The sequence below is a fragment of the Pteronotus mesoamericanus genome, unplaced genomic scaffold (assembly GCF_021234165.1).
Source record: "Pteronotus mesoamericanus isolate MK-2021 breed Mesoamerican mustached bat unplaced genomic scaffold, CSHL_Meso_final contig_20, whole genome shotgun sequence".
Classification (NCBI taxonomy): domain Eukaryota; kingdom Metazoa; phylum Chordata; class Mammalia; order Chiroptera; family Mormoopidae; genus Pteronotus; species Pteronotus mesoamericanus.
In genome coordinates this window covers 86,787,122-86,859,210 of record NW_026555085.1, presented here as the reverse complement: position 1 = coordinate 86,859,210, position 72,089 = coordinate 86,787,122, and the positions used below count along the sequence as shown (strand labels likewise).

Below are 72,089 nucleotides of genomic sequence, written 5' to 3'. Positions count from 1 at the left end.
AAAGAGGGGGCAAAGGAGACAGATTAAGTTGATTTTATTTTTAGCTGGAATTCCTGGATTAGGAAGACAACAGAAACATTAAAAGTGAAACAGTAAAACAAATTACTTGCAAAAAGAATTTGACGAGAAAAGGAAGACCTACGAGGAGTCTTGAGGTAATCTAATATTTAATAGTTTAATAGAAGAGGAAGAGCCTGCAAGAAAAACACAGACAGGAGAGCCAGAGAGGTCAGACGAAAATGAGGATGCTGTGGAAGGCAGAGAAAAAGAATGCTTCTAGAAGCATGAAGATGTCAGCGGTGTCCAACGCTGCTGAGTGATGTAATGAATTGAGTGGCACAGAAATCATATTGAGTCTATAGATGTCAAAGTTGTGTGTGATGGGGTAAGAAATTAATCAATTAAATATTTAATATTTAAGAGAGAAGCTAATAAAAGTTAAAATGTAAAAAAAAAAGGTTTTATCAGAGGGGAGGGGTGTAAATCATTTATTAACTTGATAAAATTAGGTATGAGCTGGGTAATTTCTCTACTGCACAGCCCTCGGTGGAAACATGAGAAAATGAGAGTAAAGAAACTCAACAGAGAACAACTAGAGTGACCAGGATTGTGCAATTGAGTTATGTTTTCTGTGTTGGGGAGAGAGAAGTGCAACACTGGAACTAGATTAAAAAAATAAATAAAAAGTGAACCCAGAGAATCCATATTGAGAGGTTCATGCTTTCTAGGTTTTTCAGGAATTATTTATCATGTACCACATTTTTTTTTTGGTATTTTATATATGGCTCTTGTTTAATGCTTAAAATTACATTTAATGTATGTTACTATTTGCCAGGTATGTTTCTTTGGGCTTTATACATGTTCACTCATTCATAACATTTTTACACCCTTCGTAACCTTACTCCCTTTCTAAAATGAGAATAATGAAAGAGTTTAATAGCATTAAGTAATTTGCAGAGTCACAAACTAATAAACAGTATATCTAGGATTCAACTCCCCAAGTCCAGAGTCCATGTTTTTTCCAGCATATCATGTTACTTGGCTTAAAAGAGGAAGGGCAGCAAAACAGAACTAGGAAGTGAAATCAGAGATAACTGTCAAATATTCAAATCTAACAAATAAACCCAACTACATTTGGACTTAGATATGCACACATAGTGCTCTGAAAATAGCTATGACTAAAACTGGCTAAATAATAGCAGGTTCTGCTGAAGTCAATAGTACAAGGAAAAAGAAAGAGACCCTGTAACCATGATCTTGAGTGAGAACGCTCTTCCTCCTCCAATATCATTAAGAGGTAGAGATTACTCAAAGCATACAGAGCACTGGACCTCTTTTTCTCATCTCTTTTTCTCAGTGCGTTAAAATATGTCTGCTTAGTTTTCACCCTCAGAAACACTCAGTGAATGTGAGCTTTTTTGCATTACGGATAATAATTGCATAGTCAAAAGACAAGGTCATGGTCTACTTCTTGCCAGATACATAACTCTAATTCACTTCAATATGTTTTTCTGAACTGCAGCTAATTTCTCCTATGGCTACCTCATAGATTCATGGTGAAAATTCAATAAAACAGTATGTGTATAAGTACTTTATAGACTGTAAAGTGATATACAGATGACATGTATTTTTACTCCCCTGAACACTTAGATTCCAAGAGACTGCCCCATACTCCTCCACTCTCACTCATTTTCTTCTCATCTTTCTCCATTTCTCATCCAGCTCTCACCATTTCCCAGAAGGCACAGACTCTGTGCTCACCAGTGATTGTTGTTGATTGCCAAAAGCTAAGTGACAAAGCTTTACAGAGATATATTATTGATGTTAAAACTCAGGGAAATCCAAAATATCTAGTACAATATAATACTCAGCTAATTATTACATTTCAATTTAAGATGCAGTCTTCATTTTGATGTCTTTGAAATCTGAATGCATCTTATATAAATGCAGTAAGAAAACAAAATGCCCTGTATATCTAATCTAGCCTATCATCTGCTTTTGTATGGGGAGAGAAATAAAAGATTTTGACTTTTAAATAATTTTTAAAATTTCAAAAGAAAATGTTGCAAGACATGTGAAAGTTTTATGGAATACAAATTCCAATGTTCATAAATAAAGTTTTACTGGTAAATAGCCATGCTCCTTTGCTTATGTATTTTCTATAGCTACTCTCTTGTTACTTTGGCAAAATTTAGTCACTACAAGGAATCTATGTGTACTCAACAGAATTTGCAGTCGGACTAAAAACCAGACACTTGAAAGGTTAAGATAGGCAACAACTGGTCTTTGCTGACAGTTCTTTCAAAGAGCTGTTTATGTAAGAAGTTCAAGAATAGTCTTTATAACTTGGTACAAACTCCAAGTTAGCAGATGAGGTTCAAACAGACATAGACAAACATTTCATATTTTCTAGTGCTTAAGTGGCAATACTGGGAGCCCTGAGAAAAAAGTAGTTTATATCAAAGAAATCTGGCATAAGAAACTCATTTCTGCAATGGGCTTTGGAGTTTGGGTAATAATGCAAATCACAAAATTAGTATGCCAGTTTAGTGGTACCAACCCAGACTATTTTACCCTAGTGTAAGAAGACAAAAAAAAGTAAACTAAAAGAATTTTCTCACTAAATGAAGGCCCAAGCCACCTTGCCATTGGATACTATCTCTTGTTAGAACACCAGAGGCAGGGAGTGTTTGCCTTTATTGATTGCCAAGGACAGCAGAGCAGTCACCACTCCGTGATGAACAGAGGGTGGACCATTGGCAAGAATCTGTGCCTTGGCAGGGGGGGAAAATAAAGGAATTGTGAAAACAAGCAAACGAAAGACAAATGTTTATTTAATGTAAACTACATATATTATTTAGGACTCTTCTGATTATATGTGAGAGAAACCTCTTACGTACAAAAGATTGGCTCACATGACCAAACTATAACAAAAACTGGGACAGCAAAAAATAAGGGGATCGACCCCTCTCAGGACACCACAGGTTATGGCTCTTTATGTTTGCTCTCAATTTCTCAACTTTTACTTTTCAAGGTTTGAAGTGCTTTCTGGGCTTTGAGGTACTTCCTCCCTCTCAGATTAAGAAAATCACAGGGAAAGCCACTGATTGGCTGATTAAGGTCATACTATCACTTCCCAGACCAATCTGCACGTTAGGGAGTGGGATTCTCAGACTGATCTGCAGAAGTCACATATTCTTAAACCAAAAGCATTATTTGGCAAGGAGGATGGTGAAACTCTTATTCGGACCTCAGGCATGGGAAGTGGGGAGGAAGCACAGACATCAGCTGATATAAAGGAAGACCAATCAATGTCTGTGTGCATAACAATAGGATTTTTTTTTTTTTTACATTTATGATGATGAGAAGCAACTCCATAGATGATATCAAGGTAAAAATGGCAAGTATGAAAAATCTACAGTGTATAGTGGTCATCTGTGTTACCCATATCTTGTCTGAGACAGGGGAAAATCCGTAATCATACAACCATTAAAAACGTATTTTTCACTAACATAAAGTTACAAATTAAAGAAAGGCGGTTTAATAGAAAACAATTTGTAATAGTTGTGGTTGTTGCTCGTGATTCAGTTTTCCTGGTATTCATCCATGGATGCTCTAGCAGTCTGTAAGCTTTGCTCACGAGAAGTAAAGGCCCCTGTCTTCAATGAAAAAGAGGTCACGTTAATGCGTGACAGAAATGGTTTGGAATCAGTCAAGGAAAGCTGAGGAGTGCTCCAGCTCTCTGTTTGTGTTCAGGAGACTTGCTTTGTGGCATCTCAGGCACCACTAAAAAGATCTCAGAGGGATCCAAGCTTCTGGCCATGGTACAACTCATCCTTGTTTTATCTTCCTCCCTCAGCACCAGCACATAAAGGATGTTGTCCTTTTATCAGCAAAAGGATGATCCAATATAGGACCATTTTAAGCAAATTCAGAGACCTTTTTTTTATTTTTTTCCATAACTGTCTTAATTCCTTCTCACCATATTCCCTCCAAAGCCTCTTTATTTTTAGTTTCAATGCCTCACCTTTTTCTTACGTGGTGATTAATTGCTATTAATCTTTGGTTTTATCTATTTTTACATTTAAATTTTTTATCTTATGTGTTTAAATATTTTATGTTATTCTTTAATCCTTGATAGTTTTATCATTTTAATGATCCATACTTTTTTTAACTTTCTTTTAATATTATTTCCAAACTCAATATTCTATTCTACTAGAATTTTAATTATCATATACACCTTTACTTTATTCTCTTTTTTTATTTTCTTTTGTAAATGTTTACCCCCTTTTTAATTTCTTTTACTTTTTTCTTCTACTTTCTCCCTTTATTTCTTTTTTAAAAACATATTTGAGATGAGTACCAAGGTGGTGAGGATGATTTTGATGATGATATTGGTGATAATCACATTAATAATAATAGCAGAGAAGAGAGGTTGAAGCCTTTCTTTCTCTACGTGGTTCATTGGACCTCTACCTTCTTCTTCAAGTGAATCCCTAAGTCCCCTTCAAGGTTCTCTCCTCCACACCCCCTGATAAAAGAAACAAAATCCTCCTTTAGGAGATTGAAAAAATCCTTAGTCAATACTACCAAAATTCTATCTTCTCTGCATAGAAAGAAAAGCTCATGAGTTAAGATATTTTTACTTCCTGAGATTTTACATTATGCTGGTTTTAGCAGTTTGTAGGCATTGGAAGGCAGGAGGGAGTGACTGGTGGGGAACATCGACTGCTCCAAAACTCTGGCCTGAGCTTCTTATAAACGTTGGACAATACTGAACCATCCTGTAGCTGCACATAGAAAGATGCCCAGTGATGTATAGTTGAGTTTCTGCCTCTACTTAAACAACAGCTTGGCCTTAGAAATATTGGGTTGGCAAAAAAGTTCGTTTGTTTTTTTTCTGTAAGATGGCTCTAATGGTGCTAGGTTGTCCTTAACTGAAAAGCAATTTTGTTAGATTGTGTTGAGATAGCTGTCATATTAGTATGCATTTAAGAAAAACATCAAAATTGGTGAATTTTTGTGTAGTCATTTTAATATTGAAAATGGAAGAAAATATGCAACATTTTCAGCATGTCATGCTTTATTATTTCAAGAAAGGTAAAAACTCAACTGAAACACAATAAAAAGATTTCTTCAGTTTACGGAGAAGGTTCTGTGACTGACTGAACATATCAAAAGTGATTTGGGAAGTTTTGTGCTGGATATTTCTCACTAGACAATATTCTATGGCCAGATAGACCAGTGGAAGTTAATAGCGACCAAATTGAGACATCCAATTGAGAACAATCAACCATACTCAAAATCCAAATCAATAAAGTTACTGGTGAAAATAAAAAATGTCTTTTATTTTACAGAAAAAAATAAACAAACTTTTTGACCAACCCAACAGTAGTGTTTATCAATGAGGACAAAGTAAGTTGATGTTTGTAAAATCTGTAGAATTATACTAGGCATATAGTAACTGCTACATATCAATTAAATTTAAAATGTGTCCATTTCTCATTTGATCTCTCACATTTATTGGTATCAAAGTTGAATCCTCTTGTGAGTCAGTGAACCCAAGTTCCATTTCCTCATTGTGAGGATTAAGAAAAAGCTAATCAAAGCAATAGTTATTCAAGAGGTTTGTTGTTATTTGTACTGCCTTTTTTTTTTTTTTTTTTTTTTTTAATGGATTAGAGCCCTCTGGCTCCTCTGGACAAGCTTCAAACTTGGAGAGTCCTCATTTCCAGAAGGAAGTATCCTGTATATATGGATAATCATGTCTAGATGATCCTTCTTTACTTACAAAAGTAGTTTTAAATGGTAATAATCTACCTAAGAATACTGTTACATTTTTTAAATTTAGTAAATTTCTATTGAATTTTTATCTCAAAAGCAAAGTGGTATTTGTATTTGTTTTGTTTTGTTATTTTTTTTTTTTCTCTCCTAGGACTCAATGCCTGGGATGTTACAGAATTCTATATTGTAGTAAAACTTTTTTCTTTTAAAGAAGACTGAATTTAAAACATCCATCAATCATATCCACAGTTTCTGGATCATTGATTTTTCTGGTAGATTTGTCTTACTATTTATGTTTATTTTCATATGCACATTCCCAAGTCAAGGCTCACTCTGTGTGAACACAAGATTGTTGTTTGACATTTATTTATCCTACATATCTATAGCAGAGTTTGCCATTTTGGGGTATGAACACCAAGATTGCTGATGGCTCATGTGGTGCATCCCTTGGACCATTGGAAAGTGGATGGATTGCTTTTTCCATGGACAACCTTTTAAAGACCAATAAATTTATGGCAATATTTTTTAAATTGCTAAACTTCCTTATGAACAGACTACTACTGGTGCTGAGTGGTAACCCATAGACTAAAACCAGAGCATTCATTTTCCCCACATTTTAACAACTGGAGTGCTTAGGCAACGTGTCTGCCATCCTGGTTCAGGAGCAGGAAATAAGGAGCCTGAAAATTAAAAATTTGACTGATAAGCAGTTGCTCTCCAAACAATATTTAAAATTTTGTATTGTCCTGAGTAGTGGCTCAGTGGATTGAGTGCCAGCCTGCAAACCAAAATGTCACCAGTTCGATTCCCAGTCTAGGACATGTGCCTGGGTTGTGGGCCAGGTCCCCAGTAGGGGGCACACAAGAGACAGCCACACATCGATATTTCTTTCCTTCTTTCTCCCTCTCCCTTCCCCTCTCTAAAAAGTAAAATAAAATAAAATAAAATTTTGTATTGGCACCATAAGGAAGATATTTATTTTATTTTTGTTCTGGAGAGGTGTAGGAGAAGAGTACCAAAAAGAAAATTCTAGAAGATTGGAGCTTGTCACAGAGGATGCAGCCAGGAAAAGTCCTCTGGGGAGATATAGTATCTTGATTCAAATATCGGCTACAATTTAATATCAATGAGGGCAGTTCAATTTTGTTCATTGATAAACCCCCAAGAAACTTGAACTGTGCCTGGCACAACATAAGCACTTAGTAAATGATTTTTGTAGGAATGAATGAATGAGTAGGATTTTTCAGTGTTCAACTTAAAATAGTTTTGCCTTTGAAACATAAATACCTCCTCAATCAAAAATAAACAATGTCAAATTTACTATATCCCAATATTTTTTAAGAGTTACAGAATTTTCTAAGGAGACTGAAGCTGAATTTCATATCTAGTGAAATGGTACAGAATAGAGACAGTGTATACGGGAGAAGAAGACAATCCCCTAACCCAACTAATTTAGTGAAGGCCAGAACCCTGGGCCCAAGGTAACTGTAAGAAATAAAACTCTAATGCATGTACAGAAAGAGTGAGTACATATTTGGAATTCCATAGTGTATAGATTAGGCTTCAAGATAATCTTTTCTAGATAATAAGGGACTTGAAGTTTCCACTTGATATGCAAGTTCCATTCATGGAGGTCCCACCAGATGCAAAACTTTGCCTCCATGTAGTATATCAGGACTTCAAGGAACAACAACACAGAAACACACACACACACACACACACACACACACACACACACGTGATAAAGTTATGGTAGCGACTAAAGGAAAGGCTTTGAAGTTGATTATTCCAAGAAAACATTAGATTTCAGTTCTTTACCCCAAGAAAGCATTACACAGAAGCCCTTCTAGTCAAATGAGAATATATTTTGTCTTTTTAAAAGCCTTAGAAAACAGAGGTAATTTTTCTAGTTAGATGTTCTACTGTATTCAGATACCTCAAGTCAATTTTTGAATAGTTTGTCCCCATCAGAAAAGCCACACTTATCAAACACTACGAGGGTCTCTTCGGGATACCCAAGGTGAGGCTCAGGTGTGGGTGATGGACAGGCGGGGGAAGAGTCACCTCCCATATGGTTGCAGGTCTGCAGTCCTTTCTCAGGTTGTCGCTTTGATCACCTGTGGTAACGCTGCCCACACGTGTAGGCAGCACTGTACTGCTGGCACTATGTTTGCCCATGGGCTGCTGCCCATGCAGCTGGAAAGCTGCTCTGCACCTACGAACTTTGCCCAGACCAGCAGTCCCTGCCCCATCTGCGTTATTAATTCACCCATGACCTCCAACCTCTTTGTGGGGAAGAGAGCATTAAGTCTTTGCTGCCACTTCCTGGTGTCTCTCAGTTTATTTCATTGTCTTTTAGGTTCACCTCTCCAGATGATGAAAAAATGTCATACTTTTCTCATATTTTCCCTTTTAGAAGTAATCCCACTAGATTTGAGTCTGTCGGGCTCTACAGATACTATTCTGATTTGCCACTCAGCATTCCAGCTTGAAGTCTCATTTTTACAAATCTTTAATGTTTTCTGTAGCCCTTTCTTTCACAGAGCACAAAAAAATGTCTTCCTAAGGCATGTGGATAGGGGAAACTGAGGCTATGCGTTTCCTTTATATATAGTTTCTTTGTAACACAAGCACACTTGCCAAGCATTGTTCACATAAAACAAACTGTACTTCATCTGAGCTTCATTTCATTTTTATATCCTTATTTTCCTTGGGTTCTTTCCTCCAACCACTTATTTTCAATTTACGTTATCTGACTGTACTGAAGTGTTCTCCATTTATTTCTAGAACAAGATGGTGTAAAGTTAAATAAACATATACATACAGTCATATGCACAGGCCAAACGAGGCCAAGCTTTTCACTGAATCACTAGACGGGACACCATTTTCACTCTAGTGTTACCACAGGTCATCAGATGGTCTTGACTAACTTGCTTCCCCCCACTTTGTTTTCATTTACTTTGACATAAAGGGGTATCATAGCAGTTAACCTATCTCCGGGGTGTGTTCAAGTTTAATGAATAAATGTGTATAATGCCTTCAGAGTGCCTCACGTGAGATGTGTTGTAACGGCACATTATTAGTGCTGCTATTACAGCACCACCTTGGGACCCTAAGCCTTTAAGCTGGCTGGAGACAGGAGGTCTTGGAAATAATAACAACTCTTCTTCCAGTGTGCCTTTCTCCCTGAGACCTCAGAGAACTTAAAGGCATTACCTTAGTAATGTAAAACTCAGCACGAGATGGATGGGAATGACTACTGAGTGCTTCCTGTTTCCAGGTGGGAGACATTAAGGCAACATTTTGCATTTCCACACAGCTCACCTGCAATGTGAATATTGTAATGTGAGCACAATATTCTCCATACAAGAAACAAAGCATACTTTGCTGCTCTCCACCAAGGCATGGCACTGGGTAATGCTGCTGGGAAAAGTGGGTTTCAGTGTGGTGGTCCTTAAGCATCTCAATCTAGTGACAAGAGAATGAAGCCATGTACCTACATTAAGAACCCTAATGGTAATCATATATATATATATATTTTTTTTTAATTTAACCATGCTTTGGCTGCAAAGGTTAGCTAAAGAAAGCATCCACTCTTTTTTTTTTTTTTGCCCCTTACAGTGATCTCAACTGAATAAATAAAAGGCTTCTATTTATAGTTGTATAGGTTAATGAAGTTAATGATTAATTTAAAAATGCTTGACATATTAGTGCTTACTGGGCACCTTTTGGTAGTCAAAACATTTCAAATTATAAGAGACTTGACTAGATAAGAAATCATTGACTGGGAATCAGAATGTGGTTGCCCAGAACCCCATCACTTGAAGGCTGAATCCTTTAGTTACGCGGTTATTGTATTAGCCTGCTTAAAAGCAACTCAACTAATACTTGGTAAAATACTCTATAAATCAGACGTCCCTTTCTTACAATTAGGGAAGCAATAGTTATGTCACATTCAGTCTCAGAATTGTTCTGTTCTTGATATCTGGAATGATATGGCCTAATGAATCAAATTTCCTTACGATAATGCTCTTCGGGCTCTTCAATAGCACAGTTCCCTGGAACTGGGCTCCAAACGGACCTGTCAGACTGAAGTCTTCAAGGGATAATGACCATTCCTCTTGTTATTTATATATTCTTCTTTTTACATTAAATTTCCTGCAACATTTTTATGAGATTTTTAAAGTCCATAATTCCACTGCAGAAAACTGGCACTACATGCTGCAATGATGGGGATTTTAGTGAGTTGTGTGCTCACACCAACACATATTGAAAACAGAATGAGCCCCGGGGCTCTCTGTCACTTGTTAAACCTCGGGCATTTAGCTGACATCATTCTTTGGCATTTGCCTTTCTTCTCTCACCCTCTTACCAATGGGTAATGGAAATACAGTTGTCAGCTTCAAATTATTCAAATGCAAGGAAACTAACTCCTCAAAACATTTTGCCTTCCTTATTTGAGCCCCACCCAGCTCCACACAGACTTAGCCCCTCTATTCTTGAATAACGAATGGGAAAAGAGCCCAGACAATCTCACTGTCAGACATTCAACTTAGTCGTAGGCCACTTGCAGTGACCGATTCCTCATGCTTCACGTAAAAGCAGAAATAGACGGTAATTTGCCTGGGCTGGTTTATAATGATGTGTGTAATGGAAACATTCCTCCCAGACACCTGCAGCAACGAGCTCAGGCTTTGAGACGCGAGATTTGCTTTCCCCATTTTAGCATACAGGCTTACAAATATTGTTATTGATCGTAAAATTATCCAATCTTTTAAAAATACAGCCATGCTCTTTGATTAAAGAATTTTCTACTGCTATAAATTTCAGACTGACTTTCCTTCAGTGCATACTTTTCTTTACACTTAGTTTTTTCTAAAGTGTCTGCCATTAATTTCCTTGAGCAATTCTTTAGTCCCATGTCAGTGATGGTTTAAGCAGGAGGAATTGGCATGTCCATTTTACTCTCAGCTTAGCAAGATACTAAACTGTCCCCTCTAGGAAAATACTCGGCTTTCTGCTCTCTGACTTTCTGGGAAGAAAAATGTATCTTTCTCTCTACCAGGCCAAGGACCTGGAGTTAGAGAAAACCCTGTTGTAATTCAGATTTGGTCACATCCTTCATTTCTGTGCTGACATGAATCAGCTCTTCCTGGGCCCTTATAAGTGTACTTGCTTCTCCTAAGTCAAATAATCACTTCACCCAATGGGGCCACCAATTGTCTTCATGTGCCCAAAAGGAAACGTCATTGTTTGCTGGGAGCTGATCCTAGTATGTGTGTTACAAGTCAATTCAAGCTCTGAATCACAGCTTTCTTTTATTCCAGAGAAAGACAGTGAGGCTAGTACATTGTAGAATAGATTTTGAATTTTCCCAGGTATTAAACTCCATTCACCACTAACCAAAACAGAATACGACATACTGTTTTAAAACCAGTACTCATACTGAAGCAAGTAGAATGATTCCCTAGTTATTTGTGACAAAAGATATGATTTCCTCAAGGGATATTTTGAAAATTCCTTTTTAGCACCAATGATTGGGGTAAATTTGTAATTTTTTTCATTGTGCTATTTTAGATGTGGCCTCAGGAAATCTTTTGGATCATCACTCTCAAAAAAGAAAAAAAAAAAAAAATTCACTTGGAGCCAGCAATCAATTACAATTTCAGAGAGCTTGATTGCCAAAAAGACCAAAAAAGCATCAGCCATCATCCCTCTTCATGTCAGCATGTGTCACTGCTGACAGCGGTTGCTACCTATGATATGGCAGTGATTGAAAAGATAGATTTGGTAGCAGGGCTTTTTTTTTTTCCATGTTGGATTGGAAAAATGGCCTTTGATTTGTGGCTATAGACCTTATTTGATGGGCCTGGTGTTGCTTTCAATGAAAAAGGAGGAGTAGTTAGTAATAATCAATGTGATTTTAATCCCCAGTGTTTTTATATATCCCCGAGATCAATATCTCTATAGGAGCACTCCTTTCGATCAAAAACACTCTGGAGAAACTCCGTTCATCATCTTAACCACATCCATTTCTCAGTGCCTATGATTAAATAACTTCAGCATGTATGCGTTTGTTTGGGGTGTCCTTAAAGTAGACTAATTCTGTTCCAGTTGAATGTCCTTGATTATATGGTACTCAGACAGAAGGAGATTACAAAACACTAGAAACTATTCAAATGTCTTTGTGTTAATTAAATTGGAAATTTTATCATGAGGGCTGTAATGATTTCAGCACCCTGGCAGGCTGTGACTCCAATGCTGGAAGGGAGGCTCCCCAGCACTGACTTAGCAGGGTTGCAATGAGCCCGCCTGCAACAGCCCCCTGGGAACTGGGTGAAGCAGCCCTTTTGCTACTAAGTTGATGTGCAAGGTTTTGCAAGGATATTTTAAAAATGCATGCAGTATATCAGACCTTGAATCTGCTCAAATTAGGACAAGGTTTTCTACCTTTTTTATTTCAAAGTCCAGGACTACTATCAGAACTTGAAAATGTGACTTCTCTCTTCACCTTCACAGCCTGCTAGAACTCACTTCATGAACAATATTCTAGGGATTTTTCTCTTGATTCTTATCATTGTACTTTCTTTTCCACTCTTTGGAACTTGATAGGAAATGTCCCAAGCATTCTTCTCTCTCATGTGAACTTTCCAAAATCCCCTGGGAGAGTCTTTTCCCCCTAGCTTGGCTTTGAATGTGGGAACTTTATGATACGATGTGATAATGAACAATGTGAAATTGTTGGTGCAGTGATAGCATCCAGGGCCATTGAAAACTCCTGCATGTTCTGAATGAGGCTGGATGGGTTGCTATGATATGTGTCTCCCTGGAGGTTTTCTTCTCAGTAATTGTCTCTTCCAATAAGTTATCCAAAATACGAAAGTAGGATTTTTATTGATATTGCAAGGAGCCTTCTTGCTTGGATTGCTGAAACTTTTAGCACTTGAAACTTGAATCCAGGTAAAACTTTCGCATTACTTTTGGAACCTGACACTGCCCATTTTACTAAGAGCTTTGCCAAGATTTGATGAACCTTTCTATGAACCTCGGGAAATTTCACGCTAGGGCTGAAACTGGAAAGGAAGCACATTTCACTAGGTGTCAGATTTCATTCTGACCAGCTCACCAGGCCTCCCTCCATGTTGCATTAATTATTTCCTGCCTCAAGATGAGGGAGAAAGATTAACTGGCCTTGCACTACCACATAAAATATTTCCAAGGAAAAAAGGAATCTGATCAAATCTTAATCTGAAGAAGATGACTTCACAATATCATGTCATTTTCACCTAGACTCATTATCTGACCAGTGGCTTTGTTCCAGTACAGATAGTGCTCTATGGAGATGAAAGCACATATGGAGATTAAAATTATAACTGTCTAATAATAATGATAATAACAAGAGGCACAATGATAGCTTCAGAGGGAAAAGAAGGAAGGAGTAAAGGACCTCATAAGAAGTTTGTAGATTAATAAATTTACCAGCGTTTTCACAGACCACATGGAGCCTTTGATATAGAAGAAAGAATTTTAAATATTATATAACTTCTAAATCGAAACAATATTTACCAAATAAAGATGGCTTAATTTTCCTCTGTGGTAAGGTCTGCTCACTTCTCATTGACCTTCAAAATTAAAAATAAAAGCTTATGTTATTATGTAAATATGTTCAAATGAATTTGGTCACATAAAATATGAAGATTGGGCATATGTCATAGAATATCCAAATTTTAGATTTAGTCCTGCATTGTAGAGAACAAAAGACAAGGGCATAGTGTTCTCAGAGCATAAGAAGGTAATCAGGGTAGAAATCCAATGTCACACCACCTCAATGAGGAAGATATTGCTCTTAGGTAGCAAACAACTTCTACTTAAAGGAAGGAGTACACTGGGAGGTATTTGAAATTCAGATGATAATTAAGGATAAATTATCCTCAAAAAAATCCTCAAACCTAAATATACTCCTCCCCTTATCTATAACCCCATCTTCCCCCAAAGTAAAAAGTCTACTCATAAACACACATACATAATTAACAAATCCAATGCACTAAAAATGTCAAAGACCCCGTGAGTACTTATTGAGAACTTGATTTTTTTATTTTGTTTATAATCTTTATCTATTGTGTGTTGTACTATTGGCAAAGAGAAGAAGACACAATCACGCCTAGGAAGCTTAGTGGTGTAGATGGACTACAGTGACACACAGTACAATGAGAGAATGATTGTAGGTAATACTAACCACAGGGACAATTAGTGTTGACACAGTGAAGAGATTGCCACCGCGACAGCAGTCAACAAAGTTTTCAAGAAGGGCATGAGAGGAGCAGGATTTAGACAAACGAACGAAGTAGTCGAAAGCAAACTATGGATGGGAAGCAGAAAGTGCAGAAGCAAAGCTACATCCTGAAAAAGGCAAAAAGAGATCTGGATATCTAGACTGGGGGTAAGGTAGAAAAATGAGGGCTGACCAATGGGTCAGGGTCCCATTGCGGGTAGCCTTGAAAGCCCGGACAAAAATCGTAGATGTGATAAGTTGAGAAACTGGGAAACAGGAAGTCCTTCCACACTTAACTTAATCAAGATCGTTGGACATAGACTATAGAATGAACTGGGCTGGAGAGGGGCATGGAAGAGAGAAATTAGGGGAGAAAAAGTACTATTAACAGCTTAGTAACAGCTTAGTTGGAAGGCTGTTACAGGGATCGAGGTATGATGTGATGATGGCAAAGTTTGAGGAAGAATATTCCAGTAATGAAGAATGTTAAACATTTGTATGGATTACAGTCAGGATAAATGTACACATTGGCCTCCCTGCAAAGAGGTTACTAGTTTCTCAGAGAATTTTCAGCCCTAGGGTGCTCAGCAAAAGAGAATCACAGAGGAATTAGTTCATTTCTTGTCTTCTTCTTTATTCTGCTGAACCTTACCAAGCTGCTGGAATGTTGGCAGATCACATACTTTCTCTCTTCTTTAGTCTCAGTATCTATGAAATATAAATTAGTTTGTTACCCATCTCACAGTGACGCTGCAGGGCTTGTGAACTATTGGACCCTAGGACATATGGGGCATTTGGAGAAAAAGAACACTTATGATAAATAGGAGACAGAACCACCTAAAATTAGAGACTTTTACCTTTGATAGCTGCATATTTCTTATCCTGCAGGTACCCAGAGTCCATCATGGACAAATATATTCACATATGCAAACTCTGAACGCTATAGAATATTGAAGTCCACAAATCTTCTAAAGCTTCAGAATCTCAATGGTGAGTTATAAATGCAAAATGTAAAAATAATCAATTCAAGCTAAATGATTTTTCTATGCATTTAATACTCTAGGAAGGAATGTATAAAACAAATGTTAAGATAAAATGAAGGATACTCATACAGTTGTTAAGAGGTGAAAAGAAATAAATCATTCTTTTTTTTATAAGCAACACCACTGAAAATCAGTTACCATCTCCTGGTCTTCAAGCCTATCATCCCCAACCAAGGAGAGGACTACTGTGTGATACCATAAACCACACAGGGAAAACCTTATTCATGGATGGGAAAAGCTAAGGTCAAAATAGGAAAATAAAACCTTAGGGGAACTGCCAGTCCAACCCCTTCACTTTAAGTGGGTGAAGAATCTGACACTCTGGAGGATTAAGTGGCAAGCCCAAGGTCACATGGCTAATTTGTGAGAGCTGGGATTTGAACTCTTGGTCCAGGTACACACTGTTCACTCTTCATAGATCAGAATTAGTCCCAGTGCCATATAAGGAGTAATCATGGGTGTATTATGTCTGAGATAAAGTGATATTTCTCTCTCTGGGGCTCCAATCTTGCCAGAGACCAAAACTGAACAGTGAGAGCAAAGTAATGGAAAAGTGTAAGGAAAAAAAGGATCTGGAACATTCAGATTAAAGGTGTTTTTTGAGGGGGCCCTGGTTATCCCCAGTATGCACCCTCATTGCAAGCATGTGGTCTTGGCCAGAAGGAGGGAAAGGGGGGAGTTACATTATAATTTGCACTATAGATAAACTATCTGCTGGAGCATAGATAAAGAACTTAAGGGGAAGCTTTCCATTTTTGGAAATATGAAGGGTTGCTTCTGTTATAGCAGAAAAAAATTACAAAAAAAAAAAATGAGCTGAAGAGAGTGAAACTAACCTCAAGACTTTGGAGAATGGAATAATGTAACAAAGAGGAACAAACTACATCATTGAATCCACATTTTAAGCAGGAGGAACTTTCCAAATAAGGTGAACCAGTATCTTCAAAAGAAATAAGTTGCTGGCTTCACAGAATATTATGAATGATTCACAAGCTCAGGCTACTTTTGAACTGAGATGAGGTGTGTTCATTGCCTAGTAATGACTGGGAACACAGAAAAGTTTAGAGTTGTTCATGTGTTGATTCGATGTAACAATGTAGAAGTATAATAATGTGCAACCTCTGATGGAGAACTTGCCTATTCTCCCTAAACCCATCAGCCTCACCAATTTTGCTTATCCATATGAACTGAATAATAAAGGGGACAGATAATAAGGCAAAAAGTACATTGGGAAAGAGAATCTATATCTGGTGATTATAATTCCAAAGACAGAAGGATAAAAATGTGGAGACATGGATACAATTTGCAAATTTTCTTTGAATTGAATCTCATGGCTTAATAAAATATTTAGATGATGTTGAATAACTACTTGTTTTTTCAGAAACATTTCACTCAGTATGTAAAAATAGGCAAAGAGATGAGGTGTTGAAGGAACACTGGAATAAAAATTAAAAATTGTTTTTAATTTATCCATTTCTTCTTCTGTAAAGAATTGATAATTATACTTCAGCCTTTCTGACGAGTTGTTAGACCACTCAACTCCTACTATGTCAAAAATTCTGCAATATATAAACTATCAAACAAATCCAATTTGGTACAATAGCTTACAGATATAATGACCTAATCTAAAAGTATTAACTTGAAATTTGAAAAAGAGAGATATTCGGATAAATTAATATGGCTGAAAATAACCAAAAAGCAACAGATGTATATGGAAAGCACTAATCAAAGGAAAAATAGCATGGAATAACACCAGGGTCATATTAACACTTTCAGATGATCACATTCTAATGTACTATAGTAAAGCATGCTTACAATTTTTACAAGAAAGTACACAAACCTGCTGTTAATAAGATTTGAAATAGAGCGATGAACATTGTGTTTACCAAAAATGTATCTTTTAGGAGTGGGTAGTGAGATAGAATAAGACATACACAGTAGCATAAAATTCCATGAAACATGGTACTTGGTATTAAGTGGTGGATGGGGTTAGGACATTTAGTGCCTCAGAAATAGGGGATGTCGGGCCAGAAATGGGGACTGTGTCAAGAAAAACCTTCTCACTGACTCCCCAGAGATTATTGATGGTGTCAGCATATCATAGAGGACCCCTTTCCTAACTGCCACCAGTCTACCTTTACTCCTTAACTTTAAAAAAAACCCTTGAAATACCAGGGTAAACTAGGGAAGAGGATGCTTACATGAGAATTAAAACAAAGAAAGAGAGCGAGAATATAATGGAACATTAGGACCCTTTGATGTAGGACAACTTCGTCCTTGTTAACCTTAATAGTGCCATTTGATGTCTCTTTTCCAAGTGTAATTGCTAATAGCACATCTTTCCTCTCTACAGAGTGTTTTGATTTGAATAAAAAGCATGTGTTGCTCCTAAGTGGAAGGTAAGTATAGGCTGCAAACTCAGATCACATTTATAAATGCATAGTATACCAATTAAGAAGAAAAGAGGTTCATTGTATTTAAGCCACACACACAATACTGTGTTTAAACCTGGTTTCTGCACATAAAAAAAAAAAAAGACTAACAAATCAGAGTAACCTAGGTTAGGAAAGAGAATCAGTTTAAGAACTAAAACAAGAGACCTGTTAGGTCTCTTGTTTTATTATTATTTTATTTTATTCTTTTCATTCTTTTTGTAATATTATTTTCACTCTTTTAATAGGCATTTTATGATGATTCAGCTTTATCTTTAACATTGTAATCAGAAGACATAGGATTTATGGTTAGAATTTATGGAAAGGTAGATTTCAATGGGTTGTAAGCAAGCTCTAGCGAACAGCACTGTAGTTAAAAGGAATGAACTGCTTTGATAGCTAATGAGCATCCTGTCCTTTGTTGAGTTCAGAGGCTGGATATCTGCCAGTGATGGATGATACAGAAGGAAATCTTGCTTTCCTGGGAGTCGGAACTCTAGTACACTTAAGACTCTGTATCCATGGCTTAAGTCTTTAGCAAATGAATAGCGTGCCTCTTCTTTCAGCTCTCTGTATCTCTGTAAAGGCGAATGGCGAAATTCCATTAGAGCTAGCTATACAGTCATAAATTAATAATATTTATTGTTTATAAATGTATAAGTAAATAATATTTATTAAGCACTGACTTTATACCAGGGCTCTTCACATGTACTATATTTAATCCTTGTAATAATCTCATGAAAAAGCCACTATTATCCCTTCCAAACATAGAAGGAAAATGAGGTTTGGAAAGCTTTTGATGTGCCCAAAATTACTTAGTTAAAAACTGGTAGAACTGTGATCCTACTAAATACCCTGTGAAACTAATCTATTCAAGATGATTCATATTTTGTGGTCCCAGTGCTCCTGGGAAAAGTGCTGAAATGTTCTATTGTTTTACCTCTTTCTGTACTTTCCACGAAATCAGTACAACAAAGCTCTTTGCTGCAGAAAATTAAATACCAGATGATACCAGAAGAACGTGCTGTGGAGTGTCTTTCTCCCTCTGCGTATGTGACCTGTTTTTGTGATACACCTCCCTTCTCTCCCTTACCGCTAAAATTAACCCAGTGGAAATGTTTGCCTCAAAGTACATGCCCTCTTAATGAAACACAACTGTGCTTAAAGGTCAATAGATTAACAAGGGAACACACATAGATAGTGTTCCTTATCTGGTGGGCACAGAGATGGTGATGGCATTGGCATTTGAGGAATAAGGGAAATCGCAGTTTGTGGGGGTAACATAGACAAAACAGGAATATCAGGTGAGAGGAGTGGAAAATGATATCGTTGAAGCAAGGGATGTGTTTGAAAGTCACTTTCAGAGTAATAGCAATTCAGGGACCAGCAATGATATGATTATGAAATCATTGGCCCTAGAATCGCTGCAAAATAACAAACATCAAACTTTGTACGTGTGCGACAATTTATGCTTTACAGGAACATGTTCACTTGCATTACCTCATTGGATTGTCAAGATTTCTGTGGGAACTAAGCATCGTTGTCTCCCATTTTACCAAAGAGGGAATTCCGGAGACATGAATTACTCACAAATGTTCATAAATCGGGACTAGTCTAGCGATACTGCTTTCCCACTACATTTCTTTTATCCCTCAAAAACGTTATTTGCTCCTTTGAAGATCATTTTGTTTGCCCAATATAAGTGGCATATAAAAATAGGTTTTTGACTCTAAGAAATTCTGAGCCAAAATATGTTAATAAAAGAATGTAGGTGTTATCTCTATTTTTAATACCACATATATTTATTTTATAATTGATGTTTCTTTTCTCCATGTATGATTATTCTGAATGAATACTGCCAGTTGGTGGTTCCAGAATAAAATCTTATGGCTTTTGTAATGGAAAACAAAAAAAAATGAAAGGAGCTGGAGGATTATCTTCTGATCAAAATCTTGACCTACCCATTCCAAAGTGATCCATCCCTAAGCTGCCAAACCAGTCTTCACTGGTTTTGATTTTTGCAGTATTCCATGCCAGAGATCAATGAAAATCACTGTTTTCTTTTCAAGATCAGCTTTAAGGAACAAAAAGATAGCCAGGCTACTTTTATAGCCAAGAAATAATTTGTTTGCCAGAAATAGAATTCAGAATCCAGCTATATGATTTCCTGCTATATTTTTCAAGACTTTCTATTAATCCCCAAAACATCTTGTAAATACCAACACAAATAGCAATATAAACAGGATAACATTGACAATAATTCCTACCTGTTCCTTTGAAAAGGAAAATAACAATGTTCATTGGCCTGCACATTGATAGGCATGGCATCAAGGACTTTGAGAGACTTCGGTGTCCTTTCAAAATGAAATGAATGACATCACATTAGAAGGGTTGGGTTTTTTTCGTGGGTTTGTTTTTTTTTTTTACATTGTGATTGTTCTGAGCTTATTCTGTCATAGGCAGTGCCTTCTCGTGATCCTCACATGGTATCATCTGAGACAGCATCACTTAACAAGCTGGCTTTCATTGTTAGTACTGGAGCATTAAAAGTATTCATTTGCTTTACAAGAGCTTCCAGGGGATACTAGGGATAGGATGAAAGATGTAGTTGTCTTGGCATAATTATGTAATGGCCTTTCCACATGTATGAATGTATTACAAGCAAACACTCTTATATTGTACTGATTCAGAGATTATAGAGGGAACTGCGAATTGCCAACCTAAATATACTCTCCTTATTTTTGTTCCATAAATTAGCCCATCACTACACTTCTACGCTCCATTTCCCTGCCCTGCCCCCTTGCAGTGAGAAATGGGCATAAGATACATTTCTCACAAATAGATTCTTAGGGGAAGACATGTCTGCCATTTCCAGTTCTGAAGTCTGAACCATGGGATGTGACTTTTAATGTTTTCGTTCTCCTCCCTGCTGGCTGGGACTCAGGATGTGGCTGACCCTTGGGTTTGACCGTGCAGCCCCTGGAAAATGCCCAGACGTGGCAGATCTGCCCCTCTAGTTTGAACTGGTCACATTTTACTTGAAAGCAAAATAGACTTTTATTATTTTTAAACCACTGAATTCTGGGCCATCCTAGTACAGTAGCCTAGCTCTACCCTAATTAAAACAGAAACTGACTGAAGGCTCATCAGCTGTCTGTTAACATCTTCCTAAACATAAAGAAAAATGTATGAGGTTATGTAAAGGTGAAGATTAGGAACAGTAGTAATATTTCATCATTGTTAGAATTCAAAAGGAATTTAGTCTTCAGTGCTAGTATGTAAAGAAGCGTCCTGGTTCTCTGCACAATTTGTGTCACTTTCTTTTCTGTTCACAGGAACTATGTCCATTGAAATACAGACCTGACGGTTTGTTGTATCCTCTCTGTTTCTGAATGTCTAATGTCCAATTGTTCTTAGAATATATGCTGTATTTTTCCAGATTCTAGAAACAGCCCGGTGACCCAGCCTTCTATGGAGACATTAACTAAATCGAAGGTGATGGCATAGAACATTATTTTTTAATGAGGCTTCCTTAAAGTGAGTATACTCCAGGGTTGGGGTTTTTTTTTTTCTTTCTTTTTTTTTGCAGAAGCAGAGGAATGTCCCTGAGTTAGAAAAGTGGTAAGGTAATGTCACTTACATGTAAGACCTGACAAATCACTTTCTGTAATCTAAATTGCATCAGAAAACTTAATCCAACAAACTGTTTTTAGCCACCTACTATAATACATGTTGGGCACTGTGCTAGGGACACATGGATGAAAAAAAAAAGTTAACAATTGTTTTCTAACTCTGACATCAATGCCTGATCCCTGCCTACCCTGTTCTATATTTTTGCTTTCCATAAGTGTTTTTAATTTTTAAAATATTATATAGCTTACATATCATATTTATTGTTTTGTCTCCCTCTCCCCAACAACTAGAAGGGCAGAACTCTGTTTTTTTTCACTGATGTATCTCAAGAATTAAAACAGTTCCTGGCACACAGTAGGCACTCAATGAATTTTGTGGAATGAATGTCACTCAAAGGGGTCGCAGATACAAACCACTAGTGTCACCTGGTAGAGGTATAGAATTTATTGTGGGCGGGGAGGAATTACAAGCAGAGAAGTACTAGAGTGCAGGCAACCGTCTAAACTCTATGACCCTGCTGGTTAAAGCAGTTGTAAGTTACCTTTATTACATCCCATGGCTAATATTCTAGTAGAGAGGGTCCCTTACCCCACAATATATTTACGTAGCAATGCTTGGAGAAGTAGCCATGTTTGAAAGTGATGCCTATTGAGACTGATTCATATTCAATTTTTTGGTAAATCTAATTCAAACCTACTGAACCAATCTTTTAGCCAAACTACCAAAAGTGGGGAAAATCAGAACATCCCAATTTTCCTCTCACTAAAGAATATACAAATGAATAATAAATAAAAAATTATATTGGTCCCTATAATCTGCTGATGCTTGGGCAATATTTTTTTTAGTCTACTCCAGAGTCTGTTTGAATGAAACAGAAATAGTTAAGAAATATTAACTATATCCTGTCTACTTCCTAGCTCCATAGTAAGTAAAGATCAGTTTCCATTTCTATCATATGAACTATCGCTTGTTTTAGGGGGGAAAGTCCCATTTCACTGCCAATATTTTGAGTGTTCCATTTTAAGGCTTATCTTAGAGAACTAGCAAAATGTGGATGTGGTGGTGATGCTTCTTTTTATTTTATTTTATAGTTTTTGGCAATCTAGGAACATAAAAAGAAATGTAGCAAGGACTTTATTTGAAGATGTTATGATGTCAGATCAAAGAAAAATGGTGACCTATGTAAAAATAAGATGAAAAGGAATGAATATAGTTTTGATTTCCAGAATTCAAGGAATAAAATATGTACTAAAGCCCATAAGTGATTTTTAGTGAATTTAGTACAAATATTGGGTATACAGATCAAAAATTATTTTTTATTCTTTTCTTTAAAATCAAATCTAAATATTTATCTTTTCTCTCTTTTTATTTTTTGTTTCCCACTTCAATCTCCACCATTAAATTTTCCTGTAATCTGGAAGCGCAAAGTAGCTATAGTAGTTAAAAATTCTGGAGATAGAACTTTTATTTACAAAGGCAGGACAGTGTAATTTGTATTAGGAAGGAAGTTTTTTGTTGTTTTGTTTTTTTTTTTGAAAATACCTCAGTGAATCTACTTTGATGTGAAAAATAAACCTCCTACACAAGACATTATCTGTAAGCAACTATAGAACAAAAAAATAATCAAGTAAGAAAACTTAGTTTCTATTTGCAACACAGACATAAGAACTGGGTCACACAAACAAGAGAGATGAGCAGGAACTGGAAAAAGATGAACAGCAACATGAAATAAACAGCAGCAGAAGGAAAGATACGACCAGTGAGAAAAGTTCCCAAGATGGATGATGCTATTACATGTTTACTACGGTAATGTTTGACATCAAATTTGAAATTAATTATGCTTTATTGATTCTATCTAATCACAAAACTTTAGTAGAAACTATTCTCTATACCAACAGCCTTGTGTTAATGGTAAAATTATTTTCTGCTCTGTGATATAATTACCTCTACTATCTTCAAACCTTCATAAAAAACTCTTCTATACTCACCATGTTGGGTTAGTGCTACGTAAAAGTCATGTAAGGATAGGAGGGTAAGTCAATGAGAAGATACTGAGAGGTACTGGAGCAAGGTATGAAGCAGACTGCAGAACAGTATGACCAGAAGAAAGTGGAAATAAGTGCAATTTCCCACAGAGATCTGATTCATCTTGTTCAATGTTAAAGTAAAAGGTAACCCTTCAGGGTTAGAAGACATATGACCTTGGGAGTTATACCTGGGCATTTCACCTGGAATTGCCTTGAGCACTGGTGCCTATTCACCAATATCCTGAACCAAGAAATACCCAAGATCTGAGCCAGAAGTGCATCTTTACCACAGATAAAAAACAGTAGCTGAAAGGAATATGAACCTCTGTCACACAGCAATCTGGGGATGGTGGCAGCAAATCCCCTACCAAGCCTTACCAAGTATTGGGATATTGTTCAGAGTTTCTTTTCCTAAAGACTTATCCTATGCTGTGTAACTTCAGTCTTCCCAATGATTTGATGAGCAATCCTTGCACAACTAGGTAGAGGGGATTTTGACGTTTCCAGCTAGAAACCTTAACAAATACAGGGTGAGGCAAAAGTAGGTTTACAATTGTGAGTACACAAAACACAGAGTTTATACCTGTATTATTATTTATTAATTATTGTATTATTTTCTATACAAACAACTATCCACCTACTTTTGCCCCACCCTATAGAAGAGCCTAACTCTGAACTTTCTTTTTCCAATATCTTTTATTATGGTAAAATGCAAATAACATAAATTTACCGTCTTAACCATTGTGTAAGTGTAGAGCTCAGTGGTATTAAAAATATTCATAATATTGTGCAAGCATCATCATTATGCATCTCAATTAACTTACTTCTTGTAAAACTCAAACTCTATAGACATTAAAAAATAACTCCCCATCGTCCCTTTTCCCCAGCCCCTGGCAATCAACATTTTACTTTCTGTCTCTAATTTTGACTACTCAAAGTAATTCACATAGGTGGAATCATATAGTATTTGTCTTTTTGTAAGTGGCTTATTTTATTCAGCATAATGTCCTCAAGATTCATCCATGTTATAGCATGTATGAGAATTTGCTTTCTTTTCAAGGTTGAGTAATGTTTCGTTCTATCTATACACATATTTTAATCCAGCCATCCGTCCATAAATATTTGTGTTGCTTCCACATTTTAGCTATAGTGAGGAATGCTGCTATGAACATAGATGTAAAAATATCTCTTCAAGGCCCTGCTTTTAATTATTTTGAGTATATACCCAGAAGTGGAGTTGCTGCATCATGTGGTAATTCTAACCCTAAATTTTCTGTGTGAGATAAATACCTTTTTATTTAAGGCGTCATCAATAGACTCCTGAAATAGGCAGATGCCCTGGTTACTTAGCCTCTATTATCAACAGACATTGTGGAAAATATTAGAGATTCACATGCAAAAATTTTAAAACTATGCACAAAAGAGAAAGAGAAGTCTTCCCAATTTGCTAATATTAGAATATAGTTAATATTAGAACAAGTCCTGTCCAAGGCTTATTTTTCTCTACCAAGTTCACCATATTTACATAGTCCACTTTTAAAAACATTATAAAATATGACCTCATACAAGCCATCTTAACTACATATGCTACTTCCTACATTTTCTCACCCGTCTGCTTTTATTAGTTATAACATTTCTACAGTTTCATAGTGTAAAATTTTCATAGTCAGTTCCATAAGCATAATTCCCACCGTTGTTAGCGTTAGTTGAATGTTTAAATGGATTCACTGCTCACCATGACTCCATTTATCCTGACTTCTAAATTCATATTTTGCTTGGCTGAAGTCTTTCCTCCAGTAGTTTTTGTAAGAATGTTTATGAAAACAATATTTCTTGATTTCTTGTATGTTTAAAAATATTTTTCCTTGGTTTTTATTATTGCACTGTGGTATAGCTGGACATAAAATATGATGATGATGTTTCTTTCCATTAAAACTTTGTAGATATTGCTCCACAGTTGCTAGCATTGGATGTGATTCTTGGTGAAGTTTGAATCCAGACATACTGTTTTTCCTTCTTAAGTATCAGACTCCATTTTTTTTATTTTGCCAAAGGCTTGCAGGAGAGTTCTGATATGATTACATTCAATAACTTTTCTTAAGAAAGACTTGTAGTTGATCAATCAGCATCAGTTTTTCCTGTGACATGTTCTGTTCTCAAGTGTTCCAATGTTATTGAATATTCCAAGAATTTTTTCTCTAAAAGTACTGGCAAAAATTTTGTCTTTTACTGGATATTAGTTTTATATCTGCTGATGCTTCAAAGTTTTTTATATTTTCCTGCTAATTTTTTTAAACTTTCTTTTCTACTTATTTTTGCTCATTTTTAAATCAAATATTGCCTGTCCTCAATTGCTTTAGCTATGTCTATAATTGTATCTGCTTCCAAAATATACTTTATTTTTTTTTATTGTATTTTTCCATTACTCCTTAGTCCCCTTATATCCCCTCCCCCCAGCAGTCACCACACTGCTGTCCAGGTCCATGAGCCCTTTTTCCTTTTTGCTCAGTCCCTTCATCCCCTAATCGACTCCCCCGCTTAGCTGTCATCCTGCTCTTTATCTATGGCCCTGTCTCTATTTCGCGTGTTAGTTCAGTTTGTTCATTAGATTCCACATATGAGTGAAATCATACGGTATTTTCTTTCTCTGACTGCCTTAATATATTTTATTTCAAAGGTGATTCTATTTTTCTCTCCAATTTTTTCCTTGCTGGTGGTTGTAATTTTTAATGACTTTTATATTTATATTTTAATTAAATAATGCATTAATACTGTTCAAAATTTAGGCCACATAAGCTCTATACCTCAGAACCACAATTCTAATACCCCTCCCTATAGACAATAAATGCTGTTCAGCAACTTCTCAGATGTGCAAGCAATAAAAGTATTTTTATTTTCCCTTTTTACACAAATGGTGGTACAACCTGTCATACTATTATTCTGAATTTTGACTTGTTAATATTTTAAATATTCCTTGGGGCTCTTTCCCTATTAATATATAAAGTTTCTCTTTTCTTTCATTTTTATTTTCTTCTTTTGTTGCTTTTTAATTTTTTTTTAGTTCTTTCTTTCCTTTTATAGTTGTATAGCATTCTTTTATATATAATTTATTCAGTCTCCTATAGGCAAATATTGAAGTTGTTTTTATTCTTCTATTATAAACAACACTGTACTGAATAACTTGGTAGGTATGTCATTTCATATATGTTCTTGTATATTTATTTGTTGGGTACATTCTTAAGGTGTACTTGCTAAACTAAAAGGTATTTGCTTTAGTAATTTGTATAAATATTGCCAGGTTGTGATCAGTAAGAGCTGTCCCAATTCACACTCCCACCTGTAATATACCAGTTTTCTCACACCCATACTAACACTGAGTGTTATGAAACGTTTGCTCTTTGCCAATCTGATAGGCAAAAGATGGTATTTATTGTTGCATTTATTTGTATTTCTCTTATTATAAGTGAGATGAATACCTAGCCACCTGCATGAGAGCCATTTGTATTTTCTTTACCTTGACTTTCCTTTATGTTCCTAATTTTTATTGGGTTATTGAACTTTTATTTTTTGTATATGTTATAAAAATAACAAATGGCAAAAGTTTTTCTACAAGTTTTTACTTTATCTTTTAATTTGGCTAATAGTGATTTCTTTTTCCTTTTTAATTATATTTTAATTGATTATACTATTATAGTTGTCCTGATTTTTCCCACTTTGCCCCCCTCCACCCAGCACCCCCCTCCCTCAGGCAATCCCTACACCAGTGTTCATGTCCATGGGTCACGTGTATAGGTTCTTTTGCTATTCCATTTCCTATACCGTACTTTACAACCCCATGGCTATTCTCTAACTACCTATTTGCACTTCTTAATCCCTTCACATCTTTACTCATTCCTCAACTACCCGCTTCCATCTGGCAACCATCAAAACACTCTCTTTATCCATGATTCTGTCTCTGTTCTTCTTGTTTGCTTAGTTTGTTTTTTAGATTCGATTGTTGATAGATTTGTATTTTTTGCCATTTTATTGTTAATAGTTTTGATCTTCTTTTTCTTAAATAAGTCCCTTTAACATTTCATATAATAATGGTTTAGTGATGATGAACTCTTTTAGTTTTTTCTTGTCTGGGAAGCTCTTTATCTGCTCTTCAATTATAAATGATAGCTTTTCTGAGTAGAGCAATCTTGGCTATAGGCCTTTGATTTTCATGACTGAATATTTCTTGCAACTCCCTTCTAGCCCATAAAGTTTCTTCTGATAGATCAGTTGACAGTCTAATGGGAACTCCTGTGTAGGTAACTAACTTCTTTTCTCTTACTGTTTTTAAGATTCTTTATCTTTAACCTTTGTCATTTTAATTATGATATGTCTTGGAGTGGCCCTTTGTGCATCCGTCTTGTTTGGGACTCTCTGTGCTTCCAGGACTTGCTTGTCTATTTCCTTCATCAAATTAGGGATGTTTTCATTCATTATTTTGTCAAATAGACTTCCAATTTCTTGCTCTTTCTCTTTCCTTTTGGCACTTTAAAATGTAAATATTGGACCACATCAAGTGTCCCAGAGGCTGCTTATATTATCCTCACTTTTTAAATTCTTTTTCCTTCTTGTTCTGATTGGTTGTTTTTTGCTTCCTTATGTTCCAAATCACTGAATTGCATCTTGGCTGCATCCACTCTACTGTTGTTTCCCTGTAAATTGTCCTTTATTTCAATTAGTGTAGGCTTCTGACTGGATCTTTTTATGCTGTTGAGGTCATCACTAAGTTCCCTGAGCATCTTTATAATCAGTGTTTTGAACTCTGCATCTAATTGATTGCTTATCTCCATTGCATTTAGCTCTTTTTCTGGAGTTTTGATCTGTTCTTTCATTGGGTCATGTTTCTTTGTGTCCTCATTTTGGCAGCCTCTCTGTGTTTGTTTCTATGTATTAGGTAGAGCTTCTTTGACTCTGTGTCTTGGTGGTGTAGTCCTAAGGTAGTAGGTGTCCTATAGGGTCCAGTGGCACAGCCTCTCCTATCTCTCAGGCTTGGTATTTGAGCTGCATCTTTCATGTGGGCTGAGTACACTCTCCTCTTCTAGTTGAGCCTTGGTTGCTATTGGTAGATCAATGGGTGGAATTTACTAAGGCCAGCTACAATGATTGGTGTGACCACCCACCCCAACCTGTACCCTCCATAGAGGATCAGCTATACAGGAGCAAGGTGGTGGTCCTCCAACATGGTCTGTAGCTGTCCACTGGGTATGCTGACCCTGGGGTTCTCGGGTGATGCAGGCCAATGTCAGCCCCCACCTGTGTTTTGCCTGGGGCCACGCTGCCTAAGCTGTAAAGCAATCTGAGATGGCTGCTACTTGTGCTGGGCTTGCAGGTTCCCAGGAGAGGCCAAGCTGTGAATCTAGGCTGGCTGCTGCTAGTGCCAGGCTGGGGGCTCACTGTGGCTAGCTGTTGCTTGTTTGAGAAGTTTAGGAAGTTATGAAGCATGAGCCAAGACCAACCATTCACATGGAAAAGCAGCTTGGGTCAGCCCATTAGTTGTATGGGGTAGAGTCTCTGGGGATCTCCACGGCAGGTCAAACAGTGTTAGCCAGGTTGATGGGGTCTCAGATATGGCACCAGCTTGCCAGCTCTGTGGGGTCATGGTTTAGAAAAAGAACAATGATCTTTACTTGCTTTTGTGCCAGACACTTCAGTTCCTCCCTTTATGCCACTGGTGCCTTTCAAGCTGCTACCCCAGTGCTGGAGCTCAGAGGGAGTGAGTCTGAGTAGGTGACTTCATGTGTGGGTTCTTTAAGAGGAACTGTTTGGTGTTTCTTCTACCAACTCAGTCCCCACTGGTTTTTGCAGCCAGAATTTGAGGGGACTTACAGTCCTGGCACTGAAACCCTGGGTCAGGGGCCTGGTCTGGGGCTGGGACTCCTCACTTCTGAGGTATCGCCACCAAGTTTTCATCCACCACATGTAGGTGAGGGACCAGCCCATTCTGCATCTGCACCCTCTCCTACCAATCTGGATAGATATGGTTTCTTTAATTCTGTAGTTGTCAGACTTCCATTCAACTTGATTTCTGATGGTTCTGAGTGATGGTTCTTCCATATTTTAGTTGTAATTTTGATGTGGTTGTACCAAGAGGTGAGCCATGTCTGCCTATGATGCCATCTTGACTGAAAGTCTGATTTTTTTCTAAGTATACTTTTTATGCAAAAATAAACAAAATAATCTTTCAGTCTTTATCTTTTTATGATTACTGAAATTTATACCTTACCTAAAAACTGTTGCCACTCCAACATGACTATAATTTCTTTTCATATAGCTATCCTTTTTTAAACATAATTTATTCAATAATAATAATTCAACAATTCATTCAATTTGTGCATCTTTTCTCCACTACATTAGATGCTGCATATGGGTACTGGACTTTTTCTGAATTTTTGTTTCTGCTCCATTGATTTGTCCACCCTTTTTTCTTTCTTTCTTTCTTTCTTTCTTTTTTTTTTTTTGCCATCACTACACTGTTGTGATTTATGTAGCTATATACTGTTATTCTTTTATTCAAATTTTCTTTGCTTCTTTATTCTTCCTACGTGAACTCAACATTCAGGTTGTCTAGATTTCCCCCAAATTATCTTGGCATTGTTATTGCTCTTGAGATATACATTTAGTTAAAGAAAATGGCTATTTATATTATAGTGACCCTTCCTGTCCAAAAATATTATGAAGTTCTCTTTGTTTAAAAGCCTGCATCATTCAAGAGTATGTTAAAGTTTTCTTCATAGAAATGTTGCACATTTCTCAAATGTATTTCTATGTATAGAAATTTCTGTCTAATCATCTGATTATTACTAAGATAACCTAACAGACTTCTGTAGTCACACTTAACAGAGAATACAGACTTGATAGAGTTAGGTCAGTGGAGCCATTCAGAAAACAAACATCAACAACAACAAAGTATAAAGAGGGAGGATAATCTTATCTCCATAGTTAAAAATAAAATTATTTTAAATACCCAGTGCTTAGCTAAAGTTGTGAGACATGCAAAGAAACAAGCAAGTATGTCGCATGAGCAGAGCTCGCCATGGCAATGGGGGGGAGGAGGTAGTGGTGGCGTCCCAGAGTGGGAGAACTGGGTGGTGATGTTTCTGCTCACAGGCCAGAGTGGTGATGCTGACATTTGGGATGATACAGCGCTGATAAATGTTTACGATAAAGCTGTGGCTTCATTTAAGCATGCATTAAAGAATAGTGACATTTCTGAAGTTTCAAATAAACCAAAAGGCACACCTACAAGAAAATCTTTTAAGAAGAATAAAAGCCAGAAAAAGAATACCACAACTCCCTTGAAGCAGTGAAGAATTGGTGACAAATGTTCTGCCATTTGGTCAGAAGACAGCTTCATTTACCCAGCTACCATTGCTTCCATTGATTTTAAGAGAGAAACCTGTATTGTTGTTTACACTGGATATGGAAATAGGAGCAAAATCTGTCTGATCTGCTTTGCCCAGCATCTGAAGGAGTTAATACTATAGAAAAGAATGCTCAGGAGAATGAAAATAAAAGTCAGATTTCAACAGATAAAAGTGGGAACTCCTGCAGGTCTCCTGGAATTAAAATCACAAGTCAAAAACTTCTCCATGGAAGCACTCTCTCCCTCCACCACCCCCCATACAAAGATCAGGACCCGGGCCAGGAAAGCCAGGTCTAAAATTCAATGGCCCGCCACCACCACACCTCCTATCATGCCAGCTGCCACCATTTCCTTCTGGGCCACCAGTAATTCCCCCACCACTTCCCAAATGGCCAGATTCTCTTGATGATGCCGATGCTTTGGGAAGAATGATAATCTCTTGGTACACAAATGACTATTGCTCTGGTTACTATACAGGTTTGAAACAACATCAAAGAGAAGGAAAGTGCTCACATTTTAATTAAGGAGAAATTTATACAGTATCCTTTAACAGGTGCAGCTCTCTTCCAAGGAGAAAAGGGTATTTTGATGTGCACTAGTTGATGTGAACAATTTTCATCATTTTCCTCATGAACATTTGGCTGAGTGGCACAATCATCGGCATTTGCCTTTGCCATATGTGGCTCGTGCTCAAATAATCAACCATGTATTTCTAGGGAATAACCAGTTTGAATAACTGAACAATGGAAATGTGAGTAATTAAAAGGATCTCAAGGTCACATATGGTGTAGAAAAGTCAGTTTGTTAACACATTTGTATATTGTAGCTTTCTTAGTATGTTAAGATTTTATTAAAGCCTATAAAGCTTATATCTCAGTAATAATGTAAAAGAGGAACAAAAACACACATAGTACAAGAAATGGAAAAACGGCAGATGTAAATTATACCTTATCAATTAAAACTAAATATAAATGGATTAAATACTACAATCTAAAGGCAAAATATACTAAAACATGATTCAAGTATATGCTATGCTGTCTATAGAGGACATAATTTAGATGTAAAGGCACATTCTTTAGATTCTAATACAAACACACACACACACACACACACACAAAGACTGAAAGTAAAAAGATGGAAAGATACATCATGCAAACAGTACCCAAACTTTGTAGAGTGACTATATGAATGTCAGATGACATAGGCTTCAATGCTAAATGATGACTAGAAACAAAAAAACATTTTATAATAATATAAGGGTCAATATATCAAGAGATATGACAATTATATACCTATATTCATTTAGTAACATGGTCCCAAACTTGATGTAAAAATTGACAAAATTGAAAAGAGAGACAGACAATAATATTTGAAGACTTCAATAGCCCACTTTTAAAAATAGATAGAACAGCTAGATAAAGATCAATAAGTAAGAATTGAACAACATAAAGTAAATTTTCATAATAGACATCTATAGAAAACTCAGTCTAAAAGTAACAGATGAATACATACTCTTTTTCAATGTGCATAGAACATTCTCCAGGACAGGCCATAGGTTAAGCCACAAAATAAGACAATAAGTGTACAAAGATCGAAATCATACAAAGACTGTTCTTCAATCAAAATGGCATAAAATTAAAAATATAAACAGCAGAAGGAAATTCACAAATATGTGGAAATTAAACAATACACCAGGCTAACCAATTGTTCAAAGAAGAAATTATGGAGAAGATGAGAAAATACTATGAGATAAATTAAAATAAAGGCACAGCAGAACAAAATGTATGAAATGTAGCTGAAGCCTTGCATAAAAGTAAATTTGGAAAGCAAACTAAATTCAAATAAAGCAAAAAAAATAGCATTATAGAAGAAATAAATTATATGGAAAATAGAAAAATGTCAAGAAAATCAATGAAATTAAAGTTTTGTACTTTGAAAAGGTCAACCAACAAAACTGAAAACTTTCGGGTAGACTGACCAAGAATGAGAGAAGACAAATTACGAAGATCAGAATGAAGGAGGGGACATGGCTACCGAGTACAGAAATAACAAAGATTATAAGGTAATACTATGAACAAGAATATTCCAACAAATTTGATAATCTAGATGATGTATACAAATTCTTAGACTGAAACTGACTCAAGTATAAGTTAAAAATATGAATGAAGTAAAAGAAACTGAATTAAATCAGTAATCTAACGTCCCTCACCGCGCACACACACACACACACACACACACACACACACACACACACACACAGATCCTAGGGCCAGATGGTTTCAGAGGTGAATTTGGCTAAAAAATTAAGGAAGAATTAACATCAATTCTTCATACACAAAATTGAAGCCCTTCCATAAAATATTAGAAAAGATAGGGAAACTTCACAATTCATTACATCAAGCCAGTAGTGCTCTGAGTTCAAAATGAAGAACATCACAAGAAAATTACAGACCAATATACCTTATGCATATAAACACAAAAATCCCCAGCAAAATACTAGTAAATTGAATTCAGAAACACATAAGAAGATTATACTCCATGAAATGAAATTGACCTCAGGAATGCAAGATTGGCTCAGCATATAAAAAATATGGTTCAGCATATTAGTCAATGTAATAGACCATATTAAAGATAAATGACAAAAAAAAACATGATTCATAAGATGGCAATAATCACCAATAGGGATTAAATGCAATGCTTATCAAAATCAAGCTGTCATTTTTGTAGAAATGGATAATCTGATCTTAAAATTTTCATGGAAATGTAAGAGAATGAGAATAGCCTGTATAATCTGGAGAGAAAAAAGTTGGAGGACTCACTGATTTCAAAACTTACCACAATGCAACAGTAATCAAGACAGTGTGACACCAGCATATGGGTCAATGGAAGAGAATAGAGAGTATTAAAAACCCTTTATATTTATGGTCAATTGATTTTTGTCAAATGTGCCAAGACGATTCAATGGGGGAAAGAACTGTCCTTTCAACAAATGGTTCTGGGAATAATGGATTTCCAAATGCAAAATAATGAAGCTGGACCCCTACCTCATGCTATACACACAAATTAACTCAAAATAGATTAAAGATCTAAATGTATATAACTTAAAGTATCTAACCAAAAGTATATAACTCTTCAAAAAACATAAGCACGAATCTTTGTGACCTTGGATTAAGCACTGATTTCTTAAATATGATACTAAAAGCATAAATAACAAAAGAAAAATTTGGTCCATTGGACTTCATGAATATTAAAAACTTTGTGCATCAAAGGTCGTCATCAAACAAGTGAAAAGACAATCCTTGGAATAAAAGAGAATGTTTGCAAATCATATCTCTGATAAATGAATATTATCTAAAATATACAAAGAACTCTTAAAACTCAATAAAAAGACAAATAACAATATTTTTAAATGGACAAAAGATTTGAATTGCTATTTCTCTGAAGAAGATACATAAATGGCCAATAAGCACATAAAAAGTGGGAAACATAAATAAAAACCACAATGAGATACTGCTTCACATACACAAGGAAAGTTATTATGTAAAAGATAGATAATACCAAGTGTTGCTGAGGATGCAGAGAAACCAGAGCTCTCATTCATTGCTGGCAGGACATAAAATGAGAGTGATGCTTTGGGAAACAGTTTGGCAGCTTCTCAGAAGGTAAACAGAACTACCACAAGACCCAGAAAATCCAGCGAGATGCATACACAAGATAACTGACAACATGTCTTTGCAAAACCCTATACTCAAATGCTCAGAGTAGCATTATTCATAATAGCAAAAAATCAAACTAACTGGTGAATAGGTAGGCAAAATGTGTCATATCCACACATTTGTTCTATTGTATGGACAATAGAACATATTTGGTCCATAAAAATGAATAAAAAACTCACCACATGCTACAACATGGATGAACCTTAAAAACATAATAATAAGTGAGATAATCCAAACTCAAAAGCCACATATTATATGATGACACTTTTCATTTATTTAAAGTGTCCAGAATAGGCAAATCCATATAGATAGAAAGTAGATTAAATGTTGGGGAGAATAGGAGTGCCTGCTAATAGGTACAGTTTCTTTTTGGTGATAAAAAATATTCTAGAATTAGAAAGTGGTGACTCATAATTTTGTGAAAATACTGAAACCACAAAATTATACACTTTAAAAAGGTGATTTTTTTTTTTTTTTTGGTACATGAATTATATCACAATAGAAAAAAAGGAAGGGTGGGCTCATACTAGAAGAATTGGGTATGCTGCCATCTTTGTCCCCTGTCTCCAGCAGCAGCCATCATGTGATGTCACTTTTTCTTCTCTTACACTAGTCCGCATTTCACTAAACTAAGCTATCCTTCTTTAAATGCTTTAAATCAGAATTCTGGGTAATCCATAATTTCATTGAATAGAGTTCCATTTTTGTTTCTTATTCTTTTATCATTTTTCTATTGAGTTTCTTTGTCTCCCATATGAATGATAGTCTAAACTAAAGCATCATTTCTCAATTCTGTTTTGGTCTCAGGTTGACCTTAAAAATTAGGTCATCCTGAGGAACCCAAAGAGCTTCTTGTTCATGTGCATTTTATGCCATGTGCACCACAGCAAAATTTAAAGCAGAATGTAAAAATTTCTTATTACTTTTAAAAGAGGTCTAACAACACATTACCTGCCAACATATTTCTATAAAAATAGCATTTTAAAACACAAATGAGAAAAATGGCATTATTTTACATTCCTACAAATACCTCCAATGTCTTACGTAATCAAAGATAGCTGGATTCTCATCTACTCTTGCATTGTGTCTGTTGCAATATCTATTTTGTCAAGCCACTAGGAAAAAAAATCTAGCAATCCATTACGAGAGTAATGAGTGAAAAAGCAAATAACATTTTTGTATTATTATTAAAATAGTCTCAACATCATGGACTCCCAAAATGGTCCTGAAGATCCCTAGGGATCCCCAGACCACACTTGGGGAACTGGTGTCCTAAACTATATTTATCATACCATATACTTCCTTCCAAGCTGTGTTTTCCCCTTATCATCCCATCTTATGTTCTTCCTATCTCCTTGGACACATCACAGAAGCGAGAGAAATATCCTCCCACGAGTAAAGTTCTCATTGTGTAATCAATCCTGCTAGGAGAAGACATTGCCATCTCTGCAACCCCTTTGTCCGAAATCATTCTGGCATGCAGGAGCCCGAGGTACCTTGGGTAATACCTTCCCAGGAAAGGGGGCATCCTTTCACTCTGCTGGGCTGAAGCCTTCACCAGCTCCTGGGTTCTATACCAGGCTGGCTGTTAGATGTCTCATACACATCCTCTGCTCTAGTGTTTTGAGTTAACTCCATTGCAATTTACTATTCCCCATCCAGGAAACCTGCACTCTGCCCAAAAGAAAAAAGAAGCAAGGAGCTTTTTCCAAATATTTCTTCTCACCAGAATCATTTTGCTCATTGTACCTCTTTCCAGGTGAAATCCATTTGATCCAAAATACTTTAGATTTCCATGCCTTGACCACATCCTTTCAGAAAGCTATGGAGGGTGGGGGAAGAGAGAGAGACCAGCATGTGCTAATACCTTATTTCGACTTGGCTCTGAGAATACAAGCTCACAGCTAATGGTGCTGTGTCGCAGCACCTAGGACAGCATTTTGCATATGGCATGCCCTCCTTGGATGTTTGTTGAGTGACTAAGTGAATGAATCACTGTCTTCCAGCATCAACATTAGGCCTATGCTTCCAATAAAATGACATAGTTTTCATCTTTTCTTTCTGCCTTACCCCGCATTAGTCCAATGTGCTCTTCTCCCATATTAGTTATTACTAAAAACAATATAATGATTAATACATAGATATCTGTGGTGGAAAAGAGGTACTTTTATGGAGTTTCATGTAGATATTACCTCCACTCCATGAAATGAAGTCTAATGATGAGAATAGCAGTCACTGCAAATGGCAAAGATAATCTGGACAGAGAAGTTATTTCATGTACCTCATAAATCATGACAGAGAAAAAATATCTAGTCTACCTACGGATAAATCTGTCACAGCTAAATCCTATGCCTGGGAAATCTGATAGTGTTTCCTTTTCAGTTACATTTTTCTCCCAACTCTTTTGCAAAATACATGTCAAGGGTTCTGCAGTGGCATTTCTCTTTAAATATAATGTCCCTGCATTCTAATTTGCCTACTAGGACATCCTTGCCAGACTAAGAGGCAGGTGTTGATCTTTACTATGCCAGGACTGATGTGTACCAACAAAATCAGAGATTTTTTTTTAAATCTTGTCATGGAATATTTTAGGTGCAATGTAGCCCAAAGTTTACCAGGATTGTCTTTTGGTCTGTTTATTTACAAAAGAGAAATAAACAGTGGCAACTTAAATTTAGACTTGGCACACATAGGCACACAGATGTTTGATTTTGGTAACTGTTATGTTTACATTTGGAAGCAATGAAACGTAGTGGAAGGAGTAATGGGACCTTGAATCAGAGGCCTGAGTTTTATGTTGGGTTTCTGTCTTACCACCTCTGCAAACTTAGGGAATATGGTCAGCACCTCGGATTCTCAATTTCCTTATTTGTTAAGTGGATATAATGAGAAAACACTATTTCGCAGTAATATTGGGAGGTTTGAAGGAAATAAAAAATGTGACTATGTCACATTAACTATAAAGCACTTTATGATGTTGGTGTTATGTATCCCATACCATAGCCCAGCCTCTCTTTGCCTTATTTCTGCTGTACCACTAGAGATGGATGATGTTCACACACACACTGTGCTCCTATGTTCAGGCCTCAGAATTAGGCAGAACTGCATTAGAATCCTACTCTGCCATAAATTTACCTTTGCCTACTTCTCACTTCATTTCATTCCATCTAAAGCAGGGGGAAAATAATACTACTTAATTTGTAAATTTTGGTGAGGAATAAATTAAATAATACATATAAAACAGTGATTGGCACATAATAATGACCCATAGATGTTTTGTTACCACCTTAATTCCAAACACTCTGCCTGCAACTTCACCCATTGTCTCTTACTCACAAATAAATAAATAAATAAATAAATAAAGAATATAAAAAATAAAACAATGAAAATGGGAATAACCTTTTTTGATACACCATTAAATCCTGATTTACTCTTCATTAGGTCAGCCCCAAATTTTTCTTTAAAAACATTATTTCCAATACATCTCTTAATCAACTTTTATACACCAATTTTACACACTGTGAGCAGTGAGTAGTCCCTAAGTTATATGTCCCTAACCAATGAAAGAGCTGTGAAATTAATGAAATATGACCTAACTTTTATCTGTAGACTAAATAAATAACACTTTGCTAACTGGGAGTTTAGCACATATTTTAACTTTTGACATAGTTAACTGTTAAAATATGAAAAGACTTGGAAGCAGTACCTTTCAGAATATTTCCAAATGACAGGAACCATAGTCAATTAATTTACATCATCAAAATCCTAACATAGCTGTAGGCAGGGGAATACCCAATCAGTATTGCTTAATGATGGTTTGATGGAACAATGTGAGGTGAGAACCAAATTAGAGACCTGAAAATTAAAGGTGATGAATTCTGACCTAGATGTCTTTTTTGGTAAGCATTATGCATCCCTAAAATTTTCAATTCTTGATTGAAACAGCCTCCACTTAAAACTCCTCCTGGTTAGAATCATGATTATGTTGTCAAGGCGCTGCTGATGGATCAGTGGCCAGATGCTTACTTAGCTGAATACTCATTTTCATGGTAGGAGATTAGGACACATAGAGAGAGGCAGAAGCCAGTCTGAAGATGCCAGAGAGGACTGTAGAGTCAGCAATACGTTATTACATCTGCACAAGCATGTTTACTTGAATGCAGTGAAAAGTAGTAAAAAGAGGAAAATCAAGAAGGGTTTTAGAGGAGAATTTGCCATTATGACTAAAAAACAATTTTGATCAATTTTTTCTAATCAATCCTCTGTATGTCATTAAGATTCAAAACAATCTCTCTCTTTCTCCTATGGTGTATAGAACTGAAAGTTCCCTTTTCCTCCTCTTTTTTTCACTTACCTCCATAATAAAGAGCCTAATGAAAAGTATAGGAGGGAAAAGTAATGCAGGATAAAGAGAAAAACTGTGGGGTTAACTCAAGGCTGAAAGCAGGAAGGTTGTCACATCATGGACGTTGCTGGTTGAGTACAATGAATGGGAATATCTAGGAAATCACACTAAGTCAAGGATTAATATTCTACAGCATCACTTGATTAAATTATGATCTGGATATAAAAGAAAAAAGATCAGTCCAGAGCTTAGAGAAAGATCAATGTGAGACTCTATCTTGAGTGGAAATTAAACTGGATATCTATAGTAATGAGGTACACTGAGCAGAGAAGAGAAAACAAAGGTGGGGATTCTAAGCAGGAAGAATTCTAACCGTAGGCAAAGGCAGGGAGGCCTGAATTAGCACGGTATGTTCACTAGACTCTGAGAAGAACCACATATTAGAATATCCTGGGCATTTTATTGGAAGTAGAAAATAAAGTTAGGAGCAGAAGATAAGTTATGAAAAGCTGCTTATAGCTGAATTATTCTGAAGTTTTCCAATATAAGTATTTACACTTTATTTCGTAAGCATATCTAGGCAATGAATGATATTCTATGCAAACTGAATTAGTGTAAGAGAGAAACTGAAGAGGAGAGTCAATTTCAAAACACTTGTACATTGAAGACATGAAGTAACAAAGATCTGAACATGGTAGTGCCAATGGGTACAGGGAGAACAAGACAGAAGTGAAAATTTTAGACAATCTGCAGGATGTCATAGTAGATGATACAGGGGAAGTGAAGAAGTATAAGAATTCAAAAATAGCTTCAAAACTGAGAGCCTGAATATCTGGTAAAAAAAAATAGTATTGCCTTTGGTGGGCCCTAGTAAAAAGAAAAGAGATCACAAGAAAGAAAAAAATGTATGTGGAATTGAACAATGCACAGTTGGAAATATGACAATATGCCTGAATGAGAGGTCACAGATGAAGGTACATCTTTGGGAAATAGACTCATGAAGGTAAATATATCTGCATGAGTGATGGGTCCTTCAAGAACAGTCAAGAATTTTACTTCTGACTATAATGGATTAACAAGGATCAAATTTACACCCTTCTCTTAAACAACTAAAAGATATGAAACAAGACTTAAAATACTTGACAGCATACATTTCAAAATTATAATCCCTGAAAGAAAGAAAACAAATGAGGCCAGCCCACAATTGCCCTCATATTTCTGTCCACAGTGCAGAGAGGCAGAGTGGCTAGAACCCACCTTACAGTGCAGATCAGCGGAGCAGCTAGAATCCACAGGGCAGAATATAAGAGAGGAAGGACACAGATTGTTCCAGCGACTGCTGAGAAAGGCCCACAGGTATTTGTTTAAGTACTGATCAGCACATACGGGAGCATAAACTATCCAAGGGCTAAAAAAAATTCTACTGGAAATCAGTCAACAAAACAATGACCAGAGCTCACACAAAACTGTAAATGGTTCATATTTCCACCAGCTCACACAGAAAGACAAAGACGACTGGCAAGAGTTCTTTGAACTTCGTAGTGGACTTACACTACTGGAATATTCGTCTTAAACTAAAGAATGCTCTAGATTTCACTCCACACACCCCTCAGAAAATTTCATATAAAGCATAAAACTAACTGATTCCAAGTAAAGGTGCACCAGAAAAAAAATCCAAAATGACAAACAAGTATCTAGCATTCATCAACATAATAGTCACAATACTTGATATTCCTTCAAAAATCGAGACCTTTAAAAAAAAGAGCAGATAAATAATGACCCATAACTTGGTAGAAAAAAAATCAATTTAAATGGTCCCAGATGTAACAGGGTTAAAATTAACACACCAAGAATTTAAAATAACTCATATGGAAAATGATCGAGGCGGCCCTGACTGATGAGGCTAAGCTGGTTGGGCACCATCCCGCAGACCAGAAGGTTGTGGGTTCAGGCTTTGTGGGGTCAGGACACATGCTGAGGTCATGGGTTTGGTTGCGGGTTCGGTCCCCGGTCAGGGCACGTGCAGGAGGCAACCAATAGATATTCCTCTCTCACATCGATGCTTCTCTCCCTTTTTCCCTTCCTTCTCCTCTCTTTGAAATCAATAAAAGAGAAAACATTTTAAATAACTCCTATGTATACATGTGCTCTACAAACATATTAATGAAAATACATGAAAGCAATAAGGTGAAAAGTGGAAGAAATTTATGTTTAGAAAAACCTCATGCCTATGGGGGCAGGTAGGAGGTATGTGGACAGGGCAGTCAGGAGAGGGGATCTGGAGATCCTTGAGGTGGAAATGAGCCATCGCACGGCTGATGATGTCACTGTTCTCATTAAGATATAAGATGAGATCATTTACCAATTGCATTGAGGACTTGAAAAGAGAGAATGCCTGGAAAGGCTCATGGGAGTCTCAGAAAAAAGATGACTAGCACTGTCAGAGAGCAGATGTGACTGCTCAATTGTAATTGGAGTCCCTGACATTGCAGATGGCTGGAGCTGCATGGGGCTCCATCTTCCTTGAGGATTCCTCTATAAAACAAAAAGAAAAGCAAGCAGCAGGGGTGTGATAGGTGTGGTGAACACAGAAGTTTGGTAGTTCTTCGGGCATCAAAGTGCACCATGGAGCTGAGAAAGGCAGTGGGGGCCGTCAGAAAGAATGTTGGGCTGGCTTCAAAAGACAAACGTGGCCTGCAAATCCTAACCTATTTGACCTGAGTTAAGCCACCACTAAGGTCTCTTGTAGAAAAAAAAAATTATTACCGATTTGATCACAAAGTCTTTTCAGGGAAGCAAATCTAAATACAGAGAACAGGGCTGATTATTCAGTTGAAACAGATAAGGGCCTGGAGGTTTCGGTGAGGACAGATGGAGAATTCACTTAGCGAGGGGGAAGGGGGGGAGAAGCCGGGTCAATTGCTCCTCCGGCTTCTCCTCTCTATTCTTTTACCAAGCAGGTCTGGGATGCGGTGAAGAGTTGATTGTTTGGGAGCTGAAATTTCTGCTCTGCCTCTTATTAACTAAGTGACTTCGAACAAGTATCTCTCTAGGCTTCTGTTTCCTAGTCTGTTAAGTCGGGTTAGTAATAATACAGCCATATACACACTGTGTTACATGATGTAGCAGGAAGATATCGAAAAGGGCTTAATACTCCCAACATAAATGTTCTCCTTCTCTATTCTGTTTTCAAAAATCTTACTCAAAATCTACTTTTTCCAAATTCTTATAGCACTTCTTGTTTATGTGGCCACATTTAGTCATTAAACAAAATGTTCCATTGCCTTTGTTCCTCAGAGTAAATGTGTCTGTCTGTCTGTCTGTCTTATCTTCTTAACCAGACTGCCAGCTTTTGGAGAATAGAAAGATATGTTTTAGGTTCCTCATGCATCCTTTCCAGTTTCTAGAATGTACTCTACCATTCAGCTAATGGTTGTTAAATAAATTCAGTTGTAAGTCCTGGATAGAAAACTCCGTATCAATTACACAGCTTTGGAAGAAGCAGGTGTAGAATGATTTCGCTGGGGTTTGGATGTTTTTGTTTGTTTCCATTTGTTCTGTGACTATACATAGATTCAATCATAATGAAGCTGACAAAGGAGAGATGACATTTTGGAAACAGAAGAGGAATTTTGGATATTACAGCGCAACATTTGTCACCTCCCTGGCTGATGGCAGCACACGTTTGTTCCTTCCCTTTGGCTAAATTTGGATCAAATGCTGGCTGAGTGCACTAAGCAAGCCAGAACTGCATTGTGCCTCTATTTTGTGACATATGAGCTCCCTGCTTTCATCTCCCCTCTACTGTATAAAAGAGGATCTGAGGCTGTTAGACTTCAATCCGGTGATTCACGCAGCTGGCACACAATAGATTCCACCTCTCTCTTCACTGCCACACAATATCAAGCTAAACAAAATGCCTTAGAAAGCTCCAGCACATGGAGTTAGCCTGTCACAGATCCCCTCCCCACACACACACACACACACACACACACACTCTCTCTCCATTTTTTCTTCTACTGAGCAAAAGAGTCCGAATGCCCAGCACCTGCCTTTTTACTGACATTTCCACAAAGGTAAAGGAATGAACCTTTTGTCAATGCCAACCAAACGATCTGTTTTGAAACAATGAAATGAAATGCCTGGGCCCCTCTCCTTGCGACTGGATTATAGTGCAGAGGCTTAAAATAAAGGACACTTGATTTTATTGATTTAATGAGGGGTGGAGGCTTTTGCCGGAGCCTCCCTGGTGGCAGAGGAGCAAGTCTTGCTGGGCAGGTACCTCCACCGAGGCACAGCCCTTCCATTTGCTTGGCTTCGCAGTGGTGCTTGCTTATGGGTCTGGCTGTCAACATGACCCACAGTGGTCCCTCCTGGGCTGTGTGAAGCAGCCAAATGCCTGCAGTGGTTTCGGCGTGTGTCTCTAGACAGGGACTGTGGAGGACAGACCGCACAGTCCCGCAGGATAAAGAGCTGCGGGGAGAGGTGACAGGGGAACGGACATCTGTGAAAAAAGAAGAGTCAAATATAACAGACTGGAAAAGAAATAGCACTTCTTGCTGCAAGAGATTGTGTGGCAAACCTATTATTTCGCAGCAGAGTCTATTTCAGCCAGGGCTCCACACCCCCTCTGTCTGTCCACGCCGTTTGCCTCCCCGCCCCCAGCCTGCCCCTCCCCCTCCTCCATTATCCAAGTTTGAATAGTGAGGAGACTAAGGGGGTGCAGGCAGCATGTTTTGTTGTGGACGGGACCAGGCACGGCTAGATAATCTTTTTGCTTTTGTTCTCTTCTTCTTTGGGATTTCGTGTGATATTATTATTGACATTTTCATATGGAAATTTTTGCATTATATGTGTCTTCTTTTATATTTGCCCTATTTTTTCCATACAGTCTGATTTCATTAGCCACCGTGCCATGTGAAAGACAGGGACATTGCCAGTCACCTGCTGACCAAATTTAAGCAGTGATCTACTCTTAATACCGAAATGCACTATGTGTTTGTTAATAGATATGAGTACAGCCAGGATTCCTGTTAATACGAGCATATGCCTCTACACGCTGTGGACATTTATTTTAATGTATTTATACAGTCCACTCATAGATTAAACACCCTCAATTCCCTCTGGTGTGACTGTCTCTCTGATTGCTAACTTAAAGAGAAACAGTTCCTAAGAGCATATGGTTTCCAAAACATAGCCCTTCCCCCTCCCTTTCAGTTTACACAAAATGAGCTGCTACCCCTCCCCCCACAGTTTCTCTGCTCTCTGCCACAGCAAGTCTGAAACCAGGGGGCAAAATCATTAGTTCCCAATTACCTTAAGCCATGCAAGATAACCTCTCTCAAGGGCTGTTGGTAAAATATGCACAGGGTGCCAATGTCTAGACAGTTATGAAATATAGGTGTAGAGCTAGGCCACTGCAGAACGCCAATGCATCTCAAATGAAGTGCTTTTATTAAAGTCTAATCACCAGGATAACTAATTACGTCAATACCACATAGTTAATTAAACCCATTATAGTTACTATTCCCATGGAGAGGAGGTCAAATAAAGCGACCATCCTCTCAGTGCTACTATGGCTAACAAAAGAAGGGGAAATTAAATAAAACACAACACAGACTTCTTCATTTTACATGTTTTTCTTAAATGTGTAATAACTACCTAATAAAGACCTATAAGAAGGTCTTCAAGTGTCGGCCATACCCAAAGGTTGCCGGGACATTCAGAAGACCACCTTGAAACATACCTGTACTTCAATTAGGTGATTCCCAACTGCTTGCTTGATTGGTGCAAGAAGTAATGACAAGTCAAAGCGGAAAAGAGAAGGAACAGCCACTGTGTTTTCACTCATATCTTGCAGAGGATCGTGATGCAGGGCAGTGCTTACGTTTCAGTTCAGTATGGCTTCATGAGTGAAGAGGAGAGAGCCCCCACACCTGTCAGCCCCCATACCGGTCTCCATCGTAGCCAGGGACTTTGAGAGGGACACACGAAGGTCAGGTCTTCAAGCTCATTAACCGACAAAAGGCGTACAGTTACATATCCTGTAGTTTCAACGGCAACAAAACTTTCTTGCACTGACACCCAAATGTACAGAGTGATTCGCAATTCGCATGCGACCATGGAAAAGAAGAAAATTCAAGTACTCTATCGCGCAACGGCATTGTTTGGGAGAATGTGAACAAAAAGATGCCCACCTCCACATCCACACACACACACACACACAGACTCCCACACGCACATACCTCTCAAACACTAACTGATCTCTGGAACATAAAAACCAAGATATTTTGATCCTCCCTGGCTGAAAATTCACCAGGTCATTATATCACTGTCGCACCTTCTTCTCAAAGCAGCGCATTGTACATAGAGAGGATTTGCATTTACTTCTCCTGATTAACAAAGAAAACTTTGTATAAAAGGGCTATGCACTGAGACGTGCAAATGTGGCCAGCCTGACCCCCTGCAGGAGAAGGCAGACAGGCAGTAGGGAGAAGAGGTAGATGAGGAAGGAGAAAGAATGCTTTGATCCCAGTGCGGCGGGCACAATGGGGCAGGCGGCACCCGCAGCAAGCCCTGACCCTGAGCAGGCTGGAGTTTGGCATGGAGTCCGGGACACAAGATAATGAGTAGCATTTCGTGGGATGGTGAGAAACAGAAGACTGCAAAATCCCTGTTCTTGCTGGATTTGCTTGTTACCATTGGTTTGATTGCTGTTGATATTATTGCTACTGTTGTTGTGGATGCTGTTTTCCAGCTCGGGAATATGTAACATTGTTACAACCACGAGAGGCTTAGTTATTTTTCAGTGCGCACATGCTCACAAAACACAGACTGTAAGCAGAAGGCAGCACAAAAAAATCACATGGGCCCAGCAAAAACAAAGGTCAGATGTTAAATCCTTTATGTGTCCAGTGGTTTAGGCTGACATAAGGCATTTAGTTCAGATGTAAAACAACCTTTCATTCACTACTCACACCCTCACCCCGACCCCCAAAGCGCGTCCTCAGACTTCTCTTTTTGGGTGGAGCCAGCGTGCTACCGACCAGTCAACCAGACAGAAAGTCTGGGAGGTTTTCTTTCCTTGGACTCCTTTGCCCCCTTCATCAATTCAATTGCCCAGTCCAGGGGATATGGCAACATCAATCAGTTCCCTCCAAACCCCCTTCGACCACTACCCTCATCGCCTCTCCTTGCTTTGCCCTCTTTGTCTCCAGTCACGCTCTCCTTTCAATCTTTCATACACTTTCTAAAGTACGGTCCTCTTCTGATTCCTCTGTTCAAAAGCATGCATCGATCACCTAGACTTGTCCTATAGGCTAACTTATAAATTCTCACTTGCCATTACGGTTGTCTCCATTCTGCCTCTGTTCCCTGTGCAGATTTACCTCTCAGGACTTTCTTACCTATGTCCTGTGACCCCTCCCTGACCAGGTCATGCACTCAAGAGACTCCAGGTCTTTGTTCCCTCCATGTGCTTCACCCCAAATCCCTTCCACCTCTCATCCTTCAAAACTCTTACACATCCTTCAATGTTCATCTTAATGCCTCTACCAGGAAGTCTTCCCTGATGTACCTAAGCTACAGATCCGCTTGTCACTCTGATTTCCCTGAACCTGTCTTTAAATATGTATTTTATAACCATTATCATAATCTTCCTGCAATAATTATATATACTGATTGTATCATTTCTTCAGATTTTAAAGTCCCTGTAAAAAGTTAGAGACCATATCTTATGAATCCCTATAAGAGTTTAATTAAGTACCTATCTACTGAAATGGAATTAAAAGTTGATTTTATAGGACTAGGGAGTCTTCTCAAAAACAGGGTATCTATCCATCTACCTGAAAAGTTTTGTGCTATCATAGCCCAAAGGACTGAAATAAATGAATGCTCTCAGATACTTTCATCTCCATTATTTTATGATCTAAAGGGAATGAGAATCATTATTATAGTTAATTCACAAGAGAAGTGAAGTGAGAAAACCAGCTCCATAAATTATCCAAAAATTATTTTGACCAGATATAATATGTTGTAATTTTATTTGAAAATTTGTGTTGATAACTTCCATTATTGTGAATTCCATGATTTGTACCTTGATGCCACGTAGACACAAAAGAGCACTTCATGACTACACAATTTTTAATGCTCTCCACCAGCCCTGATCTGTGCCTCACAACTTTCATGCTGGACTAAATTCACACCTTGAAATTATTTTACTTAACCTTCAGAGACAAGGCAATTGATTATGTTAATTATATGAAGGGCAGAATAGTAGAGAGGAAAGATCAATATATCAGGACTCATGAGATCTGCTTTCTAGTTCAGGTTCTGCCCACTTACAAGTTGGCAACAAAAATTATATTAATCACTTAAGAACTCTAAATCACTATGAGATCCCCTTTAAACACACACACACACACACACACACACACACACAGAGCCATACTACCGGACTTCTTAAACTTTAAAAAAGGAAATAGAAGAATAGCCTTAAAATTATTAAAAGAAACAAGTTGAAATAGTTAACACATTTGTTCACAATTTTGAACTGTATGGTATGTAATTTCATATGATCTGGGGGAAAAATAAAATTTTCTGCCCCTTTGGAATTGTAATGCAAATATTATTCATTCAAAGAAAAGAGATAATGTAAAATTAGAAATAAAGAGCTGTAATATAAACTTTGAACAATACAAAACCAAAACAGTATAAAATGTAACATAATCTCAGAACAATAACCGAGTTGCCACTTGAATGTAACTACAGATGCACAGGCTGTAATAACAAAACAAACTAAAGCAACCCAAGGGCTGCTGACACCTGGGTGGATATATGATCACAGTGATATAAATTCAAGCAATGCTGAACCAGAAGGAAAAATTATTGTTTTTTCAACATTTTATTGCTTATGGAAAGTCTATGGCTCAGTAATTGAGAAAAGCAATTAGTTGGGTCAAAAATGATTTTTTTGTTCAAAAATTGATTTCTCTTCTCACTAAATACATTAGATACAAACTACTGAAATGCAAAAATTTTTGAATCAGGATGCTTAGAATTTTGACTCTAATGAATGAGTCCCAGATAGTTCAGTGTTTACCAGTGAAAACTGGACATGCAGTGTGAGTTGATGTAACCCCATCTTCATCCCAAAAGAAATACCAGAAGGAAGCAAAAATACAGAATCACGCTCTGTGTTGAAGGAAGGAAAGAAAAATAAGGAGGGAAGGAAGGAAGGGAGGGAGGGAGGGAATAATGTGGGGCAGAGAGAGAGAGAAAGATAAAAAGGGAAGGAAGAAAGGAGAAAAAGAAATAATATTTATATATAGGAAAATTTCTGGAAGAAAATGAAGAGGTTGACAAATCTGGAAAACCTAAGTGACTCCCCTGAATTTCTATCAGGGACTTCACAAGCTTCCTCATTTTTTCTTCCCTACCTGGATTCTTGGCGCCTCACTCTAATTACAGTTTCACTAGGCAGATGATAATATAAGGATGAGGAATGACCATGAATGAAAAGAAATGGCGACCCTAATCCTAACAATAATAAAATGTTTTCCTGTAAATAGTCAACAAACAAATGTGCCCAGTCTATGCATGTATACACCAATGGTGTTTCAACATACTGAAGCATTGCAACTGCTTCATGTAAGTATTTCCTTCCAACAGCTACCCATTTTCTGCAAAATATATGATTCATACGCTCTGCAAAGCTTAACTCTGAAACCTCATTTTTTGCCACACCTCCACTCCCACTATTTTCTGTAGAGATATAATAAGACTTACAATTTCATGCACGTTAACCAGAAAACAAAGGAGAGATGGACATTTCAAGCAAGGGTACCATGTTAACTCAGACGTGTCAGAAATGATGGTCTATCCTCTGTGAAGCCTCCCTTGACCTCATGGGAGAGGCGAACACTTCTTCACTAGAAAAACTCTGACCTTTAGCTTTCCTCTCTTAAAACAATTACCTCACTCTGTTGTTGGGTTTCTCTTTTACATTTCTGCCTTCTCTGCAAAAGGGAAGTTCTGAGAGAGCTGGGACATTAAATCATTTCTGACACAGGAAACCCTCACAATGAGTCTGATATGTATTAATAGCAATATTGGTTAATACATGCATTAAGCATTCAGAAGAATCCTGCGATCACAAAACTTGTCCTAGACTATAGTAATTGTTTTTACATTTGTAAAACACTTCATTGTTTAAAATGTACTTTCACAAATAGTATCATATTTTATCACTAAGTCTGTGAAGGTATTTTTATCCTCAATTTCAAGTTGAGAAAAGTGTTAATAAATCACATTAACTAACTGGATGAATAATCCAGATGAACTAGCTGTAGAATTTTAAAGAGGTTACTTAACTTCCCTAAGCCTCAGTTGTTCTACTAATAAATAAATAAATAAATAAATAAATGGAATTGATATGAGTCTCTTTAAAGTACTCTTTACCTCTCTGTGATTACTTATTTGATTTCCTAATGTAAGAACCATCTGTACAGGACCATATCAGTCTAATTTAATTATAAGAATACTGGTTCAATGAACTCTAAGTTACCACTATTCATGAAACCAGAGCTGCTCTGAAAACATATCAGAAAAAATGAGAAGAGACAACATAAAGAGTAAGAACAAAGAACAGAAGTCTCCTATGTTTGCTAGACAGAAAAATATAAACAGCCAAATTGCACTGTATTAATAAAATGAAAGCAGGATCAGACAAACTCACAGGATGGATGATCACTATTTGCAGTAGTTGCTAGATCTCTCTGTAAATCTTACAGATGCCAGATAAGAATGGGAGGCCTTCAGATTTTAGGAAGAAAAGAGGAGCCATGAAGAAGGACCAATCATTTATAAAGAATAATCAAGAATAAAAAAGGTTTGCGGGTGAAAAAACCTGATTCATAGCTACCTGGAAATTATGCATCCAACAAAGATAGAGGCCTCATTTTTCTTCCAGGTATACATAGGTTATCCAAAAAAAAATCTGCCATGCAATAGGCCCCAGAATAATTTTAATAAATCCCCCAAAATCAGTATCACATAGACTTTTTGATCTGATCTCAATGCAATGAGATCACAAATCAGTAAGTGGTAGCTTTCAAACTTCTATGTTACTAGAAACTATAGAACACATTACTAAAAAATGTTTTGGTTAAATCAAAAGACACAAGAAATACTGTGAAACATTTATAGTTAATACCAATAAAAACTTCCAGAGCAACTTCTGGAAGTAAAATGGTACTGTGAGACAATTTTTTTTAATTTTAAATACATTTATCAGAAGCCAAAAAACATTTTAACAAATGAGTTAAGTGATTACTCAAAGCACCAGTAAGAGTGACCAAGTAAAACAAGGAAACAATAAGGAAATAATAAAAGACAATAGCAGGAATTCCAGTTAAAAATGGGGACTGGATGTATGCCTTTTAATCCATCCCCTCCATTAACCCTACAAAACAATGGTCAAGGGGTCTTCTGAGGCATGGCTCTGTAAGGACAAGGAGAACAGAGGATGAAAGAATAGCAATAAAAATTCAAATGATAAAAAAACAGAAGAATAAGTTTTAAATGACTTACCAGACAAAGAAAGAGACTGCTAAACTGGTAGCAGAGAAACCTCAAAAGCTACCTCATTTGTCTCATAAAAACTTCCTAACACTCAAAAGTTTTCAGCACCATGCACCTCTAAAAGTGGGTAAAGTTAGATTCAGACAAAAAGAAAAGAGGATTGATTAAAACCATTTATGAAACAGATGTCCAGATACTGTCCTCCACCTTATGTAAGAATTCCTGCTCCTCCCAACAGAAGAACTGGAAGCTTATTCTCTATAGATAGTAAAACAAAGACTCCCCAACTTTGGAGGGCACCAAATGTAGTGAAAATAAATACATAAATAAGTGCCATACTGAAAATAGTGGAAGCGAGTGTAAATTCACATACTAAATCTGGGATTTCCATTCCTCTTCCTCACTCAGTTATGGAGATGTTTATAGCCAGTGTTCTGAGGTTAGAATTTAGAAGAATTTTCTGAAAAAAGTGATAAACCAAGGAAGGGGGGTATTATGATACGGGTAGTTTTGCAGGTTCCCCAGCAACATAGCCTGTTCTGACTCAGACTACAGTGAAGCCCACAGCTGACAAGTTCCAATCATGAGTACAGAGCTTCCAATCAGCTTTACAAAACACCACTCTTAAATATGGTCAGGTAAAGGGGATGGGAGAGATGAAAAGCAAATTGTAGAAAAGAGAATTTGCAAACAGAAGAAAACTAAACAAAGAATAAAGTCGTCATTACTTTTGAAGACATAAGAGAAGATATTGCATCCTGAATCAAGAATAAGATGCTGTTACAAAGGAACCATCAAAAAACATTACAGAGATCTTGGCTGTTAAAATTGTAATAGTCAACATAAAAATGAAACAAAAGATCTGAAATACACAGTTGAGAAATTATAAAAAAACAGCAGAGCAAACAGACTAATGGGTGAAGAATGAGACAGAAATTATTTTAAAATTAGAGGATTGATTGCTAAAAATTAGCTAAAATCTACTTTAAAAACTTATAAAGACCCATAAATATATTGGGTTGGCCAAAAAGTCCATATATTTTTTCCATAAAAGACACAATTTTTAACTGGTAATCTGCATCCAACAATACATGAAAAAGATCATACACCATGATCAAGTGAAATTCACCCCAGAGATGCAAGAATGAAACAATATTCACAAATCAATAAGCATAATATGCCACATAAACAAAATGAAGGACAAAAATCACATGATCATATCAATAGATGTTGAAAAAGCATTTGATAAAATACAGCATCCATTTATGATAAAAACATTCAGCAAATTGGGAATAGAAGGAGCATACCTCAACATAATAAAGGTGATATACAAGAAACATACTGTCAACATCATAGTCATGGGCAAAAACTGAAAGCTTTCTCCTTAAGATCAGGAACAAGATAAAGGTGTCTGCTTTCTCCTCTCTTATTCAACATAGTGCTGGAACTTCTAGCAACAGTGATCAGACAAGAAAAACAAATAAAAGACATCTAAATTGAAAAGGAGGAAGTAAAACTGTCATTATCTGCAGATGATATGATAGTGTTCATAGAAAACCCAATAGTCTCCACCAACAAACTGATCAAACTAATAAATGAATTTGGCAAAATAACAGGATACAAAGTCAACATTCAGAAGTTGGTATTTTTATATACCAACAGTACACTATAAGAAAGAAAAACTAGGGAAAAATTCTATTTACTTTAGCAACAAGAAAAATAAAGTTCCTAGGAATAAATTTAACAAAGGAGGTAAAAGACCTGTACTCAGTAAACTATAGAATACTAAGTAAAGAAACTGTGAAAGATACAAATAAAGAACGTATACTGTGTTCATGGATTGGAAGAATTAACATCATTAAAATATGCATACTACCCAAAGCAATATATATATATATATATATATATATATATATATATATATATATATATATTCAACACAATTCCTATTAAAACTCCAGTGGCATATTTCACAGATCTATAACAAATATTTCAAAAATTTTTATAAAACCAAAAAAAGATCCCGAATAGCCTCAGCAGTCTTGATAAAGAAGAACAAAATCAGAGGGATCACAATACCTGGTATCAAACTATACTACAAGGCCACTGTAATCAAAACAGTCTGGAACTGGCATAAGAACAGACAAATAGGTCAATGGAACAGAATAGGGAGCCCAGAAATAAACCCATGGCTCTATGGTCAATTAATATTTGACAAAGGGGTCACAAGCAAAAAATAGCCTCTTCAATAAATAGTGTTAGGAGAACTAGACTGGTACATGCAAAAAAAGTGAAACTAGACTACCAACTTACATCATATACCAGAATAAACTCAAAATGGATGAAAGGCCTAAATATAAGTTGTGATACCATAAAAATCCTAGAGGAAAACATAGGCAGTAAAATTTCAGATATTCCACACAGTAATATTTTTGTCAATATATCTCCTAGGCCAAGGGAAATAAAGGAAAAAATAAATAAATGGGGCTACATCAAATTAAAAACCTTCTGCACGGCTAAAGAAACCATCATGAAAACGAAAAGGGAACTGACCGTATGGGAGAACGTATTTGCCAATGGTACATTAGACAGCGGTTTAATCTCCAAAATATATAAAGAACTCATATGGTTCAACACCAGGAAAACAAACCAACCAATTGAAAAAGGGGCACTTCTCCAAGGAGGACATACAGATGGCCCATAGACATATGAAAAAGCACTCACCATCACTAGCCATCAGAGAGTTGCAAATTAAAACTGCAATGAGATATCACCTCACACCTGTCGGAATGGCTGTCTTTAATAAATCAACAAATAAGTGCTGGCAAGGATGTGGAGAAAAGGTAACCTTAGTACACTGTTGGTGGGAATGTAGACTGGTGCAGCCACTGTGGAAAACAGTATGGGATTTCCTCAAAAAATTAAAAATGGAACTGCCTTTTTACCCAGTAATTCCACTGCTGGGAATATACCCTAAAAACCCTTAAACACCAATTCAAAAGAACTTCACACCCCTGTGTTCCTAGCAGTGCTATTTATACTGGCCAAGTGCTGGAAACAGCCTATGTGCCCATCAGCAAATGAGTGGATCAAAAAACTATGGTACATTTACATAACAGATTACTACATAGCAGAAAGAAAGAAGGAACTTCTACCTTTTGGGACAGCATGAATGGAACTGGAGAATATTATGCCGAGTGAAATAAGCCAGGCAGTGAAAGACAAATACCATATGATCTCACTTACAAGAGGAATCTAATGAACAAAATAGACTAAGAAGCAAAATAGAACCAGAGGCACTGAAAAATGGAACAGTCTAACAGAAGCCAGAGGGAAGGAGACGGGGATAATGGTGGAAATAAGGGGAAGGGACTAGACAAAGAACATGGATGAATGACCCATGGACATGGACAGCAGAGTGGGAATTGACTGTGGGAGCAGAGGGTGGAGGGAGGCCGGGTAAAGGGGGCAAAGGGGGGGGGGGGGAATTGGAGCAACTGTAGTAGAATAACGATTTAAAAAAAATTTTTAAAGACACATTTTCACCAACACCTTCATTGATTTGAATATTTCTTGTACGTTATCTATCTTCTGTGTGGTGTAATGATCATTGTTCTCAAATAATGTCTCGATTTGATCCTTATCAAATGCAATTGGTCTACCCAACTGTAGAGTGTCATCCAGTGAGAAATCTCCAGCACTGAACTTCACAAATCACTTTTGACACATTGGATCTGTCACAGCACCTTCTCCAAACACTGCACAAGTCTTTTTTTTTTTTTTTTTTTTTTGCATTTCAGTTGCATTTTTATTTTTCTTGAAATAATAAAGCATAATATGCTGAACATGTTGCATATTTTCTTCCATCTTCAATATTAAAATGACTACACAAAAATTTGCCAATTTTGAGAATTTTTAAATGCACATTGATATGATAGCTATCAAGATAGAATCTAAGAAAATTGTTTCAAATGAAGTTAAAGACAACTAAGCACTACTAGAGCCATCTTAGAAAAATACAAACAAATTTTCTGGCCAACCCAGTATAAGGCAGTATCAGGGAAAGAAGCTAAGTCATTGTATTTCATGATAACTATTCAATGGTGAACACAAGCAGAAGAGAATATAGAGCCCAGGAACAATCCCATGTTTATATGGACTTGGAATCTTATATAATTCCTAAATTAGTCAAGGAATAGAGGTACACATATACCTGTAAAACATTGTCTATTTTTCAATTATATACATGAAATTAATAAGAAATATAAATTAGCAAGACATTTGTTTACATGAAATTGATGATATTCAACAGTTTATGGCTTACATTAATGTCAGTTTCATAAAGTTCAACCTAACACACTACACAATTAATGGTTACTTATAAAGAGAAGAGAATATATGTAGATGAATGGGTTAAAAGTATAATAAAAGCAAGTATTTTCTGGATGCGTGAGAAGCTATGAATTGGAAAGAAGAATAACTTAGTTCTATGTACCAACAAATAATGATGGTGGAAGGTTTGTTGACTTACAAAATCATAACAGATGGAAAAACAAGATGAGTCCACAATTGTTTGGTAAAGAAAAGGCAGATGAGATAAGAAATGATAAAGCTGTCTTGGGAAGGAAAGAAATATTTAAAAGATGGAGCGTCATAACTCATAACTATGAGAAATGGTAACATTAGCTAAGTATGGTTTTAGAGAATAAAAACAGTCAAAGGATAGGACTTTGAGGATAAAATTAAAGATAAATAAAAGAACTTTTAATAACACTTCAGGATACTGCCTTACCAGAAGGAAAAGACAGACTACTGCACTTTTCTCAAGTTGCGGGCGGTACCAAGGAAGCAAGGCTGATGTCCGGCACTTTTTCCACCTCCTACCATCACCGCCATCATACGCGGCATCATGTCCAACATGCACTAAGTTCACAAAATGTGTTTAATGAAATCTAGTAGGAGGTGATTATAAGTGATTTCTTTGTTCCCCTCAAGAGGGATTTTCCTTTGGATTGAAAAATTTCTGAAATTGTAAATTTAGAAAAAGACACAGACTTGACATATTTTTCTGGAGAAGGGTGATGATTTTTCTTGTCCTCTTCAACAGACACTCATGAGACAGTGAGAATTGAGCCTGTAAATTTTATATATTAGACTTGACCATGACATGATGCATCTTCTACTTATAATTTAGGTGATCTTATATAATGTGCTAGACAGTAATGTTATCATTATTTACAGAACCTTGAATGCAGCAGTAATCATCAATCTAAATGTCTGCACATTATTTTAACGGAGAAGCATTGTGATCTATTTCAGGTTAATGCACAGTGAGTGCAATGGAGGGATTAAACTGGGGGATAAAAATAGAGATTTCTCCTTAACTACAATAGTGATCTTTTACTGCCCACCACACCCTGGACCACTCTTACCCTCTCTGGTGATCCATTTAGCCAACTTCCTCAAATATCCATTTCCAGTTAATCCTTTACAAGTTTCATGGATGAAATGGAAAAGATGTGGTAAATTATTGAGAATATCAATTATAAAGGTGACACAAAATATTTGCACATCATACTCAATAATCTCAAATAAAGACTAAATTATTGTGCTGATACTCACCCATACTGAAACTGAAGTTCTTTTACAGTTTTAGTAGGCTTTACCATTTAATTTGCTTAAATTATTACTTTATTAATATAAATAAGATGTTTATTTCAGCAATAACTGAAAGAGGAAGCCTCTGAAGACAAAATACGCAATTATGTTCTATACCAGGAATCTATGAATCATAACATAATAAGTGAGACAAGTGTCTTCCATCAATCACAGGCTTGTTGTCCATTTGCAACACGAGACCAAAATGAAAAATCTAGGTAGCTCTCCAGTTCCTCCTGCATCACTTGAGTGTATTAATTGGATTATCTTGATTGAATTCCCAGAGTATCTGACCTCCCCCTCATTTTAATGTGTTCAAAACCACTCTCCAGCCATGACAGCAACTACAGGTACTCCATAATTATCTATTGACTGAATCACATGAGTCTAACAACTTAAATTATTTGCACCATTTTTGTTCTCCTTAACCACAAATTTTTGCTTGCTTTTCCTTATCCTTAAGAGGAATAATAATACCCTCAAATATTGTTAATCTTTTGAATATCTGTTATATAGTACTAACTAAAACACAAATAAATTTTTGTTTTTATATACTTGGGAACTTCCTGTGCCATGTTTCCTTACATAGGCACAAATAAACTTTTCTATGTAAAAATAAAATAGTTATGTTCTAGAGCAACATCTTTACAAACTACAAAAGGTATTCTAATTACAGAACCCAAGGGGAAAGGTGGGCAACAGGAATCAAATACCTAGGAAGAAATTAAATACATTTTTAAAGTTTTTAAATTAAGCTCTCAATAAACAATGAAATTTAAAATAGAAATTATTATATAAATTCCATATTTTCTTAAGAATATATATATAAAAAATCTATAAATTCAGGCTCTGCTAATTACTAATTATATGATCTATGGTGGTATATTAATCTCTCTGAACCTTAGTTTCCTGACCTATAAAGTAGAGATAATAACAATTACATTATGGGGTTGTGGTGAATTTCAAAGGAAAGAATGGAAGTAGAAGTAACTGTTCATGTAAAAATCATATACAAATTAAATTAGTATGTGTCCGTACCAACTACTATGGGCCCAAGACTAATCATTAAGTTTGGAGAGAATATAAAAGGAATGCAACCTGAGGTCTCCTCCCACAACAAACTTAATACCCATTTGGAATCAGGAAATAATAAGAAAATGAAATGAGGCTGTATAAAATTAAGTTGTATATTCCAGGCTACGTGTGCTTTAACAACTCTAAGAAAGGAGAGTTTTAAACGTGCTGGAAACTATGACCATTTTCTTTCCGAATGGAACAGGCTAAGCTTTGCCTGAACAAAGAAGTAAAGATATCTAACAGCTGCTTACCACTCTCTGTTGCTTAAAATATCGGAGGAGTATGAGGTTCGAGCAGCTCTGAGGGCTGAGTCATCTTCCTCCTAACTTGGTATTTATTCAGGACACAGCACTAACCCTGATGACATCAGCATTCCTTGCCTCTGAGCTGCTCAAAATGCTAAGACAATTCTGAAGGTGAAATGGAACCCTCATCCAGATTCCCGGGTAGTTACCATCCCCAGTTATGCTTCTGCTGGCCTCCTTGTTTTGACAGCTGAAGGAGAGGAACTGAAGCCAAATGAGAAATATCCTAGATTTTCTTCTCATGACGATGCTCAGAGCTCACAGCTGAAGCAGTTATAGAAAGGGCTGAAACCTGAGCCTCTGCCTTGTACCTCCGTAGCTCGTATACCATCGAGCTTAATCAACTCAATTCAGTTGTTCAAGTTCTATGAGGACTTATTTTGAACAAAGCTCTGAAAGAGTTGGATATGTAAAATTTCATAAGGAAGATTAAAAAGATAGTGATTGTGACAGACGATCTCACATATGTCTTATGTTCTTCTGGTAGTATCTGTAACTGAGGCTTTTATCACTATTATTCCACGCCTAAGGCCTAGTTATGTTCAGGAACTTGCCCCAGGGTCACACAATTTATAAACTGCAGAGAGAAAAATCAAACCCAGCAAATTCTCGTTCTAAAGTTTTTGCTCTGTACATTTAACTTGTCAGGGGGAGAAACAGGAATAAATACATAGAAGTATGTTTTTTAGAAGGGAGAGGGTTCAGGGAGTAAAATATTTCCATTATTTTAGATGATGAGGTCTTTTTGCAAGAGGGAAACTGTAGAGGAGTAGGCTAAGAAGAAGCTGAGGCCACAAGATGAAGAGCTGTGTTAGGGTGTCCGCTTTGTGTTCAGCTATGTCAACAATGGAAGTTACCTGTGGTTGACCAAATGGAGGTGTTAGCAGTAGTCCCAGGTACCGGAAATTAGGGGGTACACTGTATATAGGGAATTTTAAAGCAGTAATAAAACTGAGTCATTCTGATTTCAATCATCACCTTGTGCCTACAATTCGAAACAATGAAGTGATAAAATACTTCAAAAAAACACCTTTCATAAATCTTACTCTTAAACAATTGCAGCTATTAATGTTGACTTTTAATAATACATGATGAGGTTTGAATTATCACATTTTTATTATGTATCCTTTACTAAACACTGTGTTCTACATGGAAGTTAATTCAGCCAACTCCCAGTTACACAGTTGGCCCCAACACGCCCACACGTGGCTACATGCACCCAAGAGTAAATTGGGAATCCTTGAGTTTGCCTTGGGCAGACATGGCTGTGATTTAAATCAAAGCATCAGAACTTGAGTTGCTTCACTTCTCTCATTCTATGAGATCAGTGGAGTATTCTATTTTTGTTTAAATGCAGAGTGCAAGTATAATATTTTTGTTTGAAAAGTATAAATTTTAGTTCAAATGTAAAATAGTCTAGGAAACTGAGTAAGCTTTAAAGTTCCCATCATTCTTTTTATTTGTAGCTTTTAAAAAAGATTTTTTAATTCTGTTGATTACCAATTAATACATGAAAATAACTTCATCATATAGTGGAGGGTGGGAGCAGGTATTCTAAAAATAATCTGGTCAAGGTGTCAAATATGTTAGCAATGCCAGTGGGAGTCACTGAATGTTTTTGATGGGAGGAGTCAGAAAATAATGGTGAAGGTGAATCATAAAGGACACCATAATTATATCTGTATGTGATTGTATACGTATCTAGCTAACAATATGTTGTAACGAGAGAGGGAAGAAAAGCGAGGTATATATACCTCACTTGTCAAAATAATAAAAAGTATTAAGTTAGGGAGAGAGTTCTGGCATGAGGTCTTGATAGGCTGCTGCATTTTCATGGTAAAATATCAATCCTACCCTCAGCTGGTCTGTCCCTGAGAGCAGACAGTTCTCATTTTTAACTACCAGCAGAGAACATTGCATTTCAAGGAGTCAGTAGGAAATAATGCAATTTGGAGGAGTTTGTCACTCCAAAATCTTAGAAAATGTCAGCTCAGAAAATCATTCCTTGGAGTTTTTGTTAAGGCTGCCCAGTTGTCATAACTTGCATTGTTGTTTACAATATCCCATGCACCTTCCTATGGAAAAACCGTGCGTGCCCACCCTATGGAAAACTGGCCTGGCTCGATGGTTGACTTACTTTTGCCAGTAAAATGTCAGCAGACTTGACAAGTGTTTTAGGCAAAAAGTTTAAGAGCCAGTGTGTTCTTTTCCCCAGTCTCTGTGACCATGAAAGTATGGAACGTCTAGTCACCTGGGTTTCTGAAAGCCTTTTGTCAACCTACGATGGATATAGAGCATGGGCAAGAAATAAACATCATAGTTTCAAGCTGCTAAGGTTTTCTGATTATTTGTTATCACAGCACCAATGAGCCCAACTTAATTGATAGAACAGTCCCTCCTTATGGGCAGATACCCCCAAATTTCTTCCAAAATTTAGCCAGACCCGGGGACATTATATTCATGAAACTCATTGTATAGGTATCAGAATTGCTTTTACTGAACAGCACTTGATGTGAAGGTCATTTATATTGAAGGATACTATAGACATGCCTCATGAAATTCACCCTGGTCCAGCTTAAGGATGTAGTCATGAATTAGAGGCACTTTACCCATGTAACCCAATAAACATCCTCAAAAGAAGTTCTCTGCCTAGGGTTTGTGTTAGGAATTGTTATGGTTGTCCTGAGCAAAATGAACTACTTCTGTCTTTGAAATATGGTGTATTACATACCTGATCAGACTAATCTTTTTCAGGTTGGTTGCCAGGAAGCTTAAAGCCAAATTTTTAGCAAGTACGCAAAGTCTGTAAAGGATCCATTGTTTATTTAGTCTTAATTTTGACTTTATTTTACAAGGCTAATCTTGTGTTACCTTCTTTTGTCACAACAATTTTTAACCAGTATATATTATTCAGTCTTCTTAACCTTTTCAAGTCCTTTAAAAACCACTATGGAAGTATAAATAAATAATTATAAAGCAATATCATCTCCATATTTTGGTTTCTTTCTAAAATGTAAATGTCATGAAACTATGTCATGTCACCAAAATTGCTGCTAATAAATATCAAAATCTTAGTCCCACTATATCAATGATTAATTTACTCAAAAAAGTCCCCTTCAATCTGAGCACTGAATATTTCACGGCCAAGTCAAACTGAAAAGGTTCTGCCTTGAGGAAAACAATTCTACTGATTGCGTTTGCTTTAGTAGTTTTTTTCTTCCCAGAACACCTTCGGGGTCCAAGATGGATGATGTAACTTCAATTAATGAATGAATGAATTTAATACTTTTATTTAATTGAGCCTCTTACTGAGCAAAATACCAGGCACTACTAAATCATATAAATGAGCGGAAGGCATGTTCCTAGAATTCTAGAAGTTTTCATCATCTAGCGGGTGAGTTCAATTCAGTTATTAAAGCAGCAAACAAACACCACTCAGGATAGACAAAAATTACTCTGGGCCAACTAAGGGCCTACGAGCTGGAGGAACTCAGGACAAAAGGATGGTAGCGTAAGAATAAAATTAATCGGAAGAGGCTTTCTGAAGGAAAAAAAGTTGAGGCAACTCTGTTCATCACTATTTCTTCAAAGCTCCCTTATCATACTTTTCTCCCCCTCCTCTGTTAAACATTAAAAAAGGAAAAAAATCCAACAACTAAAATGTCGGGCCCAGGGAGCCCTGAGCTGGGCCTCCGCCCCTAAAGCTGGGGCTGTCGGAACTTGGGCCTCAGGACTCCTAGGGCTTCATTCTGGGGTAGAGGCAGATCTGCCATTGGCTGACAGACCCTTTCCCAGAACCAAGTATGTTGGGGTCACTGGGAAAGAGGAAACTTATGAATAAATTTGAAAGGGGGTCTGAAAATTTAGATGAATGCCAGAGGAGTCCTTTGTGAAGAAAATTAAGCAGTCATTGCCAGAGAGGACTAACATTTTAGCTGGCTCCGCTCCGCAGCCACCTCCCAAGGCTTCCTCCGGGAGGCACAGGCATGGCTCTGTGGTAAATGGCTTAATTTTCTTAATCAACTATTTCATTGTGAGTTTTTAATTTCATTCCCATGCCTGTTTTTTTCTTTTGTTTTGTTTTGGTTTTTTTCATTTTGCCATAATACAGCTCTAAGTACCGTGGCAAACATTTGACAGTTTGCTCAGCAGGTGCTGGGCTCTGCAAAGCTTACATAGCTCTACCTTTTATTAATTGAGTTTCAAAATGTGTTCTTGTGTGAACAGAAGCTAAGATGGGACTATTGTACCTGTCAACATGAAGCAGGGCGAAATAAAATATTTGGAATGTGTTTTAAAATAACTCATTATGAGCTTGATCAGTAGAGAATTTAAAAGCAGAAATATTCTTTAATGCTGAAATAAATAATCATGCAATCAAAACAGCAATAAAACTAAAGAAACGATGTGTTTGTTCAAGGTTCTTCAGTATTGCATAACAATTAGAACATTTTCTTTGTGCCTAACAGGTTATGCATTGACAAGGTAGTTCTGAAAATACACTTTAATGAAAAATCTAGAGACCTGGTGAGGGAGTAACTACTTTGAAAACCAATAACTAAGGCTCTTTATATACCTCTGATGTTTTCAATTTAATTTTGCCTCAATCTGGAAGGGCTTTTTTTTTTTTTCCCTTATCAAGAAAAACTATCAACTTGAAATTTAAAATTCCAGTCTAAAAGAAGCTCTGCCTAGCATTGACCCTTGAGGAGTATGTCTCTTTTGGTGAAGAAGAATATCTTTATGGCTCTTCTCCCTTTTACATATATGTCCTTTGAATTCAATGAACTTTAATGACATATATACTAAAATTCCCACTTGAGGCAGAAGGAAAAGCGGAAGCAATGAGAGAGCAGTCAACACTGAGGAAAAGCTCAGGGATGTCCCAGGCCTTCTCTCGTCATTACCACTGCCAATGCCATCATTAACTCTGCTCAGTGCTGAGCAAAGGGTTGTGCCTTAAAGTTTAAGTGTGAGGAAAATAAAGATGAAGCCACACATTCATGAGATGGAAACCTAAAGAAGTGAAAAAATATATATTCGTGTTTGTTTCTGATTAAAGAAATAAATATATCATCATTGCAAAAATCTTGAAGAGTTGTGGCAATGAATAAAGTAAAAAATACCCCCCATCCCAGAATCCTACCACCAGAGGTAACCATTCTTGGTCTATTCCCTTTTGGACCTTTTTACATGCATTATTACACACACACACACACACACACACACACACGCACACATATACTACTTTAAAAACAAAAACAGAATCATATCAAACAATGTGTTTCAACTTGCTTTTGTACACTTATTAACATGTCAAGGACAATATTTTTATTTGATGTATAGAACTGCCACATTCTTTTAACATCTGTCCAGTATTTCACTTTAAGGAATTAAAATTCATTTTTAACCAATTCCCATTGACAAATATGTATGATGTTTTTATATATATATATATATATATATATATATATATATATATATATGTAACATATATACATCAATATTACAATCACTTGGGAAATTATTTCTGTAAGGTAGATTTCTCAAAACAGAACTAAGACATTAAATGTTAAAATTTTGCTACATATTTCCAAATTACCTTTAAAAATGTTGCAGCAATTTACATTCCTATTGAGAATGTATGAGGAAATATGCTACTCCACATATTATTAAGCTTAGCTAATCTGAAAGATAAAATATATCTCATTAGAGTTTCAATATGCATTTTTTAGCTACACTGAGGTTATTAACACCTGTTTACTTGGAATCATTACAACATGAAGTCGATTCACCAAGAAATACAACATAGCTTTGTATTTGTTGTCTTCTTTATGTCTTCCAAAAATGTTATATTCCTAATAGATATCTTACAAATTTCTTATTATATTTTATGTATTACATATTTTTATTGCTGATGAACTGGGCTTTTTTTCATTTAATTTTCAAATGATTTTACTAATATAAATAAAACCTATTGATAAACTTATATTTTATTTCTAGCCACTTTCTTAAACTCTATTAGTTTTAGTAAACTTTCAGTTGGTTAGCATTTTTTGGTTCTGTTCTTAGGTAAACTATCATAACGCTACATACAGGTAATACATTTTGACTTTTATTTTTCATCTTTATGCAGTAATGATAATGATCACCCTTGTCTTATTTCAGAATTCAGTGAGACAGCTACTCGCTTTTTCTTTTCATTTTTATAGTGTTTTATCATCTGTTTGGCACTTTAGACCACTTTGAGAAGCTAATAAAAGTTATAGACCCCCCCCTTTTCCTCCTTTCAACTATATGTGCTACATAAACAAGCAAATTTTTCATATATTTCCCATTTTGATGCAAACACCCCTCACTCACACAAAAACACACCACAGGACAGGCTACACTGACATAACTAAAGTCGTTTGAGCAGGACTGGCCAAAGGGAAAACGTCCAAGTAGGCGAAGAGTGTCAGTTTAATGCAACAAGCATTTGTTGAGCTCTCATTAGGGGTTCTAGTTATCCAAAAAAAAAAGGGGGGTAGCTTTCCAGCGCAATTAAAAACAGACACTCAGCAAGGCACCAACTATAAATTCTCCTTGAATTACTTTCAGTCTACCCAGAAGGAGAGACTGGTAAGTAAACAGAACAACACAAAGAGTGATAGGAAAGACATGTGCATTCCACTGACAGCATACCTGGATACTGTTTTCATCAAATGCAGGAAATTTTACAGAGATTGTGCCTTTTGGAGTGAGAGTTTAAAGATGGTATTGAAAGGGCAAAGACATTCAGGAAGAGAAACAACGAGAGCAAAGGTAGTTTGGCCTCATATATTTGTAAAATGATGGGTAGTGCCCTGAGCTTGGGACATGGAAAAAGTACAAAGATTTTCATTGCAGTGTTTGAAATGACTTTGTTGTTATGGTAGGCTCAGCCAAAATAACATAGCGTTACAAATCTTGCAAAATAAAATTCCTCAGAAACCTCGTACAAATTGCATAACTCTTGAACTGTTTTTTTGTTGTTGTTTTTTGCTTTTTTTTTCTGAACAGAAATCTCAGAGACACTATTACCATTGGCATACCAATTTGGTCCTTTTGTTCCTTTCTTACTTAATTGATCCAGAATATTGTGGCCTGCTGAGAATGCCAGAGGGCTTTCTTTGTCTGGTACCAATTTCAGCAACTTCTGGCTGAATGCATAGTGGAAGTTGTTAGCAGTTGCTCGAAGTTTAGTGTTAAAATGCTGGCTTTTGGGGAGATTAACCCTGAAATACCAATTACCTACAATACATCCACACATAGGAAAGGATATGCCTATTTGGAATATTCATTTACCTTCTATTCATCACAATTAAATTCCTTGGGTATATCTGTCCATGAATGACATGCCTCTATTCCCATTGTTTTTGCCAATTCATTATCTCTCCTATCCGCATGTTCTCTATATTATAATTTTCTTGATGGTTTTTACCCTCATCACTACTTCTAAAGCAATTGTCAGTACTAGTTACCAAACCAGAGTTTGCATTCTGAAAATCTGCTTTTCCAATCTTGCCCAAAGTTGGTACCATCTTCTCAGTATTGGCAAGGGATTGCTTCCAGAACACTCCCCTACCCACAGCCCCTGCAGAAACCCAAATTTGCAGATCCTCAAGTCTCTCATAAAATTTGTAGCATTTTCATATAACCCATACACATCCTCCCATATACTTAAATTATCTCTAGATTACTTATATCTAATGCAATGTGCATACTATATAAATAGCTGTTATTCCATATGTTAAAGGAATTATAACATGAAAAGAAACTTGTCTATGTTAAGCCATCATAGTCCTAACTACATAATACAATTCCACAACAACGTAACTTTTTTCCCACAAAGTTTTGATCTGCGATTGGTTGAATTCCCAAATACAAACCCCACGGATATGGAGGGCCAAATGTTTTGGTTTTTGTTTTGTTGCATTTTGTTTTGTTTTTCTTTTTGTCCTCTACTCTCAATTAAATCCACAAATACAAAGTGAGTATTTGGTTATGGAGGAGAATTGGAAAGGATGTGGCAGACATTAGTATTTTTTAAAAGCTCCTCAAACTATTCTTATGAACAACCAGGATAGAAAACCACTTGGATAAACAGCATTTCTCATTAATCCTTCAATACGGTCCTCAAGACACATTTCTTCCTACCTCTGCCATTTATCCCAAAATAGGCACTAATTAACTGAATCTAGTGTTTCTAGGAAATAACCGATAGTCACATTCTACTATGAAAATAAACACTATTGCATCACATTTTCTTGTAATGATGAATATCCTGTACTTTTTACAGTTGAGATGCTTAGCATCTCATACATGTAAAGGAAAAACATCATTAATAAAAATATAGTTTTTTATATTTTTCCCACCTCTTCTCCCACTGTGAAAAGTCATTGAGTTCTCTTTATACCTTGCTCATTGGTCACTTGTCTCATTCATTCAATTTGTGAATTCATGTGACTGGTATCATACAAGATATGTCCAGAAAAGGCCCAGTCATTGTTAGCATAATGAGAACAGTTTGCACGACATCCTTGTAACCTGGCAGCCAAGAAGAGTGGACTGGAACATGCATGTGTGAACAACAATGGCTTCACTGTACTAGTCAGTAAGGGCAGTAGACACTGTTGATGAGCATGTGTACTGTGTGGCCATCACATTCAAAATGACTACACGAGTAGAACAATGACTCTGCGTCAAACTTTGCATTAAGCTTGAACATTCCTCCACGGAAACTATTCAGGTGATTCAGAAGGCCGCTATGAGCAACTGATGATTGGCAGCTTCACCACAACAACGAGCCTGCTAATGCATCATGTCTCATGCAGAGTTTTTTGGCCAAACATCAAATCACCCAGGTGACTCAGCACCCCTGCAGCCCATGTTTGGCGCCCTGAGACTTCAGGCTTTTCCCAAAACTAAAATCACCTTTGAAAGGGAAGATCAGACCATAGATGTGATTCAGGAAAATATGATGGGGCAGCTGATGGCCACTAGGAGGACTGTGTGAGGTCCCGAGGTGCCTACTTTGAAGGGGACTGAGGCATCATTGTCCTATGGACCATGTTTCTTGTATCTTGTATCATCTTCAGTAAATATCTCCATTTTTCATATTACATGGTAATGAATTCACAGCAATTTTGATGTTCAAAGCATATTGAGGGGGAAAAAAGTAACAATAATGCTGAGGAACTCCAAAAAGAATTATTTAGCCTTTTAGAAAATGCTTAAATGTAAAATATTGCCTAAAGAATTCTATTATATAAAACAAAGATATTCCATTGTAGACACAAACCATACTCATTTGGGATATCTTTCTCCTGTTATTTTCTTAGCTTTATCTGTACTCTTTAAATCAACGTTGCTTTGGTAAGCTCTTCATTAGTATCTGTCAAATTATTGGTAGATTCAACTACCTTTGGTTTTGTTATTATTACAGTCATATGCTCAAAGAGTATTTGTAATGTATTCTTCATAGATGATCCTAAAACAAGTTGTTATTAAGTATATAATTATAACATATACAGTTGAAAATTTTTTTTCAGAAAACGCCAAATAGCTTGAGAGGCCTCCGGAGAAAAATTCTGAAAGATAGCATCCAAAAGGCATTATAAACTTGCCCTTTTCCTTTCAACACTAGTTCCTCTTGGTTCTACTTACTCTCTGACCCCTCTTGAACCAAGTAGTTTCCCTGGACTTATGGTAAGCATTTGACCAGAAAGCCATACTTGGTTGTGTTGACTCCAACAAAGTCTGCCTTTTTCCCAATCTATTGCTACCCTCACTGAATAAATTCCAGTTAAGTGGTATTTCTTTAAGGGCAGTATGTTTCCCAAAACAAAATTTATGTTTATGCTTTCAAGCAATTTAAAATATTTAAAAACAATGATAGGCCAAAAACAGTTTTCCTAATCGCAATTGATATCATGCCCACAAAGAGCAATAATTTATTTCTATGCTAAAGCTCTTCAATCTGGTGCTAAGAGTTAAAAGAACTGAATTCTATTATGGGCTCTAGCACTGACTTCCTGGTATAAGTTTTTCAGTTTCCACGTGTATGAAACCAGAAAGCTGGAGAAAAACAAACTGTTGAGTCCTTGGAGCATAAGGACCTCAGGAATTAATGAGTTAATAATCTACACACAACACGAGGTCCTTAAAGGGAAATAGCTTTCATAACATACCACAAGTATAAAGTTGAAATAACTAAGGATGATAAAAGTAGCTAACTCCATAATTTTGTGATGTGTATGGTATTTTGTTTCTACAAATTCTGCCCTAACATATGGTAGCATTTAGCCACTACTCCTAATAATATTTATAAGTAGATGGAGAATTAACTCACAAATACAATTCAGGAAGTTTATTTTGAGGATTTGTTTTTCGTGTTCTGTAAAATGAATTGTTTTAGAGGTCAGAAAAAGTGCCATAGAAGGGTACTTTAATATTTAAAGTTTATCTAGTTAAGCATTATAATAAAGGGCTCATAACTGGCATCTCTTCTGGGAGTCAAACTCTGTAACTTTCTGCCCAATTAGCCAAATTATTGCATAATACACCAAAAGATGGCAAAAGGCAGAGCAAATGGGCTCTGTATTTACTGTTTTTCATTTTTCACCACAAGAAAGAGGTAAACGTACTATAATGTGTGATAACAAAGCAGGAATTGAGACCTAACTCCAAACCTGGCTATATCCACTGTTCTCACAGTTAATTGCAACATGAATGCAATTCCCACAAAGTATAGTTAATTTGATCCTGTGACCTCTTGACTTATTAGTGATATTTTTAAAAGCAGGAGAAAAAAAGGAAAGAAAGAAAAATAACCATTGTCACTCAAGCTGAAAGCTATCAGCTTCTAAGGTTGACATCAGCTCCCCAAACAACCACATACACACCTCCAAATCTCAGTTTCTCCTTCACCACCCACCCCTCTAACTCTCTCTCTCTCTCTCTCTCTCTCTCTCTCTCTCACACACACACACACACACACACAACAGGCAGATGATATCATACAACTATTACAATGACATTGGTACAAGTTAAAAACAGGAAAAAAATGTAGGTGAAGTTAAAAAGGAATCACTTTGAAACTGACAAAATAATTAAAAGGAATATAAAGTCAAATACATTATTCTAGGACAATTTTCTAAATCATGGTTTTACAAAATTTCTATTTGAAAAGGGAAATGGTGTACTTCATACATTGTTTCTCAACTCTAGTCACCATTTGAACATGTTCTTAATTTCAAAATGCAATTCAAGTTCAAGTTTACTTGTGACCTACTAAAGAAGCTTCCTGAATCAAAAATAAGAGAATAGAAACACTTCTTAGTAAGTCCGTAACATGCTTTAGACATCAGAGTGTCCTAGGATTTCAGGGTGGAAAGCTCTCTTATAATAAAAAGACTGTGTTATATTAAGTGTGAATAAGTCAGAAACACACACTAAATTTTTCATTTGCTCCCTGAGAGGGTAAATTTTAAATCAAGTCAGCAAACATTAAAAAAAAAAAAAGAACACAGCAAGATATTTCATGGAATCCTCCCACACTAATAAAGATTTTGAGATTTTTACATTCCTGTATATGGCAATAAGTTGTCCATCTCTAATTTTCATTTAGCTTATTATTCTCCTCTGCCAATGAATTTTGGCTTAATGCTTCCAGTTAGAATGTGTAAATAGAAACATAAGCGGATGATTTTTATTAGAACCACTCTAACTAAAAATAACTAAGTTAGTATTAAAACAAAATATATACACTCTGATATTTATGTGTCAACAATTTGAGCAGTCATTTTCCTGATATGGACACATTTTCCTCACACTGCAGCTACCTGAGAGTACAGGCTAGGATGTAATTTTACATGTGCTTAAAGCCTTTATTATCATGAGTATATTCATTCTACACTCACCAGAGTATAAAAGCACCAGGAACATTAGCGGTAGAGCTATGCATACATCAAAGAACGTTCCTACAAAAAGAGTCTAGTGTCATCGGAGAACAAATAATTTTTGTCCTTCAAATACCTAAGGAAACAAGGCCTCTGGGCAACAGAAATAGTTTCCCTGACATCCAGGTGGTATAGCCCATTCACTTCATAAGGCATTTTTCTTCTGTTTTCACAAAACTTAAAGAATGTTAGCTATGTACTTCCTAGACCATGGCAGATTAGAAGCTGTAAATGGGAAAGGAACAGAACTGAGTAAGCGAGCAAGCACTCCAACCATGACAAGGATAAATAGCTAATAGAAAAACTACTAAAAGCAGACAAATAAAATATAGTAATCTGAGATAATATAGAGATTTACTGAAAGCCAAAACTTCTCCATACATTTAATGGGCCATAAGTGCATTGGTACATTTATATTTATAGCTGTACCTGAGTCATAAAAATAGTTATGTTTAATATGCTCTTTAGTATGTTTAAGAAAGTAGAAAAGTTTCGAATATAATTATAAATGTTTCTAATAAAAATAATCGGATTTTTAAAAGTTTTCAAGTTTAAGAAGTATAACTTAGATACTTAGGAAATTTACTTTTGCATAACACCTCATTTTCTGCCAACCACAGAACTAAGTGAGATATTTGGCATTGATGTAATTTTAAAGTTCAAATGATTATTTTGTTGAAGTAAAAAGTTATCAGTTCAACTAAAAGACTAGGAGAAGTTCTGTCTGGATTCTAAAAGAAACTAAACCTGCTGTCACACTGAAAACATTTTGCTGATCACTAGACAAATGTAATGAGGAAGGTAAGACATTATTGTCCATCCTGGTTTTATTGTTTTGCAACCAATTAGCAATGTTTTCACAGAGAGGACAATAGCTGAGTGAATTACAAAGCTATGGAGGTTAAATCAGACCAGGGTACCTTGCTGCTGACTTCCTTTCCCAGTCTGGCTAGCCCCTACATTTTTCTTGTCCCAGGAGAATCTTTATTTTAAAAACTTATTGATTCTTTTCAAACAATCTACTCATACATAAATATATATATGCCAATATCGAAGTATAAACCATTCCTGGTCTTGTTTTTGCAAGGAGGAGGGCAGGAGGGATTGTACAAGATGATAGTTTTTAGATTAAGCATTATAGGAAGCATGAAAAACTGGTTAAATAAGAGGGGTTTTTTTTTAATGAGTAAAGCAACCAGAAAATCATTTAGTAGCTGATGAACTCAGTCCATGGAAAACATTCACTAGCTAACTATTTGATTAGGCCATGTATGTTCTTTTAGATGAGATACCGAGACTCCTGAGGTCACCATTATCCCATGCTGCTAATATCGCATGTGTTTTATCCCATCATGCTTTGCAGCCTAATGGCAAACTGATATCACAAAATTCCAGTAATACAATAACATCTAATGTCGATTGCTCAAATGAGGGGAATACGCAGCGCAGATTGGATCCCACTGGCCAAGTTGATGACTTACATCTGATCCAGATGTCTGAAGTCATTTATAGCCAATTCTCTAGTCCAGCCAATTAGTCTTAACATTGAAGCAATTGACTTACCTGCTGACAGGCTGAATCAGCAGATAATTTATGACCTGAACTTCTGTAATTATTTTAATAGCCTTTTCATATACTTTCTGTTTTATTCGCCATAATAGGAGCATTTAAAATGAGAACTCGTCACTAAATTTAGGGAAAGGATGTGAAGTTCTTAAACATTTTATTTTAAAAATTAGAGACCTGTCCTTTTAAGAGGATCCATAGTAGAAAAATCTCATCTACTTCTTCTAACTCCTCAGTTTGGAAATATATTGGACTCTTTTTCATCATCTTCAGTTATTATTATCTCTTACATTTCAAGTTTTTTATTGCCTGTTCTAAGACCATCAGACACCTCAAAGATCGCTACCTTGCTAGTATAAACAATGAAAGCCACTGAAAAACAAGCCGCTCCTTGAAGTCTGATTTCCCCTCACTATTCAGGTCAAGGGTTCTGGACGTCTCAAGCCACCTCGCTGCCCAGAGGGTGCCAGCCCATCTCCACTCCGCGTGCACACGCGTCCGCCCCTCACTGCAGACTGCAGTCGCGTATTCCTAACTGACATCGCCGACATTGGTGACAGGCTAATGTCAAGGCCACCAGAGGTGGGCTAAAGAAGAACATAGAACAAGGCCAGTTTTGTGAAGAAACATGAATGAATAAATTGGTTTAGTCCACTTAGCTAATGAAAAGAAATTATGGCCCAATACTGAACTGCTATACTTTACAACATACCATAGAGAATACCAAAGAAAATATTGCCTGGGGAGATGCATGCTCAAACCTTCCCATCTGCAGCTGCTATCAATTACTCTGCCCTGTTGTGACCAGAAATCTCAGTTTTCAATAGAGAAATATGAGTTGTAAAAGAATCCTTATTGGCCACCCCTACATTCCCTTCCCAACCCCCACCTCCTGATTCTGTTTTGCTTTTCAAACATTTGAAATGTCCACATACTTTGTATCCTAGCCCCGTGGGAAGTTAGAAAAGCAAACTTAACTAGCTTCAGGGCAGAGGAGAGATTTTGTGGCTTCCAGAGAATCTCCATTGGATTACAAAAGCTCATAAAAGGATACCTTCACCCTAAATGTTATATAAACACAGTTCTGTCTCTGTGTGTGATTTACACTCTTATTGAAGATCTTGAATCTCCTTTCTCTAGAAGATAAGTGAAGGACAAAAAGGCTATTTAGAACAGTTAACCTGATCATTTTTTAAAAGATGTGTGCAAATCACTGGGGCTGGAATCCCGTTTGTCAACCAAATTGTCAGGAAATAATTTATTACTGACAA

General features: G+C 36.5%; 1 pseudogene; it reads left to right on the top strand.

Annotated features, from left to right (window-relative positions):
- Positions 1-30,237: 30,237 nt before the first annotated feature.
- Positions 30,238-31,114, top strand: LOC129066933 (survival of motor neuron protein-like; annotated as a pseudogene).
- The last annotated feature ends 40,975 nt before the right edge of the window (positions 31,115-72,089 follow it).